The sequence below is a fragment of the Mobula birostris genome, chromosome 15 (assembly GCF_030028105.1).
Source record: "Mobula birostris isolate sMobBir1 chromosome 15, sMobBir1.hap1, whole genome shotgun sequence".
NCBI lineage: Eukaryota > Metazoa > Chordata > Chondrichthyes > Myliobatiformes > Myliobatidae > Mobula > Mobula birostris.
The window spans coordinates 63,254,253-63,326,341 of record NC_092384.1 but is presented as its reverse complement, the minus strand read 5'-3'; the positions used below and the strand labels follow the sequence as shown (position 1 = coordinate 63,326,341).

Genomic DNA, 72,089 nt, shown 5'->3' with positions numbered 1-72,089 from the left:
TCACTGCAGACGTTGACCCGACTGACCCATTGGCTGTGAACTCATTTAGCTCTGTCCATTGAATAAATAAGTAGTCCAGTATTGCAGTGAGGCTAGACTGGCAACTGCCCATTATAAAGTATCTCTGGTGCTGATGTACTCCCTGGACTGCTCACTGACCTTTGGTAGCAATGGTAGAGTGAAGGGAATGCTGAATCATGAGTTTACAATTAGGATAAGGTCAAGTTATTTTATCCCTCATGTTGATCCATGGGTAACCTGCTCCGGCAGTTAGGTGCTGCAAGACCTGGCCAGATTGGTTTGTTATAGGGCTGCCAAGCCAGTCTTGGCGGAGAACATTAAACACCACCCCCCACCCCCAACCTCATTTTATGCCCCTGCTACTTTCAATGCTCCTTCCTCCTGTTATTTAACATAGAGAAAACCTGTCTGATCTGACTGGATCCACTGAGGGGGTGATGATAGATGGTAATTAGTAGTAGGTTTCCTTATCCACCTTCGAACTGGTGTCACATGACATTATAATGACTAAGGAAAGAGATTCTGCTAACGCTGTCCTGACCCATCTTCTGAGACATCTGGTGTCCTTTATCCCAATATCGAGGCTCAATTTGCCAGAGTGAAGGGGAGATCAGTTAATGATCATGTGCACCATTGTGAGCTCTGTAACATCGCTCGCTTCCCTCCCATCTCGTAGGACAGTGACCTTCTACTGTGGCCATTCTTTATTAATCTTTGAGGTCCAAGCGCCTCACTTCAGACTACTTGGCGCACGTGTTCTGTTTCAAAGAAGCTTTACCATGGTATAGCTTCAAATAGTTTTCCCAGTGCTGTCTAGCACTGCTGTTCTGTCCTTTTGCAGTTACTGTATCAGAGGGGATCCCAGCCTTTTTTATGCCTTGTTGGGAGCCACTACCATATCAGGATGAGAATCAGGTTTATTATCACAGGCATACAGTATGTTGTGAAGGTCATATATATAAATGAAGTAGGTAATGCATTCATTGTCCATTCTATAATCTGATGGTGGAGTGGAAGAAGCTGTTCCTGAAAGGTTGAGTGTGTGTTTTCAAGCTCCTGTACCTCCTCGTTGATGGAAGCAATGAGAAGTGGAATGTCATGGGCGATGGAGGCTCTTACTGATGGACGCTGTCTTTTTGAGGCATCGCCATTTGAAGATGTCCTGCCGAGAAGACTAGTACCCATGATGGAGCTGGCTGAGTTTACAACTTGGAAATTCCACCAAAATTCCTGCGAGATTTTCAAAGCAACCTTTTGTTTGAAGGTTGATTTCCCCTCATTTGGTATCTCTTCACCTGAAAATAGCCATTGGTATGCATTCACTGTTACACAGCAGTGGACCTCTGGATTTTTATTCAATTCAGCATAAATATGAGATAAATCCAGCTCAGTGAAACATATCATTCTTCAGTTCTCCACATGCATGGGCACTAGCAAATGCTTATTATCAGCACTTGCATTCAGCATGACCTTACAGTCAGTTAATGCTGCTTTACAGCTGTCTCGGCAATGCTAACAGGAAAAGGCTCACTGTAGTGGACATTAACTAATACAGTCTTCTGTTCCAGCTCTTAGAGCTTCTCCACCAGCAGGAACACAAAGAATTAGGCCAGTGGGCATATTTGCCTCAACATCTTGGCTGCTGCAAATATGGTCTTTGTGCCCAAAGGTGGCATTTGATTACACCTACCAAGTTGGTGGCTTTGAAATATTCCAGGCCAGAGTCTGTCAAGGTGAGTTTTTGTGTCTCACCATCTCATTAATTAGGTTATCAACCATGTAATGCAGCGCTAATAAGTTAGTTCATGTTGTATAAAATTTGACCCCATTCCATTAATGTAACAGTTTCCTTTTGCTCAGAGATCACTACAGTCTTGCAACGTTTGCTCCTTTTGCTTCTATAATGTTATTTGCTCTGAAGAACTTACCCATTCATATAAGGAAAATGCTAAGCACCACTTGCAGCCAGAAAACTGAGTTTTCTGATACATCCTGTTACTGCCATTTCTGTTACCACTTCCATAAGTGGCCCCCCATGTGGTAACGGGGAGGAAGTGTACCCCATCTGAAGCCGTTCAGAGTGCTAAGTCTGCTCTTCGCTTCAGGGATGTGGTTGGCCAAGTCCAACATGGGAGAGCCGGGCTCGGGCTCGTCCCAAAGGCTCCTCAATGGCACAAGGCAACACCAGTGCAGAAGAGACGGCTCGTGGTGGAGGAGGTGAGAAGACAGGAGGAGGCAGAGCGACACGCGAAGGCTGTATCAATGACCAAGCAAGGCCAGTGGACTAATTGGAAGAGCCTGGAAAAGAGGAAACTTAGCTGGCGTGACATCTGGGAGATGGAGGGATCTCGGCTAAGTTTTGTCGTCAGAGTCACTTATGACCTCCTACCCACACCCCAGAACCTGAACCAGTGGTGGGGAGAAGACCCCGCTTGCTCTCTTTGTCAAGCACCCGGATCACTAAGGCACATTTTAACAGGATGTGCCATGAGCCTCACCCAGGGGCGGTACACTTGGTGGCATAACCAAGTTCCCAGACAGCTGGCATCAATCTTGGAACAGAGGTGAATCACCACAGATGCTCTCCCACAAACATCGGCAGGAAATGTCCGCATTACACAATTTGTACCAGCAGGCCAACCTCCAGAGCACCATATAACATCAAAAGATGTAAGCACTCTGCAGGTTGCTCGGGATTGGAAAATGGACGTGGACTTGGGGAAAAAAAGCTTGTGCTTCCCCCAGACATTGCAGCTACAACACTCCGGCCAGACATGGCCCTGTGGTCCAAAGCAACCAAGCTGGCATATGTTGTGGAATTAACAGTACCATAGGAAGATGGTGTCGAAGAAGCTTATGAGAGGAAAAAGACCAAGTACTCTGAACTGGCAACTGAAGCTGCCAAGAATGGCTGGAAGACCAAGATTTTCTCTGTAGACGTGGGATGCAGGGGAATTCGTTGCTACATCTATGACCAGTCTATTGAAGAAGATGGGGGTGAGGGGTCACTCCCTCCAACGAGCAATCAAGTCCTTGTCAAATGCAGCAGAAGAAAGCAGCAACTGGATTTGGATTAAAAGGAAAGACAACAACAGGGCTGCAAGATGAAGACAGGAGGGTATGGAACTGAGGGGGGTGTATCTGGGACGCCAGATAGCACCGTTGAGCCCTTTGGAGATGTCATGGGCTCATCAACAAAACATCAAAGAAGGAGGGTACCCACCTGATCACCCCCAATGGTGTACCTACCCTCGCTCCTTGTCACCACTCCAAACCCACTGCCAACATCGAGAGTGCCAACTTACCATAGGGATTGAAACATCAAGTCCTAGTAGCTCTACTGGTGCTCCTTTGCTCAGAGTTGGGGTTTCAAATTTCTGCATTACCATCCTTACCACTAGTATTGTGCTATGGAGAATTACATAATGCAGTGTAAGTTTTGAAGGAAAACACTGGATATCTTTTGCAGCACTGGACATCCAACTGAACATGAAGCATAATACATACAGCACAATCAAATTTCAAAGTAATTTTATGATCAGAGTACAAATATATCACCACATAAAATCCTGAGAGTCATTTTCCTGTGGGCATACTCAGTAAGCCTACAGAATAGTAACTATAATTCAATGAAAGATCAAGCAGAGCAGAAGACAACAAACTGTGCAAATCCAAGTATAAATAAATGGTAAGAAATAACAAGAGCATGAAATAACAAGATAAAATGTCAGATCCTTGGTTGCAGGAACATCTCAATAGATGAGCCTAGTTATCGTCTTTTGTTCAAGATCCTGATGGTTGGGGGCTTATAACTGTTCTTGAACCTCGTGGTCAAAGTCCTGAGGCTCTTGTACTTTCTACCTGAAGCCAGCAGCAGCAGCGAGGAAAGAGCATGGCCTGGGTGGTGAGGATCTCTTTCGCTTTCTTACAACAGCGTTTCATGTAGGTGTGTTGAACTTATCTCATGCCCCATGCTGCACAGAACATCGCATATCATTTGTGAAAGAAGGCTCCAGGTCAAGGGTGTACAGCACAGGCTCACGATCAAGCATACTTTCTTCAGCCAATGATTGGTGTGTCAAGGCTGACCTGGACAGGAAATAAAGTTTCCCGGAGCAAATAGCTTTCACCACATTGCGTCCAGATATAATCATATGACCATAGACAATAGATGCAGGAGTAGGCCATTCGGCCCTTCAACCCAATGGTCTGACACCAGTAAAGTAGTTATTGGTGAACTCACAGTTCCCTGGGAAGACAACATTGATGAAGCCCATGAGCGCAAGTTAACCAAGTATGCAGAATTAAGATCAGAGTGCAGAGACAGAGGGTGGAAGGTCTCATGCTACCCATTCGAAGTAGGCTGCCGTGGGTTTATTGCGATCACTTTCCAGAAGTGGCTGTGTGACCTTGGCTTCACTGGAAGAGAGATCAAGTCAACCAGCAGGGCTGTAGCTGAGGCAGCAGAGAAAGGATCAGCATGGGTGTGGACCAAGTACGTCCAGAGGGGCAGATAGTCAGACAGTGTATACATCTTTTGCAAACCCTTCAGTAGTTGCATAGACACCTGAAGAGCAGACTATCTGTTGGATGGAAGTGACTGATAGAGGCAGGTGCCAAGTTTTTAAGCTCACCAGTGGGAGATGGTGCTTTAGCACTGCTGGCCCACCACCTCGAGGGAGTCTTGATCATAAGCGAGCCAAAACTCCTGAAGACAGGTGGCAGATCAACTGATGATCCCACTGGTGATAGCACAGGACCGTTAACATCTTAGTCCACGTGTATTTTCGACTCGTAATTAGATGCGTTGAATGGTTGGGAGGGCCTTACCCGTGATGTACTGAGCCGAATGGCAGTACAATGTTGAATACCATGCAAGTATCAGCAAACACTCCTGCTTCTGATCTTGAATGGGATGGAGGTCATCGATATAACCGAACGGGATTGGGCCCAGTAAAGAGGAACTGATGTGGGAGGGGGGTTGGATTTAGATGATTAACCTACAATAACCACCATCCTCTTTCGAGTGATATACAGTACTGTTCAAAAGTCTTAGGCACACATATATAGGTAGTGTGCCTAAAACCTCTGCACAGCACTGCAATAACTTTATGTATTGCACTGTAGTGCTACCACACAAAAAAAACCATGACGTATGTGAGTGATGATAAACCTTATTCTGATATGGATCTCTATTATGGACTGAGAGTGGGAAGGGGACAGGGAGAGAGGAATCATGGTTGAGAAAAGGGGAAGGGAGGGGTAGGGAACAGGAAGCACCAGAGAGACATTCTGTAATGATCAATAAACCAATTGTTTGGAATCAAATGACCTTTTGGAACAGAAGTAAGGAGGGCTTTTTTTAACCAATGAGTGGTGAACCTGTGGAATGCTCTGCCATAGACTGCGGATGAAACCAATTCCATGGGTACATTCAAAGCTGAAGTTGATAGATTCCTGATTGTTTGGGGGCATAAAGGGATATGGTGAGAGGGCAGGTGTATGAGTTTGAATGGGATCTGGGATCAGCCATGCTGAATCGGCAGAATGGATTCGATGGGCTGAATGGCCTAATTCTGCTCCTATGTCTTATGGTCTCAGGACTGGGTGTGTCTGCCACACCCATGCCCTGGCACTCCTTCTCTGCCACCTGCCCCATGCCTCTCCTGTGGCACTCCACCCTCACCATTCCTAACATTATTTGCTCCCGCCAGATTTGCAGACTTGCTCGTCGCTTCTTGTTGACAATACGGTACTGTGCAAAAGTTTTAGACATCCTACCTATATATTGTATATGTGCCTAAGACTTTTGCACAGAACTGTATTCTGTTCTTTCACCATTAGAGTTTTTACCCCTTGATGCTTCTTGAACTCACTCTTACTATAGTTCCATATTACCACACCCCATGAAATACTGTATCTGACATCAAGGTAAGTTACCATCTCCTCACCACTAAAATTCTTTTTTTTTTGGTATATGATTGAATGATGTATGTCAAGATTTGGAGCCAAGTGGTCTTGGTGAAACCCAAAGTAGATGCCAGTGAGTAGGTTATTCGAGAGTGGTAATTAGACAGATTTGAATAGTCCTGCATTATGTGAACAGTACAAGGTCAAAGTTCACACTGTCAGGTCGATGTTGTACTAGGGCTGAGGAATTGCTATTTTTCCTGTAGTTTAACTTTCCTATGCTTCTTTGTATTTTTATACAATCACCTATACTGTTCAGTGAATTTCCCAGTAATTATGATACAGTTGCATCTGTATTTTTCAAATGCAAGTTTAATTGTCATTCAACCATACATAGACACAGCCCAATGAAAGTGTTCATCTGAGGCCAAGGTGTAAAACACACACAGCACATTCAAAATAGCAAGCAAAAAAAAAATCTTTGTTTTCAATAGCAGGTATCACACTACTTAAATCTGGCTATTTTATACTTAGGTGAATAGTTATCACTGAAATATTTTTGTTATCTCAAGTCTGATTAGGAGAAGATCATGACTACATTTTAGACTGGTCTTTTTGTTTGTTCTTTTGATACTCCTTGTCCTTGTAACATTTAATAAAACAGCTTTAAGTAACACATTTTATGCCTCATTTTTGACTTCTGAAGAACCTTTGGATTGCAGAAGCGTCAGGATCTGACATGTCGGTCCATGGCCTCCTCTTGTGCCATGATGAGGCCACCCTCAGCGTGGAGGAGCAACAGCTTATGTTCTGTCTGGGCAGCTTCCAACCTGAAGACATGAATATCAATTTTGCTTTCTGGTAAAAAAAATACTTCTCTCTCCCATCTTCTTCTATTCTCACCTATCTATCACCTCTCCCTGGGTCCCCTCCACGTTCTCTCTCTCCTATTGTCCTTTCTCCTCTCCTATTAAAAAGTATAAAGTACAAAGTATTAGACTCCTTCCTCTCCAGCCCTTTACCTTTCTCGCCCACCTGGCTTTACCTATCACCTTCGAGCTATTGTCCTTCCCCTCCCCCTACCTTGTTATTCTGGCATCTCCCCCTTCCTTTCCAGTCCTGAAGAAGGGTCTCGGCCTGAAGCCTCGACTGGTTATTCATTTCCATTGATGCTGCCTGACCTGCTGAGTTCCTCCTGCATTGCCTGAGTGTTGCTTAGGATCCAACAATGGCAAAGTTGTATCTGTACTTTTAACAGATAGGCTGCAGGCAGAACAAGCACCACACACAAGGCTTCAGTAATACAGCCAGGATGCTGTCTAGCCCTTTTGCCTTTGCTGTATCCAGTGCTCTCTGTCATTCCGTTATATGTTGTGTAAGGAACCAATTTGACTGAAATCTGACGTATGTGATATTGTTTAGGAATGCACTCACGCACAGAGTCCTTCTACTCCCGAGACCACTAACTGTTTAATTGTGCACCAGTAAACCCTTATAGATGCTGCAGGCCTGCAGAGCTTGGCTGTGGTCCATTGGCTATATAAATGAACCAGAACAAAAACAAACTGCTGGAGGAACTCAGAGCGTCTAATAGCACTGGTGAAATGGATAATCTGGACTGAGTAGAGTGGAGACAGAAAGGGGTGAGGGGAGGGGTGAAGCAAGAGATGGGCTGTATGTAGATGAGGGAGAGAAGAGGAGGAAGGAGTGAACATGTGGGTAGACACCCGATAAATTATAAATTGCCTTGTGTCATTACAAGTGTACATTTAACAGTCCATTTCCATCTCATTCCGCTTTTATTTATCCAGTATTTTCTTGTCCTCATCTTATTCTCCTCTTACCCATCACCCAAACTGTGTTTTACAACAATATCTGCTCTCATATCCCATCCCTAGGTCAAGCACTGAAGGGGGAGATTTCCCATTCCTCCTTGCACAATGCCAGGAAATCCCATACCTTACAGTGCTTGGCTTAGCTTATATCTCCAGGAACTGCTGCCAGTGCAGGACAAACAGGCAAAAGACTGTAAAACTGATGAAGGTCAAAGTGGCAACCAAGGTTGCCAAGGTTGGAAAAATATTCCCACAATTACAGGAGTCACAACATGACTTGGCTGGCCAAATTTCTTTTCTGACTTCCAAATACCTTCAGGCTGCTTGACTGAGATGAACTTTATATGTCATCCAACACCTTTTCATCACTTTGAAAGCTTTATAAAAACTCATTCACAGGCCATTAAGCTCGCGAGCTGCATTTTCCGTGATCATAATGAGCATCAGACATTAAGATTTATTCATTGACCTTCCCATCCATGTTCACTTCTGTAAACGTGTTGTGGTTACCTTTCAGACCCAGTAACGGTCTTGTACCCAAGATATTAATCTTTATCTCAGTCAATGATTGTATTTTAACTATTAAAAGTTGCCTAAAAAATAGAGTGTGTGTCTAGATTGTCTGAAATCCTTTGTTTTCCTCTGAATAAAACATATTTATGTATAATATAACATGAAAAAGCTGTTCTTATAAACACAGATAGAATTTTTGCAGAGATATTACCACTTGGCATCATGTTTAATAGTACCTTCAAAGTTTAGCTGCATATACAGCAGAGTAAATCTTCCAAAGCTTGCATCAGTGTTTTGCAGCCTACTCTATGAACTGCCTGAAAAATAACTCACATTGTAATGTCCATAGAAATGAATACATTTACATAATCTACTGTAATATCAACCATGACTTGGTCACGAACATTGACAATATTTCTCATTTGAATGCACTATGTAATTTTAGTTAGACAGAATCATTCAGAAAAATATAAGAAATGATTTAAAATTATACTGAAAGGCCACAAACAGATATTGAGGCTGCTTGTTATGGCTGTCTACTCACTTTCACTAAATTGGAGGAAAAATTATCGGTAGAAGCAAAAATACTTGTCCTTTGTTCATTCTCTTGTAATGAAATATTATATACTTCTGTCTGAATGTGTAGTTGGTTATTGAGGATCATTTAGAGCATCAAGTGCCAGTTTACCCCTTTGGCATGGAGCATGGTTACACCGCTGTACTTTGGACTGGCACTTCACTCTCTCTCTAAGCCTTGCCCAATGCCATTAATTGCTCCCATAGATATGACTCAAAACTCAGTTTGTCTCTCACTCAAAAGGATTGTGAATTGCAGTAAGGATTTTGTAAAGGTAACAATGTAATGGTTCTATATTAAAGAGTGAAAACTGGGAAATGGAGCAGATTATATTGCTTTTATGGAGAGATGGCACCAGTTCAATGGAGTGAATGACTCCTTTCCACGTTTTGATGATTCTATGATTGTAGTTAAAGAATACATCACATCAGTTAGTGGTTCAGGGGTTACCAAAGTTTTAAACTATCATAAAATGGAAGTCAGTGGCAACCTGAATATAAGTAGAATTTGGACAGGTACATAGATAGGAAAGGTTTAGAAGGATATGGACCCAACAAAGGCAAGTAAGACAAGCTTGGCTGGGCACCTTGGTTAGCATAGCGAATTGGGCCAAATGGTTTTGTTTCCATGTTGGATTACTCTTTTGACTCTAGAACTCAAGAGGAATCTTAAGTTTTTTTCTGCCCTATTGAGGTTTTTCTCTCCAGATTTTTATTTTATCTAGTCTGGTTCATCTTTAAAACTCTTTTGTCTATAACCTGTGATGAAATGAGTGTGGACAGGCAAAGTAGTCAGTATGGACATGGTGAACCTTAAGGGTCACTTCTATGCTGCATATTCTAGTACTCTATGCAATTGCACGAGGCCCCCTCTTGATCCACTGCTGTGTACCAAATAGTGACTTCAAGTTGGTGAAATAGTGTGAATGGCTGCTTTTGGCATTAAGCGAACTATATCATTCTAAAACTGTTTCTCTGGGGCATTTACCAAAGTTGCAACAGTAGAGAGCAACAATTTCAGACACAGACATAGCTCATTGCACTTCAGAAGGAAAGGATTTAATTAATAGCAGGGTGATAAAATTGCCCTCAATGGAATTCACATCAATTTGATTTAAAGTTCAAGTGAGCACTCTTAAAGAAGTTAGATGACTTTTTCTTTTTGAATGATTTACCTTGTGTTACCTCGTACATTCCCGATCTAATTTTGATTCTGAAACATACACGATTTCTGTTATTAGAGTTAACAAATTGATTATATACATTCAGTTTGTTTTGTTAATGGAGATTTCACACCACGGTAAATAAGTCTTATAAAGAAATAAAATATTTAAAAAACTTAAGAGCTGTTGAGTAACATAGACTGAATCTTGACTCTTCCCTCTGACTTACTCCCCCTGGTGGTAGTATTTGGTATTGCTAACTGTGGAGAAAAATGAGATCAGTTGCACAGGACAATACCTCAACTAGCCAGAACAGAGGCGACTGGGTTTCCAGCCGTGCTTGGTGAGAACACTTCTGAATGTGTGTGGCAGATTGATCAAGATCAATTTTGCCATAGAAGATTGCTTGCTGTCAGTCATACACTCCGTCCAGGCACTCCATCATTGCCTGACACAGGTTTTGCAATATGTAATCTGTTTTAAAATAAATCCTAGAAAATGCAAACTTTTTCATTAAAAAATCTAGAAGTGATTGAGATGTGAATCAAAGGCTATCAAAATGATGGACATTTTTGAGTAGGGAAAAGAGAAGGCGATTATTTACACTGGTTGACAAGTCAGTAAAAAGGGGCATAGATTCAGGATTTTCCAAAGAGCAAACACTAAGGTTGAAAATATTTTTTACACACAGAGAGTTATTAAAAATGGAATGGTTTGCCACAAGTGACTATTGAGGCAAAGTCTAAACATTTTTTAATAGAGTCTGGATAAATATTTGAAATGGAAATTGGGGAAAAGACAGGTGTGCAAAATCAGCTTCAACTCAAGAGCAAGCACTCTCAGATCTGCGATGGGCCAAATAGCCTCTTTCTGGGGTATAGTTCCTAGGTTCAAATTTCCTGTAAGCACAGGCTTTTCCAAATTGATGGAAAGAATCAGCATTTTAAACTTCAATAGAACAGCTGCCATTCCAAATATAGCTACAAGAAATAGCCTTTAATTAATTTGTTTGGGAATTTCAAGCAAATGTTGTTTGTTTGGCACCTATTCATGAATCAGCCTCTAAACAGAAGGTTTCCAGATAAAAAAGCTCCAGATTTCCAGCATCTGCAGTCTCTCTCATGTCTCTGAACTGTAGGTACGAAGAATTTATCAGTGACAACATGGCAACATCTAAGCAGCGCAAATTATTCAGGATTGTTCAGTATTTGCAACAGAAAAATGCCTTCACTGCTTTGAAAATATGATTCCAGTCCAGTCAATTAGCTGTTTAATATTATATCCATTTGTTCATTGTTTTGCTGCAGAATAGAAAATATGTATTCACATTTTAATTTTAGGTTGAGGACAAAGAATTTATTTGTTCTTCCTTCTTATTTGCCCAATGCATTAAGAATCAAACATTGTTTTATTCTTAATGTGGCACAGTACCATAGTATTTGGTGCATCGCTTTATAGCACCAGTGCTAAGTGGCAGAACAAGCAGAGGGAATAAAAGGGGCTTTTCTAGTTGGCTGCCAGTGATTCGTGGTGTTTTGCAGGGGTTGGTGTTGGATCCACTACTTTTCATATTAGATGTCAATGATCTGGGTAATGGCTTTGTGGCTAAGTTGGTGGATGATGCAAAGATAGGTTGAGGAGCTGGTAGTGTTGAGGAAGGAGGGAGTCTGCAGAAGGACTTGGACAGATTAAGAAAATGGGAAAAGAAGTGGCAGATCGAATACACTGCAGGGAAATGTAGTCAGTTTAGTAGAAGAAATGAAGGCATAGTTTATCTTCTAAATGAGGAGCTGATTCAGAAATTGGAGGTGCAAAGGGACTTGGGAGTCTTAGTGCATGACTAAAGGTTAACTTGTAGGTTGAATCAGTAGTGAGTGAAGCAAATGGAACATAAGCATTCAATTTGAACAGACCAGTTATAAAAAAGCAGGTATGTCATACTGAGACTTTTTAAGGCATTGGTCGGGTTGTACTTGGAATATTGTGAGCAGTTTTGATCCCATATCTAAGAAATAATGTGCTGGCATTGGAGATGGTCCAAAGACCATTCATAAGAATGTGAACTGGAGGTTTGTGTGTTGCTTCAGAACTGTTATAGAACTGACCAAAAGTCTTAGGCTTATATAGCTCGGGTCTCAGTATATATAACCTGTGTTGCCAAGACTTTTGGATAGTCCTGTATTTGTCAACATGGAGTGTGGAGTGAGTTTGTTAATCTGGCAGGGGCAAAAGGTATTGGGAATGGTGAGGGTGGAGCACTGGGGGACAGGTGGCAGAGGAGTGCCAGAGCCAGAGATAGTGTGGGTGCAGACACACCCAGCCATGGGACACAAGGCAAGGCCATTTGATTCCAAACTATTGGTTTAATGATCATCACAGAATGTCTCTCTGGTGCTTCCCACTCCTTCTCCTCTCCCTCCCTTTTCCCAACCATGATTCCCCCTCTTCTTGTCCCCTTCTCACTCTCAGTCCACAGTAGAGACCCACATCAGAATTAGATTTATCATCACTCATGTATGTTGTGAAATTTGTTGTTTTTTGTAGTAGCAGTACAGTGCAATACATAAAGTTACTACAGTACTGTGCAAAATTCTCGGGCACCCTAGCCGTATACGTGCGTCTAAGACTGTATGTCTGCAACAGACCTTGTTGCTCTGTTATACAGAATTAAGTGACTTAAAGCTAGGGCACTTAGGTCAGTTTCTGGATTGCTTTTATAACGCTGCATGAAATCAGATTGATCATAAATCTGAAATTTGTGTTGGCTTCTCACTGAGCCCTAACTACATTTTTTTTTAAAGAATTTATGACTTTTATTAGAATGTTTGTAATTTTATGAGCATTGGTCAGACCGCATTTGGAGTATTATGACTAGTTTTGGAGAGGGTTGCATTGAGGTGGGTCCAGAGAGCGTTCACAAGAATAATCTTGGGAGTGAAAGAGTTAATGTAGGAGTACTCTGGGCCTGTACTTGCTGGAGTTTAGGAAAATGAGAGGAGAGCTTATTGAAACCTGCTGAATACTGAAAGACCTCGTTGGAGCGCACGTGGTGAGGTTGTTTTCAATAATAGGAGAGTCTAGGACAAGTGGGCACAGCCTCAGAATAGAAGGACACCCCCCTAGAACAGAGGTGAGGAGGAATTTCCTTAGCCAGAGAGTAGTGAATCTGTGGAATTCATTGCTACAGACAGCTGTTAAAGCAGTGATTGTTGGGTTATTGATTAGTAAGGTCACCAAAGGTTAGGGGGAGAAGACAGATGAAATGGGTTGAGAGGGAAAATAAATCAGCTATAGTCAAATGGTGGGGCAGTCACGATGGGCCAAATTGCCTAATTCTTCTCCTATGACTTACGGCCTATACAGATGACATCAAAGTTGGGGGGGGGGGGGTGTAGTGGACGGTACGGAAGGCTACGAATGCTTGCAGTAGGATTTGGACCAGCTGGAAGAAGATAGGCTGGAAAATGGCAAATGGAATTTAATGCAGACATCTGTCAGGCGTGAGGTGTTGCACTTAGGCGGGACAAACCAGAATAGGACTTACACAATGAATGTTAGGGCACTGAGGAGTGTGGTAGAACAAGGGGGTCTGGGAATTCAGATCCCTAATTCCTTGAAAGTTGCATCACAGGTAAATAGGGTTATAAAGAGAGCTTTTGGTACATTAGCCTTCCTAAATGGAGCCCTGTGTACAGGAGTCAGGATGTTATGTTGAAGTTGTATAAAACTTCTGTGATGTGAATTTGGAATATTGTGTGCAGTTCTGCTCACCTACAGTATCTACAGGAAAGATACCAATAAGCTTGAAAGAATAGAGAGAAAAGTTACAGGATGTTGCCAGGATTTGACTTACAGGGAAAGGTTAAATAGGTTAAGACTTTATATCCTGGCAGTAGGGGAATGAGGGGAGATCTTACAGAGATTTACAAAGGTATGAAGGGTATAGATAGGGAGAATACATGCAGGGTTTTCCTCTGGAGGCTGGCTGAGATTAGAACTAGAGGTCATAGGTTCAGGGTGAAAGGTGAAATATTTAAGGAGAGCCTGAGGGGGGATTTCCTCACTCAGAGGGTGGTGCGAGTGTGGAACGAGCTGCTAGCAGAAGCAGAGGATGCGGGTTTAATTGCCACATTTATGAGAGATTTTGTTAGGTACAGTGGGAGAGAGCGGGAGGTTTAAAAAGCGAGCAGCTTGAGAAGGGGAGGTCATTTCTTCGGCAGTTTGAACAGGACACGATTGCGCAAGTGCGTGAAGGGCGGCCTGCAAGACAGTGGGAGAGTTTAAAAAGGGAGCAGATTAATGGAGCGGGCGTCATAGGAGCAGGCGATGGAGTAGTGGGAGACAGAGTAGGAAGGCTTTGGCTCGAGAGGCTTCGGCGAGCAGAGGCTTCGGCGAGCCCGCTCCCAGTGAGGTAAGGCTGGGTAAGTTCCTTTAATTAATCTAATTAACTTAGGAGTAGGTAATGGAGGCAGCAGTTAGGGAAGTCGAGTGCTCCGTTGGCAAAATATAGGAAGTCAGGGTGGGCACAGTTGTCCCTGATGACTACACCTGTAAAAGGTGCATCCAGCTGCAGCTCCTGACAAACTGAGTTAGGAGCTGGATGAACTTCGGATCCTTTGTGAGGCAGAGGCAGAAATAGACAGGAGTTTCAGGGAGATAGTCACTCCTAAGAGGCAGGAGGCAGGTAGCTGGGTGACTGTCAGGAGAGGGAAGGGGAATAAACACAATGAGCAGAGCACCCTTGTGGCCGTTCCCATCAACAATAAGTATACCATTTTGGATACTGCAGCTGGGGGACAACCTACCATGGACAAATTGTGGTGGTCGCGTCTCTGGCACCGGGACTGGACCCTCAGCTCCGAAGGGAAGGAGGGAAAAGAGGAAAGCAGCAGTGATAGGGCATTCGATAGTTAGGGGGACAGATAAGAGGTTCTGTGGGAGAGATCGAGAATCCCGGGTGTCTGTTGCCTCTCTGGTGCCAGGGTCTGCGATATCTCGGATCAACTTCTCAGTATTCTCAAGAGGGAGGGTGAGCAGCCAAATGTCATGGTCCATGTAGGGACCAATGACGTGGGTAGGAAGAAGGGGGAGGTCCTGCAAAGAGAGTTTAGGGAGTTAGTTGCAAAGTTGAAGGACAGGACCTCCAGGGTTGCAACCTCAGGATTGCTACACGTGCCACGTGCTAGGCTAGAAATAGGAAGATAATGCAGCTAAATACGTGGCTAAGGGGTTGGTGCAGGAGGGAGGGCTCCATGCTTCTGGACAACTGGGCCTTGTTCCAGGGAAGGTGGGACCTGTTCTGACGGGACGGGTTGCACCTGAACTGGAGGGGGACTAACGTCCTTGCGGGCAGGTTTGCTAGTGCTGCTCTGGGGGGTTTAAACTAGATTTGCATGGGGAGGGGAACCAGAGTGTTAGAGCAGATACTGAGGTGGTGGAGGATAAAAGTTATGCGAGAACTGCAAGTATAGTGCATGGAGTAAAACCAGATCTAACATATAGAGAGGCTTTGAGGAAAGAGAGCAGAAAAAAGGGTGTAAAGGTAATAAGGTAGAAGGGCTAAAGTGCGAAGTGCGTGTACTTCAATGCAAGAAGCATCAGGAACAAAGGTGATGAACTAAGAGCTTGGATACATACATGGAATTATGATGTTGTGGCCATTACAGAGACTTGGCTGGCACCAGGGCAGGAATGGATTCTCAATATTCCTGGATTTCAGTGCTTTAAAAGGGATAGCTGGGGGCGGGAGGAGGGGGTGGCATTACTGGTCAGGGATACTATTACAGCTACAGAAAGGGTGGGTAATGTAGCAGGATCCTCTTTTGAGTCAGTATGGGTAGAAGTCAGGAACAGGAAGGGAGCAGTTACTCTATAGGCTCCCTGGTAGCAGCGGAGATACCGAGGAGCAGAGTGGAGGTAGATTTTGAAAAGGTGCAAAAATAACAGGGTTGTTATCATGGGTGACTTTAACTTCCCTAATATTGATTGGCACCTGATTAGTTCCAAGGGTTTAGATGGGGCAGAGTTTGTTAAGTGTGTCCACGATGGATCCCTGTCACAGTATGTGGACAGGCCAACTAGGGGGAAGGCCATATTAGATCTAGTACTAGGTAATGAACTGGGTCAGGTCACAGATCTCTCAGTGGGTGAGCATCTGGGGGACAGTGACCACCACTCCCTAGCCTTCAACATTATCATGGAAAAGGATAGAATCAGAGAGGACAGGAAAATTTTTAATTGGGGAAGGGCAAATTATGAGGCTATAAGGCTAGAACTTGCCGGTGTGAAATGGGATGATGTTTTTGCAATGTACTATGGACATGTGGTTGATGTTTAGAGATCTCTTGCAGGATGTTAGGGATAAATTTGTCCTGGTGAAGAAGATAAAGAATGGTAGGGTGAAGGAACCATGGGTGACAAGTGAGGAAGGAAATCTAGTCAGATGGAAGAAGGCAGCATACATGAGGTTTAGGAAGCAAGGGTCAGATGGGTCTATTGAGGAATATAGGGTAGCAAGAATGGAGCTTAACAAGGGGCTGAGGAGAGCAAGAAGAGGGCATGAGAAGGCCTTGGCAAGTAGGGTAAAGGAAAACCCCAAGATGTGCCTGGAGGCTGTGAAAGTGAGCGAGGTCCTCAATGAATACTTCTCTTCGGTATTCACCAATGAGAGGGAACTTGATGACGGTGTGGACAAAATGACTGAGGTTGATGTTCTAGGGCATGTTGATATTAAGGGAGAGAAGGTGTTGGAGTTGTTAAAATACATTAGGATGGATAAGTCCCCAGGAGTCTGATGGAATATTCCCCAGGCTGCTCCACAAGGCAAGGGAAGACATTGCTGAGCCTCTGGCTGGGATCTTTATGTCCTCGTTGTCCACGGGAATGGTACCGGAGGATTGGAGGGAGGCAAATGTTGTCCCCTTGTTGAAAAAAAGTAGTACCAATAGTCCGGGTAATTATAGACCAGTGAGCCTTACGTCTGTGGTGGGAAAGCTGTTGGAAGATTCTTAGGTTCTTAGGATCTGTGAGCATTTAGATAATCATGGTCTGATCAGGGACAGTCAGCATGGCTTTGTGAAGGGCAGATCATGTCTAACAAGCCTGATAAAGTTCTTTGAGGAGGTGACCAGGCATAGAGATAAGGGTAGTGCAGTGGATGTGATCTATATGGATTTTAGTAAGGCAAGGTTCCACATGGTAGGCTTATTCAGAAAGTCAGAAGGCATGGGATCCAGGGAAGTTTGGCCAGGTGGATTCAGAATTGGCTTGCCTGCAGAAAGCAGAGGGTCATGGTGGAGGGAGTACATTCGGATTGGAGGGTTGTGACTAGTGGTGTCCAACAAGGATCGGTTCTGGGACCACTACTTTTCGTGATTTTTATTAACAACCTGGATATGGGGGTAGAAGGGTGGGTTGGCACGTTTACAGATAACACAAATGTTGGTGGTGTTGTGGATAGTGTAGATGATTGTCAAAGATTGCACAGAGACATTGATAGGATGCGGAAGTGGGCTGAGAAGTGGCAGATGAAGTTCAACCTGGAGAAGTGTGAGGTGGTACACTTTGGAAGGACAATCTCCAAGGCAGAGTACAAAGTAAATGGCAGGATACTTGGTAGTGTGGAGGAGCAGAGGGATCTCGGGGTACACAACAACAGATCCCTGAAAGTTGACTCACAGGTAGATAGGGTAGCTGAGAAAGCTTATGGCATGTTAGCTTTCATACGTCAAGGGATAGAGTTTAAGAGTCGCGAGGTATTGATGCAGCTCTCTCTATAATACTTTGGTTAGGCCACACTTGGAGTACTGTGTCCAGTTCTGGTTGCCTCACTATAGGAAGGATGTGGAAGCATTGGAAAGGGTACAGAGGAGATTTACCAGGATGCTGCCTGGTTTAGAGAGTATACATTATGATCAGAGATTAAGGGAGCTAGGGCTTTACTGGTGAAGAAGATAAAGAATGGTAGGGTGAAGGAACCATGGGTGACAAGTGAGGAAGGAAATCTAGTCAGATGGAAGAAGGCAGCATACATGAGGTTTAGGAAGCAAGGGTCAGACGGGTCTATTGAGGAATATAGGGTAGCAAGAATGGAGCTTAACAAGGGGCTGAGGAGAGCAAGAAGAGGGCATGAGAAGGCCTTGGCAAGTAGGGTAAAGGAAAACCCCAAGAAGGAGGATGAGAGGAGACATGATAGAGGTATACAAGATATTAAGAGGAATAGCTAGAGTGAACAGCCAGCGCCTCTTCCCCAGGGCACCACTGCTCAATACAAGAGGACATGGCTTTAAGGTAAGGGGTGGAAAGCTCAAGGGGGATATTAGAGGAAGGTTTTTTACACAGAGTGGATGGTGCGTGGAATGCACTGCCTGAGTCAGTGGTGGAGGCAGATACACTAGTGAAATTTAAGAGACTATTAGATAGGTATATGGAGGAATTTAAGGTGGGGGGTGGTTATATGGGAGGCAGGGTTTAAGGGTCGGCACAACATTGTGGCCCAAAGGGCCTGTACTGTGCTGTACTATTCTATGTTCTATGTACTTGGATGAGAGTGGTGTGTAGCCAAGTGGTTAGGGCGTTGGACTAGTGATCTGAAGGTCGTGAGTTTGAGCCCCAGCTGAGGCAGCGTGTTGTGTCTTTGAGTAAGGCACTTAACCACACATTGCTCCAGTCCACCCAGCTGAAAATGGGTACCGGCAAAATGCTGGGGGTTAACTTCTCGATAGACTGGCATCCTATCCGGGGGGGGGGGGGGGGCGGGGGGGAGTCTCGCACTCTCAGTCACTTCACGCCACGGAAACCGGCATAAACACCGGCCCGATGAGCCTACAAGGCTCGGGACAGACTTTGACTTTAAGATGGATAAGAGAGGTATGGGCAGCTAAGGTCTGGGTCCAGGTAGATGGTACTCAGCAGATAAACAGGTCAGCACGGACCTTTCCTGTGAAGCAGATTTCATGCCATCTTTCCTGAGTCCCATTCTGTTGGAAAGCAAGCTACTGGAATGGTCCATGCCCAATTCTTCAATTACTTAGAAGACTCCTTAAAACATTGGAAACAGATGTCACTACAATAAACCTGAAATGGATCAAATTTAACAAGTTCTAATAATTTTGATTACAGAAAACATCATGTACAAAATGGAATGAATGCAGCTAATAATCCAAGCAAAAGAGAAATTAGTACAATCATTCTCTAAAGGAGAATATAAATTGGGGATATCAATTATCAGCCATGACAATTCACTCAATATTTTATAAAGGTTAATATGAGGGAACAGCTATAAAGCCAGCAGCAATTTACTTGTTTATTTATTAACATGTTTTGTTTTATTTATTATTATTATTTTGTTCTCTCTCTGCTAGATTATGTATTGCATTGAACTGCTGCTGCTAAGTTAACAAATTTCACGTCATATGCCAGTGATAATAAGCTTGATTCTGATAATATATAATTGTATAATCCAGGGAGCGGCAAGCGCAAAATCAAATATCGCTGTGATGATTGTACATTCTAGTATCAATTGTTTGGCGACAATGAAGTATAAAGTTCAATGTTTCTGGAAAAGCAGTTCACAGGATTAGAGACTAAGTATTATCAGAAGCATGCAGAATATTTCAGGTATTATTTCTAAATATCAGGGTAGTACAGTATTCATACAGATTAAGATTTCTTATTCTATTGACTATTAGTGAATTGAAAATATTCCTTGATGTTTTTCTTTTTTTATATTATTTTTTAAAGTTTTATTTTTACAAACAAAAAAAAAACAAAAATGCAGCACATCCACAAAAACCACAACCATAACAAAATCAAAGTAAATATTGAGCAGCATAAGGGAGAAAAATATAAAAGCAAAAGCAAACACACACAGCAGAGGTGCACCGCACCAAAAAACCTCAGTCCTCACACCGTAAGAAAGTCCAATACAGGGCCCCATATCCTTTCAAAGATGTGCCCTCTGTCCTCATTACATAGTCTCAGTGTCCTTGGTGTTTTTCACCTGTTTGAATTCCATCTTATAAAAAGGACAACAAAAGCAAAGACAATGTCTATAAGAACTGATTCCATTTTAATTATACATTTGAGTAAGAACAAATGTATGGGCACATGGCCAAGTGGTTAAGGCGCTGGACTAGTGACCTGAAGGTTGTGAGTTCGAGCCCCAGCCGAGGCAACGTGTTGTGTCCTTGAGGAAGGCACTTAATCACACATTGCTCTGCGACGACACTGGTGCCAAGCTATATGGGTCCTAATGCCCTTCCCTTGAACAACATTGGTGTCGTGGAGAGGGGAGACTTGCAGCATGGGGAACTGCTGGTCTTCCATAAAACCTTGCCCAGGCCTGCGCCCTGGAGAGTGAAGACTTTCCAGGCTCAGATCCATGGTCTTGTCTTGCAAGATGCCTTTATTTATTTATTATGAGTAAGAACAATAATATTTTTGGCATTTAAAGTTTGATATTAACATTTTTATTATGTGATCATGTTAAAGGCTGTCAGTTCACATGTACATTTGTTTGACTTCTCAATCTGTTGTCACGCTTCTTGTTGGCAAGTTCAACTCGAATGGTACTCCCACTTAAACTTAAGCCTGAGAGTGAAGTTACAACAGCTTCTGCAGTTTTCTCATCCTGATAGTCAAGAAAAGCTCGGTGTTGTGCACCCTGCCAGTTTAGACGTAATGGAACTGCATTGTGATCTCTCAAAATGTTCTTCAATTCACTGACTCTCATACCTTGAGGTATATTACCCATATACACTGTAGTAACTCTGCCTGGAGGATTAAATTGCCTTTTACTGTCAAATTCTGTTTGTTTTTCACAATCATTGCAATTTCCAGCCATTCCTAATGGGTGTTTTTCCATTAGTGTTGTGGTTGCACCTTTTCTTATCATCTCTTTTGTATCGATGCATCTTTCATCCTTCAGCGTAACATCCTTGCCCTCTTGCTTTTCCTTGAAGTGAAAGCTTTTTAGGATAGGAATTTTTTTCATCATCTCTGAATCCACCTGTCCCCAAGAGAAAAGGTACACGATAAAACTGATGCAACGGTTACAGAAGGTTTAATGTGAGCAAAAGCTTGTCTCTGGCGCAGGAGGGTGACAGCTAGTTTTTGGTTAAAAGAACCACAAGTTCAGTAGCTAAAAACCTATGTCATTATGTTCGGGCTCAGGCCTCAGCACCATAACCTAGGTGACCTGCCAATGCAGCTCAGTGGGAATTGGGCAGTAGATCACCACATGGGGTTGGATAGGATTGGCCATTATCCAATGACTCTGATGGGAGCTAGGCTGTGCCAGCGGCAAGAGAGGGCATTAACCTGCAGCCGTGTTTGCATTTGCATGTCCCTCCTTTTTACGTACACAAAAGGTTGTGGGATGCTTCCGGAATGGCCTTCTACAACTATTGAAATAAATGTGCCTAGAATGATTAACACATGATCCAAAACTGGGAAAGAAAAACATGCATTCAATTTACATCTGTAAATTGCAAATTTCTGTCCACAGCCAGGTAAATCCTTCATTTGCAGACCAATTCCATGTGCACGTGGTGGCCATTTTATTAGGTACACCTGCACATTAATGCAAATATCTAATCAGCCGATCATGTGGTGATAACTCAATGCGTAAAAGCATGCAGTCATGGTCAAGAGATTCTGTTGCTGCTTATGGGTCAACCCCAGCAGCAGTCCCAAAACTCCTAGATAATGTTCAAGCCCAAGCATTGAGATTATGTTGTGGTGCTATTAAATCAATCCAGATTTTGGCATTAATTGTGAAGTAACTTTACATCTACACCAGGTTACAATTAGCATTGGCTTATTGGGTTAACAGAAGAGGATATAAAGCTGACCATTCAATATTGTCAACATTAATAGACTGTTGGGAGGACTCGAAAGTTTTGGGTGGATGGGAATTGAATGGGCACAAGACTCCTGGGTTGTTTAATGTGGAATACAGACCCAGTGTTCTGTCACTTCTCCATGGTTTTTCCCTTTTCTTTTGGTTGATTTAAGCCTTGAAGAAAAGATCAAGGTGCAGAATGAATGTGTATCGGTGACACAGGAAGTTCAGCAACTTATGCAAGGCAGGTATTATGGCTTCTTATATATCTATACAGATGGTCCAAAGGATCCTGAGACAGGTTGTTCAGACGTTTCTGTTTACATTCTAAAGTTGCAGGATATGATTAAGAAAAGATTGTCAGATAAACTATCAGTATTTATGTCTGAGATGGTTGCTATCATTTTAGCCTTGGAATGGGTTGAAGATAAATATCGGGAACATGAGATGAAGAGTCCTTGAAAGTGAGTCCGTAGGTTATGGGAACAGTTCAGTAATGGGGCAAGTGAAGTTGAGTGAAGCTATCACCTTTGGTTTGAGAGCCTGATGGTTGAGGGGTAATAAACGTTCCCAAACCTAGTGGTGTGATTCCTGAGGCTCCTGTACCCTCTTCCTGATTGCGGCAGTGAGAAGAAAGTGGTAGAGGTGGGAGGGTGGTAGGGATCCCTGATGATGGATGCTGCTTTCCTATGACAGTGTTTTGTGTAGATGTGCTCAATGGTGAGAAAGGCTTATCCCATGATGGACTGGACCGTATCAACTACTTTTTGTAGGATTTTCCATTCAAATGTATTGGTGTTTCCATACCAGGCTGTGATGTTGCCAGTCAATATACTCTCCAAAGTTCAAAGTACATTTATTTATCAAAATATTTATGCTAAATACAACCTTGAGATTCATCTCCTTACAGGCAGCCACTAAACAAATAAACTCAGTAGAAACCATTTAAAAAGACCTTTTAATGCCCAATATGCAAAAAAAAACAAATTGTGCAAACAATAAAAGTAAGTTCAGTCTGGCCTGGCTTAAATCGTCGAAACCTCGAGTCATTCCTTTCACTCGGGCTCAGGCCCCACTGCCTCAACTCTGTCTCTCCTCGGTTCTGCTGCATCGAAGCACCTGCAATCCACTCCAGCAATGGCCAAACATTGGCTCATTCCCCGCTGTCAGGCCCGAATCCTGCCACCTCAAGTCAGGATTGCAGAGAAAGTTTACAAGGCTGTTGCCGGGACTTGAGAAACTCAGTTACAGAGAAAGGTTGAATAGGTTAGGACTTTATTCCCTGGAGCGTAGAAGAATGAGGGGAGATTTGATAGAGGTATATAAAATTATGATGGGTATAGATAGAGTGAATGCAAGCAGGCTTTTTCCACTGAGGCAAGGGGAGAGAAAAACCACAGGACATGGGTTAAGGGTGAGGGGGGGAAAGTTTAAATGGAACATGGGGGGGGGGCTTCTTCACACACAGAGTGGTGGGAGTGTGGAATGAGCTGCCAGATGAAGTGGTAAATGAGGGCTCACTTTTGACATTTAAGAAAAACTTGGACAGGTACATGGATGGGAGGTGTATGGAGGGATATGGTCCATGTGCAGGTCAATGGGACTAGGCAGAAAAATGGTTCGGCACAGCCAAGAAGGGCCAAAAGGCCTGTTTCTGTGCTGTAATGTTCTGTGGTTCTAAGTCAGCCCATATTGCCACACCACAGCCATCCTTTACCTTTAAGACTTCTGTTCACACCGCAAAAATGCCAAGTTGTACAGGTGGGTCAGATGATTAGCTCCAATGGGGAAGTTACAGGCTATTGATTGCCAGCAAATAGTTGCAGTGCTTCACCCATTCCATCTTAGACTGGAAGTCTACCACGTCAACCACTACACATCTATAGCAGTTTGTCAAAGTTTTAGATGTCATACTGAATCTTCGCAAACTCCTAAGGAACTTGAGGCGCTGCCGTGCTTTCTTCGCAATTGCATTAATGTGCTGGGCCCAGGACAGGTCCTCCGAAATAATAACTCCGAGGAACTTAAACGTTGACCCTCTCCACCTTCAATTCCTTAATGAGAACTGGCTCATAGACCTCTGGTTTCTTCCTCCTGATGTCAATAATCAGCTCCTTGGTCTTGCTGATATTGAGTAAGAGGTGGTTGTTACAGCACCACTCAGCCTCTTTCCAATTCTTTTCTCCATAACCTTACAAGGAGTAAGGTTATTCCATAGCGATACTTGAATTTATTATTGCACATTGCTGTAATGTTGCACGATTAAAGTTGGGCTGGCATTGTTGTGGGAGCTGGAATACATCTCTAATGAACAAGGGCAGGGAAATGTACATTTTGTGCATTGGAGAAATTCAGGGAAGGCTGGGGTTTGAGTTGCTGAAAGAGGTTATGAAAGTGAGATCCCCTTTTCTCTGGTCCCTCTTAGTGACCAATAACAATAAAGTCAATTTGTAAATGGATAACAAATGTGGAGAAATGCAGAAGGACCAAAGGCAGAAATGGAGAGACAAATAACATCAAATTTGACATATTCTCTCCTAAAGAAATACAACTGCATGGAAGATAAATAATGTTGCTATACCTTTGACCATATAATTCCTTGAGGTTTGGAACATTTACAATCTGTTCTGATCACTTGAGTAGGTGTCAGGATGTAATCTACAATTAGATCATGGTCGTCCATCAACTCTTCTGGGATGTCAAGCAACTAGAAAGACAAACATATAGAAACTGCTTAATAGTCTTCACAATCTTTGACAGAGTATCAACAGAACTTTTCAACAGTTAGCCAATGCTATTCAGTACTAAACGCATTATGTCACTTACTGTGTGGTGCCAAACTTGCTACTGTTGGCATTTGCTCTTTATAGCTGCATCAACAGCACCCTCTGGCACCTCCTTGGAATCAGGGAACTGCAGTGTGAGACATGCCAAATGGTACCTTTAGCAATGAATGAATTAAAGGAAATGCTTAAGGATCAGATTGCAAAGCAGCCTTATCCTCGTGTAAATATACATGCTGGTGTTTATTTTTTCTAAACTTATTTAGAAATTAAACCCAAGTTTAAATGTTTACACTGCCAATGATTGGCTTCCTGATTGGGGCTGCAGCTTTTGCACTATCTTCCCATGCTAAACCGTGAAGCACGATACTTAATTCTCAGACCCGCAGGGTATTCCCTTCCACTAAAAAGGTATTGCCCTGGGCCACTAGGATGCTCACAGATGCTTTTTATATGTAAACGCTCAAACACCAGGAGGGAATAAACAAAATAACTCAACTAGAACTTCCCAAGTTTTTATTCCATCTGAAGTTTAAAATGACCGTGTTGAGTTCTGTCAGCTTTCACTGTACAGCGCACTTCCACCCCCTGGCTAGACGGGATTTACTCATTCATTCTTAGGATGTGGATATTACTGGCAATGCCAGCAGTTATTGCTCACACCTAATTGCCTTTCATAAGGTGGTTTTGGGCCACCTCTTGAAACTGTGAGGTTCTTCTGGTGAAGATACAGTTCCTCATCCACAAAGAAGTTACAGGATTGAGGAACAATGAAGGAATGGTGATATATCTCCAAGTCAGACTAGTGTGTGATTTACATGGAGGAGGGTTTGGGGGGAGAGGCAAGGGGTGGTTGGTGGACGATACCCTGCAGTTGACGGTGTTCCAGCGTACTCTGTTACCACCACCCTGCTTGCTGACAGAATCACCGGTTCAGCAAGTGCTATCAGATTCTTTAACTTGTTCAGCGTCAGAGGAATCACCCTCAGCTTTCCATCCTGCAACTTGACTTCTCCTGACTAGACCAATATGCCCTACTAAAAAAAAAATCACAGTCTGCATTGAAATGTGAAAGATTTACTACGTGCAAAGAGCAGTTCTGAATGTGCTTGGTTCTCTGCTTGGCTAAAATCAAGCAAGCAGCAATTACTGTTAAAGGAAGAAGATATACTGATCACACAGACTTTATACAATGCTTGTCTACTTGTTCCCCAATACATTTTTTTATTGGAAACTAAAGAGCCAAAATAAGAATTTCAACTCAAACAGCAGGGGTATCTGGTCTTCCTCATGGGATATTGAATGATCTTGTCAAAACAAGTGAGCAGAAGGACTCACTCTTGACTGAACTGGTTCAATTGTCAACTAATTCAAAATATGTGATACCGTGCAAAAGTCTTAGGTATATATATATATAGATCTAAGGGGCTATACTGTATATTTGTGAATATGAAGCAGAGAGTGAGTTTGCAAATCAGGCGAGAGGAAGGATGTTGGGAATGCCAAGGGTGAAGCACTGTGGGAGGGGTGTGGGACAGGTAGAAGAGGAGTGCCAGGGAGGGGTTGTGTGGTTGCAGACACACCCTGCCCTGAAACATCAGGCAAGGTCATTTGTTACCAAACAATTGGCCTATAGATCATTACAGAATGTCTCTCTGGCGCTTCCTGCTTCCTCCCCTCTCCCTTCCACTTTTCCGAACCATGATTCCCTCGCCCTGCCTCCTTCCCACTCTCAGCCCACAATAGAGACCCGTATCAGAATCAGGTCTATCATCACTCACATAAGACATGTTTTTGTTTGTAAAAGCAGTACAGTGCAATACATAAAATTACTACAGTACTGACCAAGAGTCTTAGGTAAACTTAGCGGTGTTGGGTTGTTCGAGTGGCCATTACACTAGCTATGCATATGTGTCTAAAGACTTTAGCACAAAACTGTATAATTGGAAATTAATTTTAAGTAATAAGGGAGAACTTGGCAGGTAATTGCAAAGTTATTTGATATAAACTCAGTAACATTCAGAAATGCTTTGCTCAGCCCAAGAACCATAGATTCATAGAGTTATACAGCATGGAAATAGACCCATCAGCCTAGCTCATCCATGCCAACCAAGGCATCTTCTTGAGCTTGTCCCACTTGCCTGCATTTAGCTGGTATCCCTCTTAACCAGGGGTTTCCAACCACTTTTTATGCCATGGACCCCTACCATTAACTGAGAGGTCACTGGACCCTAGGTTGGGAACTCCTGCTCTAAACCTTTCCTCTGTCAAAATGACCATCATTGTTTGCAGACTTCTGTTACGTCAACAAATGCAGAAAATGTGATGGCTAGTTGGAATTCTTTTTTAAGAAAGTAACAAAAATATATGAACAGTAGCTCTCGAGTAAACAGATCAAACAAAATGCTGGTGAATTCGGATCTCTGTGACTGCATCAATAGCAGAGAAGTTATTGTGCCCAACTGTTTCCAAATGAGAGAAAGGAGAGAGAAATAGGGATAAAGTCTGAGTTGCAATACTAGCAGCTTCCTTTTTTTGAGATGGTTCCAAGAGCAGCTTTCATCAGCTATTCCACAAACAAAATTACACAAAAGAACATGAGCTACTAGAGTAGCCTTGGATTTTAAAAAATGGCCTGCTGAACAAGGACAGGATTCTAATATTTTTGATTGGACCAAGGAAAATGCTTTGCCTTTGTGAACTCTGTGAAAGAAGTTTAAGGTTTACATTGTGCTTAAATCCCCCAAGGGCATGATCTACCAACCTCCGATCCTTCTCTCCATTCAGCCTTTCTTCTTCTCTACTCTCTTGCACTCACTCCCTTCTTTTCCCATTTCTCACTTCCTTTCCTTCCACTTGTTCACTCTCACTTTCCTGTCCTAACCTTTCTCATGTCCTCTGCTTTCAGCAGCAAGTTCCACATCGGGGTAGCGTTCCTGTGCAGCGGCATCGTGGTTTCAGGAATCCGGGTTCATTCCGGACATCGGTCTTGTCTACCTGAAGTTTCAAATGCCCCCTGTGACCATGAGGGATGTCTCTGAATGTTCCTGTTCCCTCCAATATCTCAGCGCTGGTTGAAAACTTAATTCATTACTATAAAGTTACTCCTCGTGTAAGCAGACAGTAGGAGAATCACAGTACGGTTTATGGAACTGCAAAATACAGGAGTAACAGTAGGCCATCTGACCCTGCTCCACTACTCAACACAATCATGGCCAACTGTGATTTCAAATCCTAGACTCCCCCATTAGTCAGCAGTAACATCCTACTTGCATTCGATCTGTTCAGTTCAATTTTTTGTTGTTGTTTCTGAGATTCCCTTTCATTCCTATTTCTTTTCAAAAGATGGACCTGTCATTCCAGGAATCGGACTAATGAATCTTTGCTGCACTCCCTCCAGTGCAAGATCACCTTTCCTCAGATATGAAAACAACACTGCGCACAATGATCAAAGATGTGGCCTCACCATGGCCCTATATATTTCCAGAACAAAATTTCTTCTCCTGTAATCAACTCTTCTGATCAGGAAGGCCAATATATCATCTACCTGAATCACACTAGTTTGCTCACTTTTTGTACTATTTATTTTTTATATATTCTTATTATAATTAAAAGCAATTTCTATGTGTTGTATTGTACTGCTACCACAAAACAACAAATTTTACATGTCAGTGACAATAAACCTGATTCCGATTCTGACCTGCAAGCTTAGCTTTGACAACTAATGCACAAGGACACTACCCCTCTCCCATTCAATTGTCATTCAGAAATTAATCTGCCTTGCTGTTTCTGCCAAAAAATTATCCCCCTTATACTTCATCTACCGTGCATTTATTAATTCCATTCAACTCATACTGAGGGTTCACTGCATCCTCTTCACATTTCATGTTTCCATTCAGCTTAGCTATCTGCAAATATTGTTTTCACCTAAATCAAGATGCAAGACAATGAAGGTCATGGGGTCGGTTCATTGCTATTTAGTTATAACCATTAAATTGTCTATTGGTTCATCAATGTTGTTATAGCCAGGGGTGGTAATGGGGACAAGCTCACACCACCTATTAAAATATTCCAATGGCGTGTGCACCAAATAGCCTCTGACAACCAAGTCCAGCTCGTGCTCTTCACATATGGCTGTGCTACTAAGGAAGGCAGAACCACTTCTACTGACAGGAGAAGGGGCAAAGGCAGATTATTGGTGCCTTAAAACTAGTCGCTTCAGGCAAGTGGGCTCGTCAGCTGTGGCTAGCAGTTCACCTAGGAGAAGGAAGCTCTGATCTCAAACCTTCACTGCCTTGCGGCTACACCCACTCATGAGGAGGGTTTCTGGAATAAACTCAGAGGGCAAAATCCGGAGCTGGAGTCCCTAAGGCTGTCCTATGTCGAGTTCAATGCAGACGGGCAACTCCTGCGACACTTCTGGTACCAAACTGTATCAGTCTCTGCAGTTCCTTTGGGTTCATCAGATATGTGGAGGGGAAAGCTTGCTACATGGACAACAGTTTGTTCTCCATATTGTACTGCCCTGGCTTGCGTATCTACAGCTAGGATACAATATCCGTGGTCAACTCTAACCCATGGAAGCAAATCTTTCTTCAAAGCATTCTTTCAGAAAAAGAGAAGATCTGCAAGTAATGTTAAAACTTCCTGAATCTTTTAAATATAGAACTTATTAAAATATTAAAAACATTGTATCTGTAAATTGAAAGTTTTGTTATGCTGAGCAAAAAAAAATATCCATCTTCAAAAATGCATTCAAGCAAAAAAAATCCAAGCACTAGATATTTTGCAGATGCAGGAATAATTCCCCTTCATAGATTCTACCTGACCTCCAGCGTCTTGTGTGTGTTACAAAAAATTTTAAATTATACTTAATGAACTGTTATAGTTCCTCTCCACCCCTTCCAAAAAAAAAAATGAAAATCTCCAGGTCTAACCAGGCGGAGGATGTTCACACATTTCCTGCTTGTAACAACTTTACACTCCCACAGGGGTGGTTAAATAGTGATGATCCACTGACTGCAACCTTAATAATATGCCTACAAGAAAAGTCTACAGATGCTGGAAATCCAAAGCAACGCACACAAAATGCTAGAGGAACTCAGCAGGTCAGGCAGCAACCATAAAAATGAATAAACAGTCAACGTTTCGGGCCGACACCGTTCTTTGGGACTGGAAAGGAAGGTGGAAGACTCCAGAATGAAAAGGAATGGGGATGGGAAGGAGGATAGCTGGAAGGTGATAGGTGAAGACAGGTGAGTAGGAAAGGTAAAGGGCTGGAGGGAAAGGAATTTGATAGGAGAAAGGGAAAAAAGAGAGGACCCAGGGAGACATGATAGGGAGCTGAGAAGAGGTAGCGGTCAGAGTGGGGAACTGAAGAACAGGGAACTGGGAGGGAATTTTTTTTTAAACCAGGAGAAATCAATATTCATGCCATCAGGTTGGAGGCTATCCCAGACAGAATATAAGGTGTTGATCGACATGACAAAACAAGAATGGGAATCAAAACTAAAATGGTTGGCCACCAGGACATTCCGCTTTTGGCAGGTGGAGTACAGGTACTTGACAAAGTGATCCCCCAATTTATGACGGGTCTCAACAATGCATTGGGAGCACTGGACACAATAATACCATGCCCAATGTTTACAATTGCAGATAAATAGATATATTCCCAACCAAAATCTGGCCTAATGTTTTGAATGTACTTTGGTACATGATCAATCTTTTAATCATTTATTGAAATGAATAAACAAGGGATCAAATCTTAAGTAATCATCACACTGTAATTCATAAATTCTAACTGGTGCCAAACATCACCATTAACACAGCCATGTAATTGGTTATAACTGATGAGCAGAATTGTCCAAGAATTATATTAATGTGCAGACACAAACTAAGAAATATTGATCACTAATTTTCAATTGAATGTTTACCCACTTTGAGTAGGCAATCAATACAAGACCACGAAGACAGCAATGATGGATGGATATATACAGAAAATACCATGAAGAACTATTCTTTTACCCCAGAGAATTTGACCGTACAATTTAATTTATGGTAGTGTTTTAAATGATCTGAACTAATTTGGCACTAAAAGCAAATGAATCTGCCATCGGCTTGCAATTGAGGAGAAAGAAGTCAGCAGAAGGGTCAATGTCCTCTTGAAAGTACTTAGTAATGGCCTTTCAGTGTTCTTGTTGCATATTTTTACTGTTAAATAATACTTATTAAACATACTTCAGGAAGACAATCAGTGAATAAGAAGCAATAAACAGACTTGTGCTTCGAGAGTTTCAAGAATCAGTTGCCATAGTTTCACATGTTGACTTTATTGTTATTCAGGGATTGCAGTTCAGAATCTTGGGTGGGAACAATTTGTACAAAGACCATGGAAGGGGCAGCCATTATCTTGTTGCATTTGCACCATACAAGTGTCTGGAAAAAATGCCTTTAGATGGCTAGATATGATTCTACTGCTATTACAACAAAGCTTTGCAGTAGTTATTTAAAATCTCATGATTTAGAGGTTCAAATAGAGGATGATGGGGAGCCACCCATGAATGCTGGGTAATTTCCTCTGACATTCAACACTGCAAGTCAAGAGTATTTGAATGACAAAACTTCAGAAGAATAATCATATTTGGATTACAGTACAGTGAAACAGTTGAAACCCCATTTTAAAGATATGCCTACTGTTCTCATTTGTACATGACAGTTTGGTTTTATTCTTCTATCAGATGAGATGTTAAGCCATTTGACAAAGATCCCAGACTACTATTAATCTGTGAAGCAGTGTCACTTGAAATAACTTTTTTTAAACCAAGTACAACACTTTTTGCACATGACAACAACAACATTTCATTTACAACTCAATCATTTGAGTCATGCATATTTGGAGATCAGAGCTGGAAACTTCATGCACTGCAACGTCAAACCAACTTCAAAATATAAGCCCAATGCACATCCAACTCTTTCCCGGATCCTGGTACAGTAGTGCCATTGGCACAGCCATCATGTCTCTCTCGTTCCACGGTTTTAAAAAAATGCCTTGGAACATTCAACCTTTTATGTACGTTCACAGAATCTTCATATATGATCTCATCTGAAGAGAAACCATTCCTATAACTTGTCTTTCCACGCTTTGCTAATCAGAAAATCAGTTCTGCTTTTTTATATCGGCATCCGTTAGTCTCATGAGATCATGGATTTGCACCTTGGAAGGTTTCCAGGGCGCAAGCCTGGGCAAGGTTGTATGGAAGACCAGCAGTTGCCCATGCTGTAAGTCTCCCCTCTCCACGCCACCGATGTTGCCCAAGGGAAGGACATTAGGACCCATACAGCTTGGTACTGGTGTCGTCGCAGAGCAATGTGTGGTAAAGTGCCTTGCACAAGGGCACACACGCTGCCTCAGCCAAGGCTCGAACTAGCAACCTTCGAATCACGAGATGAACGCCTTAACCACTTGGCCATGTGCCAACAGTTCTGCTTACACATTCATAATCTATAGTATTTCTAAAGAATGCAGTAATTAACATGGCTAAAAATCTGTTGGAGGAACTCAGCAGGTTGAACAGCTTCTATAGGAACAGTCAATGTTTCAGGTCAACAACTGCCTCAGGACTGAGAGTGGAGAGGAGAGATGGCCGAAGTAGGGGAAGTGGGGTGTGTTAAAACAGAAGCTGAAGATGACTGGTGGACTGAGGACAGTGTATGACGATAGGCAGGTGGGGAGTGGGAGTGGAGTTGGGAAGCTTTGGCAGGTGAATGATAGATGGAGGCAGACAAAGAGAGGTGTAGATTTCAGCATCTGCAGTTCAGACTTACAGTGGATTGAAAAGCTTGAGTATATAGACATTAAGAAAAAGGATGCGCTGGAGCTTTTGGAAAGCATCAAGTTGGATAAGTCTCCAGAACCGGATGAAATGTACCCTAGGCTACTATGGGAGGGGAGGGAGGAGATTGCTGAGATTCTGGCAATGATCCTTATATCATCAATGGGGACGGGAGAGGTTCCAGAGGATTGGAGGGTTGCAGATGTTGTTCCCTTATTCAAGAAAGGGAGTAGTGATAGCCCAGGAAATTATAGACTAGTGAGTTTTACTTCAATGGTTGATAAGTTGATGGAAAAGATCCTGAGAGGCAGGATTTATGAACATTTGGAGGCATAATATGATTAGGAATAGTCAGCATGGCTTTGTCAAAGGCAGATCCTGTTTTATGAGCCTGATTGAATTTTTTGAGGATGTGACTAAGCACATTAATGAAGGTAGAGCTGTAGATGTAATGTATATGGATTTCAGCAAGGCACTTCATAAGGTAACCTATGCAAGGCTTATTGAGAAAGTAACGAGGCATGGGCTCCAAGGGGACCTTGCTTTGTGGATCCAGAATTGGCTGACAGAAGGCAAAGGGTGGTTGTAGACGGGTCATATTCAGCATGGAGGTCGGTGAACCAGTGGTGTGCGTCAGGGATCTGTTCTGGGACCCCTACTCTTTGTGATTTTTATAAATGACCTGGATGAGGAAGTGGAAGGATGGGTTAGTAAATTTGCAGATGACACAAAGGTTGGGGCTGTTGTGGATAGTGTGGAGGGTTGTCAGAGGTTACAGCGGGACATTGATAGGATGTAAAACTGGGCTGAGAAGTGACAGATGGAGTTCAACCCAGATAAGTGTGAGGCGGTTCATTTTGGTAGGTAAAATACGATGGCAGAATATAGTATTAATAGTAAGACTCCTGGCAGTGTGGAGGATCAGAGGGATCTTGGGGTCCGAGTCCATAGGATACTCACAGCTGCTGCGCAGGTTGACTCTGTGGTTAACCGTGGGATTGAGTTTAAGGGCCGAGAGGTAATGTTGCAGCTATATAGGACCCTGGTCATACCCCACTTGGAGTACTGTGCTCAGTTCTGGTCACCTACTACAGGAAGGATGTGGAAACTATAGAAAGGGTGCAGAGGAGATTTACAAGGAGGTTTCCTGGATTGGGGAGCATGCCTTATGAGAATAGGTTGAGTGAACTCAGCCTTCTCTCCTTGAAACGGCAGAGGATGAGAGGTGACCTGATAGAGGTGTATAAGGTGATGAGGGGCATAGTCAGAGGCTTTCTCCCCAGGGCTAAAATGAGAAGGCACGGTTTTAAGGTGCTTGGATGTAGGTACAGAGGAGATGTCAAAGGTAAGTTATTTTTTTTAAACGCAGGGTGGTGAGTGTGTGGAATGGGCTGCCGGCGATGATGGTGGAGGCGGATACAATAGGGTCTTTTAAGAGACTCCTGGATAGGTACATGGAGCTTAGAAAAATAGAAGGCTATGGGTAAGCCTAGGAAATTTCTAAAGTAAGTACATGTTCGGCATATTACCGTGGGCCGAAGGGCCTGTATTGTGCTGTAGGTTTTCTATGTTTCTTGTGTCTCCAATTAACATGGCTACTTTAGTGTTGCTTGACTTTTCAATTAATGTAAACATCTAATTAATGGAAAAACATGTGGCTGTCTTTTCGAGTATCCTCCTGAACATTAAGTCCATTAAAGGGCAGCACAGATTTGTAGGGATTAGTGCAATGCTTTAGGCTCCAGGTGTAAGATCAGAGTTCGATCTGTAGCTGTCTGTAAGATGTTTGTATGTGCTCCTCGTGACTGTGTGAGCTTCCTCCTACGTCCCAGCAAGATGTATGGTGATGGTTCGTAAATTGAGAGTGTTATGTTGGCACTAGAAGCATGATGACACTTGCGGGCTGCCCAGCACAATCTTTACTGATTTGATTTGATGCAAACTATGCATTTTGCCGTGGGTTTCAATGTACACGTGACAAGTAAAGCTAATCTTCATTCTGCCCAATCACATAGGACCCTAAAATTTGACAACAGGTATATTTTCTTAAAAGTGTTTGAGGTTGATATTACTGTGAGATGAATAATGCAAGGCCACTCACAGGCTCATTGAGAGACTGTTAAATTAGATCCAATCCTATGCTCTTTTCCGATTCCTACAATTCTATTTCATTTTGCAACATGAAATTGTTTCTCTTTTTCAAGTGATAAAATCTGATGCCACTTGTGGTTTTTGAATATGGATCTTCCTTCCACTGGGACACTTTACCATTTGCTCAATTAAAACTCATTAAATTTTAATGTGTCCACCAATTTACCCTTTGAACTCTGTTCCAATGACAATAACCCTAGTTCCGATCACTTGTCCACATAATCCTTCACCATTTTACTCAGCCATTATCATGAATTCATTCTGCATTTGTAATACAAGCTATATTTGAATATTCCATTCTGAACCTTGTGAACAAATCCTGCTATATTAAAATATAGATTTTGAAATGAAAGACATTACTCACATACACTTTTAAAAAAAAAATGCCAGAAGTACTCTGAGGGCTGACCAACAACTGAAACAGGCAGGTTAATGTTCCGAGTGTAATATTTCAATAGAACAAAATGTCCCGCTGTCCTTTCGCAGTGTTTGCAAATTTTATTTCAAATTTCACCACTTGCGGTTTTCTTTTTCCTCTGCAGTAGCTCATATTTATTTTTCCAAATTGAAAAGAAAATATTCTATTGACGGCCTCAATCACAACACGGTTTTGAGCACTGTTCATTTGCAAAAGATTCACACTGCAGTCCAAATTGGATTGGGTGCCAACTGATGGAATATTTTGGTGTGACACATTGGGGAAAACTAGGCTGCATACATTTAAACTGTACAGAAGTAGGGATGGGCTGGATACTTTTTCAAAAGAGTATTGAGGGTCTGGAAAGCATTGCTGGCTCACGTGGTAGTTTCCAATGCTCTTCATGCCTGTAGGAGGAAGCCGGAGGGGAGTTTGGCTGGCCGATGGATTGCATCATGTCGGAGGTGAATGGATTAACAGTTAATGTGCATTTAGTCAATGTGATCTTCTGGACTGGTTTCAATTTCCTTAGGAGGGTTGTGCAAAAAATTTTCCAGATTTCACCCCCTGCCTTTCCCCTTTATTAGTTTTGGTTTTCTTTTGTGGTTTCAGCTCTTTCCCAGGAGAATACAGTACATGGCTGTAGGTGTGAACTGGAATGACTGAGGCCAGCGCAATGAACCAGCAGTTAGTTTTTTGCTGTTTTCATACAATCACATATGAGACACTTAAACTTAGTTACAGAGTATAGGATTGATATTCATGGCTTGGCTTACTTTTTTGCTCCAGAAGCAAAATGCATTTGGCTATATTATTTTATATGACTAAACAAAGCAATTCACTTCATATTTCCTTAAAGTTAAGTTCAACAAACCTGGCAGTCATGTACGGAGGTAACAACGACTGTATTCTCATCAATGCTTCCCATCGATACCATCATGGAGTACTCCAAGTCGGCAAAGCCCTCTCCTTTTCCAATTCTCCAACCTTGCAAATTGCATATTAAGAGTCAAACAAGTAACAATAGATGAACAATGGTCAGGATGTCAACGTAAAATGGATGCTAAACATGACAAAGTAAGATGTTCATTTCCAAACCCTGGTTTTACGTGCATCAGCTATTGGCTCCATTAATTTGAGTTCAATCAAATCTTATCGTCTGTAGACTAATTCACATCAACTCCAATTCCTGAAGCAGTGCCAAGCATGAAGGCATGCATGGAGACACAAGGGACTGCAGATGCTGGAATCGGGGACAGCACACAAGAAGATGAAGGAACTCAGCAGGTCAAGTAGCATCTATAGAGAAAAATGGAATTGACGTTACGGGATCCGAAACGCTGACTGTCCATTTCCATCCATAGACGGTATCTGATCCACTGAGTTCCTCCCACATCTTCTGTACTGATAAAGACAAGCATGCCATTTGCCTTCTTCACACAGTCCACATGCATTGTCACTTCCAGGGAGCTATATTCTTGAATACCAAAGTCCCTAGACAGCATGGTCCTTGTCCAACAACATCTCTTAGTGTTATTCCACTTACTGAATGTGTCTGATCCCAATTTGAGTTTCAAAGTGCATTTACTGCACACTTGCTGGGATTACATTTCAGCTGTCAATATTCTGACCAACTTTCTATCTGATTTCTAACTTCTGGTTTAAGATGGCATTGGTGAAACACAGCCTTACTGGTAGCAAACAAATCCACTAACTACTCAATTAATCACACTTTTTCTGGACAATGTTCACTGCAACCAATAGCCCGTAACTTCCCTTTCACCAGCTCGATTCATCCCATACCCGACCTTTCCAGTCTGGCCTGGTGCTGAAATCAGTCAAACATCAGCTTTTTCCTCGCTCTCAGGCCTGGGCCACCCACCTTGATTCAGCCTGTACATGCCACATCACACCTTTCCTGCACCTTTTGAGACCTCAGTTCACACAGCAGAAATGCCAGATTGTACAGGCAGTCCAAAAGTTCAGATCTGGAGCAAGCCACTGTTTGGCCATTGCTGGAGCAGAGTTGGAGCCAATTCCAAGCGGCAGATCTAAGATGGAAGATGGAAGAGACAAGCTGGTGGGGCCCAGGCCTGAGAGCAAGGAACAAGCTGATGTTTGACTGATTTCAGCACCAGGCCAGACTGGAAAGGTCAGGTATAGGGTGAATTGAGTTGGCAGAACCCAGGCCTCAGAGACCAATCTTTGGCCGACTTAAGCACCGAGCCAGATTGAAAAGGTCAGGGTGTCAGGATCGTAGGCAAGGGATGGGTCAGTGTACAGCCGGCTGCTCCACAAGGTTTACTAGTTTCTGCGCTGAACTGAGGCTATGGCCTGCAACTTGCGGGCTCCAGGACCGGCTGCAGCAATGACCAGCTTCGTGGCTATGAACTTTAATTCTGAATGTTATTTGCTTACTTTTTATTGTTTGCACAATTTGTTCTTTTTTTTGCACATTGGGTGTTTGACTGTCTTTTTTTTAAATGGGTTCTATTGGGGTTCTTTTTTTGTGGCTGCTTGTAAGGAGACAAATCTATATAATATACAGTACTGTGCAAAAGCCTTACAGTCAAATATATAGCTAGGGTACCTAAGATTCTTGCACAGTACTGTATATTGGTTAAAATAGGAAGGTGGTTGGGAAACAGAAATAAGAGTACATAGCTTAGTATTAGCTCAGTGGTACACTTAGTAATTGGAAAAACTGGAAAAATAGTACTGTGCAAAGTCTTAGGCACCCTGGCTATATATATTTGCCTGAGACTTTTACACAGTACTGTACGTACTTTGATAATAAATGTATTTTTGTGGCGGCTCGCCCACGCAGCACTCGTAGCGTAACAGCGTGACTACATTTTGAACCTTGATCTATATCCAGCTTTAGCCTTAGACATCCTTCCAGAACACCCATCAAATTTTGTGCCTTCTCCACACTTACTAATCAGTCCTCCTACTTGACGCGGAGGCAATCTACTTGACCAATTCTTGGGATTAAATACAAATTGCTTTATGAGGATATATGTGAGTCTAACTGGACCTGTTCTCTGGCATAACCTCAATGTGTACGATTCTGAAGGGGTCTGACAGGAGAGGTGCTGTAAGGATATTTCTATAGTGGAAGGATCTAGAGACGGCGTCTCAGGACAAAAAATCTATCTAACATTTAAATGAGGTGACTCCTGAGCCATTGGAGTTCTCTAATCCCAGAGGGTTGTGGATGATGTGTCACTTAACGTTGGCAGAGGTAGATTTTGGCGAATCACTTATTAGGATCAGGCAAAAAAGTAGAAGAAAGGCCACATCTTACAGAATGAAAGACCAAGCCTGAGTGGCTAGATAAACTACTCCACAACATTTTTAAGTACTTATATTCATTTTCATAGCTGTACAAACCAGCATGAGCACTGTGCAGCCCCAGTTCTGGCTGCTTCCACTTCTCCACCAGAGGTGACCATGCTCCCTCTGCTGCCAAGGAGACCAAGCTATGGAAACTGCACCCCAGATCGCTTCAGGACTCTACTTTTCTCTCCTCCTTCAAGACACTTCATAAAACCAAATTCTTTCACCAAGTTTTTGATCATCCACCCTAATACTTCATATTGTTAAATACTGCTCAGTCAGAACCGTCTGTCTGAAATGTCAGCTCTTTACTCATTTTCAAAGATGCTGCCTGACCTGCTGAGTTCCTCCAGCATTTTGTGTGTGTTGATTTGGATTTCCAGCGTCTGCAAACTTTCTCTTGTTCACTGTTAAATCTTGTCTGGTAATTTCCCAGTGAAGATCTTTAAGGTACTTTGTTTTGTGAATTATGCGCTTTTATACTAAAAGTCCATATTAGTGGTACAGTGCTACTTATCTTGACATTACAAGTGTATATTTCATATTTACATTATAAATGTTACCTTCCTTAGATACAGCCACAGAACCCACCACAACCAGGTCTATGTGAACTTTCGCATCAAGTCTCACAGGTACACTGAAATCCTTCACTCCCTGGAGAGAGTAACAGGAAATATAATATCACACAGCTGAAATAGTCACCAACTAGCCAAATATGAACAGAGAGGTAAAATTTATATGTCTTGATTATTATAAAAATCTACAGCGACCAACTACATTTAAAAATACTTAGAAGAAAAAAACTGCAGAACACAGGAATCTGAAAGGTCAGGCAACATGTCTGTAGAGAGGAAATATCAATGTCTGAAGCTGAAAGCATTGCAGTATATCTGCTGAAAGTGCCTTATTAACTATACAGAACACTATGACACCCTGAGGTTATGGAAATTGCTTTGTATAAATGCATTTTTTTCCATTAAATAAAATTATTTATTGTAATAACTTCAAAAGGCTCTTTTTACAAAATTACTTTTTGTTCCTGTTTTTTATTTTTATATATATATATATATATATATATATGTGTGTGTGTGTGTGTGTGTGTGTGTGTGTGTGTGTGTGTGTGTGTGTGTCAGACAGCATTCCAGCCTGTAACATCTTTTTTCTTTCAGATGAAAACGAGGACTGTGGGTGATCATGGTTTTCCACACAGATGGATCAGTCTTGCCACTGTTGGTGAGGTTGCCAACCATCAATTATAAAGTGGGAAGAAGAATGAGAACACAGAAATTGCTACAAATTGTCAAAAGGCCGGAAAGAAAATGAATAAAAATGATAATAAACAGGTTGCATAACCAGGGGAATATGTTCAAGGATGTTGAGTAAGATGTTAAAAGTTCTAATAGCATTAATTTGTTGGTGGTGTAGCAGTTACTTTAAAACAAAACGAAACCACTGACAGCCTGAGTGAAGGACTCGATACTGTATGACATGCTTCCAAATTACTGAGTTCTAAGTTGAAAAATGTACAATCAATCCTTTATTACGAAACCAGCAACGATGAACAATCTAATATTGTGATATTAGAAATCAGCATAATCAAAACTAGCAGTCAACAAAAAAAAATCAACCCTGGCTACATCCCTATCAACAAACTAATTAGGACAAAGCATGAATACATAACTATACTCATTTGTTTCTATCACACCCCAACCCACATAATAACCCATAATAAACACACACAACACAAAACAGAATACAGACAGACAGAAAATAGATACTGTTCATGGCTCCTACAAGCAGTTCCATTGTCTCTTGGTCAAATTGATCCCTCAATCAACTTAAAAAGAAGTCTTTGTTGATACATTACTGTCAGTGGGATTTGATAGGCACATAATGGGTGTGATTTCTCAGCGTTACAAAAATAGCTTAATCAATAATTATTTTAAAGGGCAATAAAGCATTAATGTTGCCCTGAAATCGTGAATTTATTGTATAAATACAGGTTTTCCATTACATGAAGTAAAATATTTTTTTCTGTTGAGATGATCATTAGGGCTTGAATTTGTATTTTGGTTCAGGGCATTTCCACTCAGTTTTATATAGTATTTAAGATAAAAAAAGGTAATTTTGATTATAAAAATCTTCCATCATGAAACTTATCAATTACCTTTCATTTCAAGTGCAAGTAACTTGAAATTGATAAAAATAGCAAGTTACATATTCAAAGTACATAATTTATTCAAATTTACCGTCACGTATTGAATGACATTCAATGCTGCAGACTACATCCTTCCGAAACCAAAGTGATTGGTTCAAAGGGAAAGTAGCCTACCACGTGCAATTTAAAAGAAAATTCCAGCATTCTTACAACAAAATGGAAAAAAAAGAGTCAATTCTCAATGACTGACTTTATTATTGGCATAAAATTTCACTGGTGAAATAAGAAGGGCTACAGGAAAACAAAATATTTTAAGTGATCTACTGTCTTTTAATTATTTAAAACTGAAAAATTCAATACCTAACAATAATACCAATTTATACCAAACTTTTTGTTACTAATTATTTTCCTTTTGCTGATGTGAAGCGATGGAGAAAGAACTGTCAGCAATTTAGCATTCATAGATGATTCTGCAAAAGATGCTGATTCAATAGCCAGTTGCGGTTCAAATTACATTTATTATCAAAGTATGTATGCAGAATACAACCCTGAGATTTGTTTTCCCATAGACAGCCATAAAACAAAGAAAAAAAATCATGGAACCCTTTCAAAGAAAAACATCAAATCCCCAATGTGCAAAAAAAAACAAACGTATAAACATGTGGAAAACACAGAATATAAAACACCAAACAGAAACATTCTATTTGGTGCACCTGGTAGGTAAATGTGTGCCCTTGTTAAAACACACTGAAAATTGAATGTTTACCTGAAAACAAATAAAGTGGATTTCAACAACCTTTCTGATAATTGCAAATGCCCCTTGTAAACTAGAGAACAGTCAACTCTCCTTCTAACTTTCTCAAATTAATGGTCCTATTCATCAGAGAAACAAAAAAAGGGAAAAAAAAGAACTTAAATATTAACTTCACCTCATCTAGTTTTGAACAAAAAGATTAGTTTCCTATAGCACATGGTGTTAGCCAAAGGAGTTAACCTTTATAATGGAACTCTTGTGATAGAGTCACCAGTATCATTACACCTAGATGTGTGACCACAAAACTGCATCTAATCATCTGCTGTAGATTCTCTGCACGTTTTTTTTTCAAGTCCACTTCTCAGTTAATTCATTAACAGTTCATATCCTGTCACAGTAACAACCTTAAATGGCTGGTGACCTTGTTAATGGAAGTTCTATCATTACCCCTTAACTTCTTCCTCTGTTAAAGTCAACTATGTTTGTGTCTTCTCATTTACTCTCAACCTGATCTTGAATCAATGTAACTACTATTCCAATCTCTGCTCAGTTCCAAGTCACATGAGTTGCCAATCTTTAACTAGCTGTTAATATTTGCAGGCTTTGAATGGCTTGCCCATTTCCAAGCAGTAGCAATCGATGTTTTAGAAATAAACACTAGATGGCGCTCTAGCACTTACAGAGTCTCTTGATGTTAACCAGGAGCAGAAATAGCTCCAGCAAGTCAAAAGGCAACAATTGCATGGGTTACTATCCATGAAAAGTCTCCAGTTCATTTATCATAACTTAGCTAACAGTTATCGTATGAACATATCTAAGAAAAATATGAAAGTTAGAAGCCAGAAAGGATTGCCTCAATTTTTTACGCAGGCTCCTCTGGAACAGTCGGGTCATGTTTACCCAAAGTTCATAACTTTTGATTTCGTAGTTGGGTACATTGAAAAATGGAAACAGTTGTTACTTTAGTCAATTTAGAATCCTGTGAAAGAGCTCCAGGTATGATGTGTTTTCTTGGAAACGGAAAAAGGTCAGTTTTCAAACTTTTCCGTGTGTATATTTGTATGATGGCTAAACTATGGACTAAACCAAGGAACTAGTGCAAGCATCAATTGAACAACTACAACTTAAGTCCAAACCTGATCAATGGTCTCCTTATCTTAATACTTAATAGGCCATTTTCTGCCCTAACATTTGGAAATTTTTGATCAAAAAACTGGTTTTCCAAAACTTACAACACTCGAGACATGCCAACCCACCAATACATCCTCACACCAACACAGATGTGCTTAAGAACGCCTGAGGCAAATGGAGAAATTTGTAGAATTTGTTGCAGGAATGTAGGAAATGGGACGATAAGAAAGTCATGCTATAAGTTGAGCCTGCTAGCACTAAACTAAAAGTGCAACTAATTGGTTTTGATTGCTTGATTCCATTCTCTCACTTAACGTATAAAAAGACATGGATTCCAATTGTGTGATGCAGTAACACAATCCTTGTCCTTTTCATAAACGGTAGAGGATTTGAGCATATAAAATGTTTTATTATGTTATATATAGTCATAGTGAGACTTGTACAACATACAACTTTCATTCCCATACTGTACCTATAAGCAAATACTCGTACACAGGCAATGCAGCCGCGATTCAACAAATTGTTTCATAAGTTATCTGAGGACAGACTGAATAAGCCAGACTTCTGCTCGCTGAAGATGAGAAGAATGAGAGTTACTCTCATTGAAGCAAAATTTTAGAGATCTTCTCAGGCTATGTACAGAAAGGATCTTTCCTCTGGCTGAGGAATCCAGAACAGTCTCAAAATAAAGGGTAGGATACAAATGTGCAAATTGTTAACCCAAAGATTCAAGATTGAAAACGTCCATTCTAAGGAGCTTTGATATGGGTAACAGTTTGTTACTGTCACATGTACCAAGATACAGCTCAAAACTTGACTTCAGATCATTACACCATGCGTTGAAATAGAAGGTAAAACAAACTTTCTGAATAAAGTGTAAAATCTACATTGAAAGAGCAGTGCATGTAAACAATAAAATGTAAGATCATAATAAAGTAGACTGTGAGGTCAAAAGTCTTCTTATCTCAGTTACTGACTGAATTCAAAACTGTGATTTTTGTATAACTGAGGCAACATGGGATATGAGGTTAGGGCGAGAAAATCTTCAAGGAAGAAGATCTTACCATATAGTAGAATAAGCTCTAAGGCAGAGGCTTCCCAACCGTTTTATGCGATGGATCTCAACAATTAACTGAGGGGTCCGTGGACCCCATTATGGGAACCCCCATTCTAGGGGCTGCTTGGCTTACTCTTGCTCCTATTTCTAATCTAGTGTGACTAAAACAAGAAAGAGATTTATTCATTGGCAGAGTACATACCTGAGCAGTAGAACACACTCTTAATGTTTCCTTTGAGGCCCCAGGAGGTGGAACAATTTTATTGAACAGTCCTGTTCTCAACCGAGGTGTTGGGACCAACAATGTTTTTCTAGTCTAGAGAAGTAAAAAGGAACCTGTTTATATCCTGATACAAATCCCTTGATGAGTGCCAATATCTACTTATGACATTGCTACAAATTTAATGTTAACATTAAAAATCCATGGAATCTTCAACATTTCTACTAATTCCATTGTTCAAAACGTCTCTCCTTGCAGCTCTCCACCAATAAAACACTTCATGTATGATAATGACAACCTTTTTTCTTTTTTTGTAATTCACTTTTTAAAACTTACATTTTCCATTCTCCTGCAAGCACGCACTTTGTGCTTGTTTGTAACTCCAATACCTACAGTATCTTCTTTGTCAATTCAACAAAAAAAAAGTTAATTATTTTAAGTTTCGACTACATGAGTGTTAGAAGACTACATAACTTATTTGAGAGCTGTGCCAAACTGGCCCTTGTTCTCACGGACAACTAATTGATTATCTGAAGAAATAGCAATGCCGCGATTGCTGTTATACCTTTGCCATATATTTTAATTTGGCTATGGACAAAGTTAATTCTCTTTTATTTAAAATGGTAAATGGTAACAATTGTTTAAAGGAATAAAGGCAACGAACAGACATGTGGAAATTGAATCGTACAAGAAGTAGTGCAGACAGCCCAGTCCATCGGGGTAAAGCCCTCCCACTACTGAGCACATCCACATGGAGAGTTGTCACAGGAAAGCAGCATCCATCAACAAGGACCCCCCCCCCCCCCGCACAGTTACACAGGCCATGCTCTCTCCTCACTGCGGCCATCAGGAAGGAGGTTCAGGACCCACAACTCCCACACCACCAGGTTCAGGAATAGTTATTATCCCTCAACCATCAGGCTCTTGGATAATGTTACTCAACTTCACTCACCCCAAGTCTGAACTGTTCCCACAACCTATGGGCTCACTTTCAAAGTCTCTTCATCTCATGTTCTCGATAGTTATTGCTCATTTATTGTTATTTTTTTTTGTTTATTTGTATTTACTGTGAATGCCTGCAAGAAAATTAATCTCAAGATTGGATATGGTGACATTGATAATAAACTTCCTTTGAACTACGTAGGAAGAATACAGTTGTGATAATTGATCAAAGTGCAAGGACAAGTGCAAAGTAACATATTTTGGAAAGTTAAACCAGGCCAGGATATATACAGTGGATGGCAGGGCCCTGGAGAATGTTACTGAACAGTGAGATCTTAGGGTACAGGTTTACAGTCATTTAAAAGTGGTGCCATATGTACACAGAGTGATAAAGAAGGCCTTCATGGGCCAAGGTATTGTGTATAAGGCAGGGCATCGTGTTTCTGTTGTGCAAATTATTGGTTAAGCTGTAGCTGGAATATCAATGTGCAGTTCTGGCCACTTTGCTCTACAAAGGATGTGATTAAACTGGAGAGGGAACGGAAAAGATTCCCAGGAATGTTGCCTGGACAAGAGTTATGAGGTGAGGCTGGAAAGTTTGGGACAATTTTCTCTGAGGCAAAGGAGGCTGAGGTTGTGGATTATAAGGGTAGCGTGACACTGTTACTGCTGAAGGCATCCCAGGGTTCAGAGTTCAAATCTGACACTGTCCTGTAAGGAGTCTCTGTATGTCCAGGGTGGGTTTTCCATGGGTGCTCTGGTTTCCTCCCACTGTCCAAAGATGTACCAGGTAGGTTAATCAGGGATTAAGTTCTTTAGGATTATTTAGGGTTGAGGGATTGCTGATACGCATGGCTCAAGGGGCTGGAAAGGTCGACTCCCCGCTGTATCGCTAAATAAATATAGAGACATAGGTAAGAGTGAATAGTCACAGTCTTTTTTCCGAGGGTCGGGGAGTTCAAAACTAGAGAGCATAGTCTTGAGGTGAGAGGGAAAGATTTAAAGAGAATTGGGCAGCAACATTTTCAACATAGTGGTCCATGTATACCATGAGCAGCCAGAGAGGGTGGTAGAGGTGGGTGCAATGCAATGTTTAAAAGATATATAGACAGGTACATACATAGAAAATGTTTAGACCATAAGACTATAAGATATAGGATCAGAAGTAGCCCATTTGGCCCATCGAGTCTGCTCCTCCATTTCATCATGGCTGATCCATTTTCCCTCAATGTCCTGCCTTCTCCCCATATCCTTTCACGTCCTGACTAATCAAGAATCTATCAACCTCTGCCTTAAAAATACTCAAATGCTTTGCCCTCCACAGCTGCCCGTGGCAACAAATCCCACATACTTACCATTCTCTAGCTGAAGAAATATCTCCCCTCTACTCGGAGGCTGCGTCCTCTGGTCTTAGAAGCCACCAACATAAGAAACATCCTCTCCCCATCCACTCTGTCGAGGCTTTTCAACATGTTTAGAGGGGAATGGCGGCAATACAGGCATATGGGACCAGCAGAGTCAGGCATCATGGCAGGCATGGCCAAGTTTGATCTTTTGACCTTGAGCATGCTTCCAGTGGAAAGGTGGTCAAAAAGTGACTAAGTGGTTCCCAAAGAAAACTCGGGATACATGTTTGGGAAAGGCCCTTGATCACGTCCATCCCTTTACCCAACAGAATATTATTCCTGAAGGAGATGAGCAATCAAAAGTATACTTCAGGTGTACAATCAAAAGTACAGTACACCTGAATTGATGTACAACCTTAACAAGGGTGTCAATGGTTAGGGGAGAAGGCAGGAGAATGAGGTTGAAGGGGATAATAAATCAGCCAAGGTGGAATGGCAGAGTAGACTCGATGGGCAATTAGCCTAATTCTGCTCTCAAGTCTTATAGTCCTTTGGTCTTGTATTTCAGGTCTGTGAGTCTTGTTTGCATGTTGCTGGTTGGCTCTGTCAAGAATATTTCTGGATATACTGTACTGGTGTTGCAGGTGTAATGGTGTGGGAATGAGCATAACTAGAAGAGAATAGGTGTGTAGACATATATCTGAAAATGCAGTTATATATGTTGGTGGAGCAGCTGTGTTGTTATGTGTACTGGGTCTTTTCTGTGCTGGTGAGCATGTTAGTGGGTTTAAGGTATTGTTAGGTGCAGTAGGGAGTATTCATATTTTAACAGAAAGGTCGGCGATGGTTACCAATCTAGATAGAAATAATAAATTTTTTAAAAACATGAACGAAATAGACTGTCAGATTAAGTTATAATAACTCATTCCACAAACTGCACTGCAGATGAAATGAGAAAGATCACTGGCAAACAATGAACTTGAAACAATTTACAAGTCAACATGCATTAAACTCAGGCCATGCGCATAGCTACTCTGGAAGCAAGGAAATTTCTGGAAGGTTCTGAAAGATGAGTTCAAATCTGGTGATGATTGGTGATGTCACACATGATTGTTTGGGATAATCCCTTAATGCCCTCAAAAGCTGCAGGTAACTTAAACCACCAGCACTGTGTTAACATGAGACCGTGTTAACATGTTAATCTTTTCCATTGAAATAACGCTGCAGATGCACTTGTACCTCAATGTGAAAGGTTATTAAAATATTGATAGTATCTTACACATACTTTAAAATATTTACACATGGATTCTGCATATATTGTTTTCACAGGGGGATGTTTGATTTCACCATGCCCAACCAATGCATTGTAATGCTCTGTGGAATTTGGGACTTAAAGGATAAAATTGCTAAGTTCACTTTTACCTTGGGTCTGTAATGCAGGAAATCAACTAGGGGAGAGAAGGGAGTCAAATCTAGCTTTGCAGTATACCATACCGGAATGTAATTGTTGAAACAGAAATGCAAAAAAAAATGTCAATTTATAGGTGGCACAAATACCATCTATAAATTCGGTTCTATAAATAACAGACCGTGTCCATCATTATGGGCACCCATGCCCAAAACATGCCCTCTTCTCTCTGCTACCATCAGAAAGGAAATACAGGAGCCTGAAGACACACGCTTAATGCTTTAGGAACAGCTTCCTCCGCTCCACCATCAAATCTCTGAATGGACAATGAACCCATGAGTATACCACCACTTTCGCTCTCTTTTTGCACCACATTTAATTTTTATACGCGTATCTTATAATTTATAGTATATGTTATGTAAACTCAGCCAGTTCCATCATGGGCACGAATCTCCCCAGCATCCAGGACATCGTCAAAAGGCGATGCCTCAAAAAGTCAGCCTCCATCATTAAGAACCCTCATTATTAAGGACCCTCATCATCCAGGACGTGCCCTCTTCTCATTGCTACCATCAAGGAGGAGATACAGGCACAGACTTAACATTTCAGAAACAGCTTCTGCCCCTCCACATTCAGATCTCTGAATGGACAATGAACCCTTGAACACGTCCTCAGTATTTTCCCCTTCTCTTTTTGCACTACTTTTTAAATTTATTTTTATACAGTACACAGTACTTATTGTAACTTAATAGTTTTTAGTGTTATGTGTTGCAAAGTACTACTGCCGCAAAACTACAAACTTCATGACATATGCCAGTGACGTTAAACCTGATTCTGATTCTAACATTTTTGATAACATACAGGCAAATATATTAAGTGCCTTGGTAATTAATAACAAGAGCTGATGTCATCAATAAGTGGCTTATTTTACATAATGCTAAACTGACATAAATTTGGCATGCTACTTGGGTTTTTGAAATACATTTATGATGTCAGATGGGGATAGATCAAAGGAGATAGTCTATTCTTTCAGGTCCTTGTTCCATTTGATAGGGTACCCATATACTGCAGCTGATTAGTATCAATGCCAGAACAATCTCCATCAAATTGTCCAGTGTGCAGAGGCACTCCCTCCGATGTGCTTCATCACCTCTTCTGTACTTAATCAACAAAGTAAAGGTGAAGCATTTCTCACAGTGATATACAGCAATCTGTGTTTAATATCAGAAAAAGTCACAGCTAAGGGAAAGAGGATGGGCAGAAAAGTAAGGGGAATGGGACAAGCGCATTATTCTACACAGAGCTAACTCAATGAATGACAGGACCATCTTCATTGACTTAGCAATTCTATGCTGCCCGAATTTTCATATGGTGTTACATATCATCAACTCTGCCACGGCTGCAACAGGATGAGGGTTGGGCAAGGGGCTAGCAGCCTCATCCTATGAAAGCCCAGTGCTACAGAAACGCCAATAGAAGCCCCAAAGACCTCATCTCTGGGAGGGAAAGGATCTTTGAAGATGGCCTACACCTCATAGATGGCCTACACCTGGGAACAACTTGAAAAACTGGCCCAGGGGACAGAGGACTCTGGCGAGCTGCTGTTGATAGCCTAGGTTCCTGCAGGATGACGGGCTTAAGAAAAGAGTTACATATTTACGCAAGTGAGGTGGTTACTGTCACTTCTTCATTCTACAGTCAAGTGTATGTTCAGGGCTCCTTGAGCAACTATGAAAATTAGAACCAAGATCGGCACGGCGAGAACCAAACTACTGGATGTTGTTTAGAATCAGAGTTCCCTTAAGAAGAAACAAATGGAGCAGCAGGGGTAGTTCACCAGGATTTGTAACCATCTTGCTAGAAACACAAACATTTAAAACCATTAAGACATGGGAGCAGACACTTGATTCATCGAAACTTCTATACCATTCTCCACTATTCCATCAGTTCTGATTTGTTACCCCTCTCAGCCCTGCGCTCCTGCCTTCTCCCCGTAACCTTTGATGCCATTTCTAAATTAACGAGAAGCAAACGAACTGAAGGGGTGCTGGGAATCTGAACTGAAAACAGGGAATGCTCGGAACACAAGGCAGGTCAAGTTGCATTTGTAGAAAAAGAAGTGAGTTGATGTTTTGGGTTGATGACTTTTCATCAGAGCCAGGAGAAAGAGAATACAAACTAATATTGAGTTACAGAGAAGGTTCAGTGGAAGGATGGAAACGTCAAATAGGATAGGACAGGCTGTGAAAGGGGGAGATCATAGTTGCTGTGGAGATGCCTTATACAGATTTTCAGTAAAATGGATATGTGGGGCAATAATGTGGACAAGGAGAGTATTGTGTTACAACAAGCAGGTCTACTTGAGGTGTCCAACAGGTCAGGCTGTGATAATGGAGAGTGTAAACCTGACCCATACACACAGGTGGACGAGTTTAAGCAGAAATGGCCAGTTCTGGTACAGGGAAAGAAGGAAATTTACCTGCGGTCAAAGAATTTGATATCGAGTCTGCGAGGTCGCAACATGCACAGATGGAACCTGAGTTCCTCGAGCCTGTGCTGAGCCTCAGTTATATAAGACCATAAGACATAGGAGCAGAATTAGGCTATTTGGCCCAGTGAGTCTGCTCTGCCATTTCATCATTAGATTTCATCATCTAATTTTCCTCTCAGCCCTAATCTCCCCGTATCCCTTCATGCCCTGACCAAGATTCTATCAACCTTTGCTTTAAGTATTCATAAAGACTTGGCCTGTGGCAAAGTATTGCACCGTTCACCACTCTCTGGCTAAAGAAATTTCTCCTCATCTCAGTTCTAAAAGGACACCCGTTTATTCTGAGGCTGTGTCCCGTGGTCTTAGACTCTCTCACCATAGGAAGCATCCTCTCCACATCCACTCTATCAAGGCCTTTCCCCATTCGACAGGTTCCAATCAGCTCACTCTCATTCCTCTGAATTCCAGTGAATACAGGCCCAGAACTATCAAACAATCTTCACATGACAAACCATCCAATCCTAGAATCACTTTCGTGAACCTCCTTTGAACCCTCTCCAGTTTCAGCACATCCTTTTTTCGCTAAGGGGGCCAAAACTGCTCACAATACTCCAAGTGAGGCCTCACCAGTGCTTTATAAAGTCTCAATATGACATCTTTCCTTTTATGTTCTAGTCCTCTTGAAATGAATGCTAACATTGCCTTCCTCACCACAGACTCAACCTACAAATTAACTTTTAGGGAATCTTGCACAAGGACTCCGAAATTGCTTTGTGCCTCAGATTTTTGTATTTTCTCTCCATTTAAAAAATAGTGAACCCTTTCATTTCTTCTACCAAAGTGCATAACCATACACTTCCCAACACTGTATTCTATCTGCCATTTCTTTGCCCATTCTTCTAATCTAAGTCTTTCTGTAGCATCTCTACATCATGAAAACTACCTGCACCTCCATTTATCTTCATATTGTCTACAAACTTTGCAACAAAGCCATCAATTCCATCAACCAAATTATTGACATACAAGGTAAAAAGAATTAGTCCCAACATAAACCCCTGTGGAACACCACTAGTCAACAACAGCCAATCAGAAAAGGCTCCCTTTATTCCCATTCTTTGCCTCCTGCCAATCAGCCACTGCTTTATCCATGCTAGAATCTTTCCTGTAATACCAAGGGCTTTTAGCTTGTTAAGCAGCCTCATGGGGACACCTCGTCAAAGGCCTTCCAAAAATCAGAGTACACAACATCAACCGATTCTCCTTTGTCAATCCTGCTTGTTATTTCTTCAAGGAATTCCAATAGATTTGTCAGGCAAGATTTTCCCTTGTAGAAATTATGCTGGCTAAGGCCTATTTTATCATGAGCCTCCAAGTACCCTGAGACCTCATCCTTAATAATTGACTCCAACATCTTCCAAATAACTGAGGTTACACTAACTGGCCTATAGTTTCCTTTCTTCTGTCTCTCTCACTTTTTGAAGGGTGGAGTGATATTTGCAATTTTTCAGCCTCCCGGAACCATTCCAGAATCTCGTGATTCTTGAAAGATCATTACTGAATAGTCAGCAGTCACAGACAGATTAACAAAGATTGGGAGTAGGAAGGAGAATTACATTGACAGGTGACAGTTGGCACAATAAATTGCAAATGTGAATTGCTAACGTTGCTTTATCAGTCAGTGTGAGTTATTCCCATCAGATTTAATTAAGCATATTCCATATCTCATCTGTATAAACAAGTTAGTTTTAACATTAGTCATGTTCAAATTACAGTGTAATGCTCCTTATATCCTGACTAACCTTCCAATATAATACCAGTGGTACTCCTTTCTCTAAGCATTTCCCCAAGATCAATTCATGGCATGTACTTTATAGGTTTCTGGTCCCCATATAATTTGAACGAAATTATTTGATGGTAATTATGTTAGTGAACTGCGAGGTGATTCCCTGCACAGTGCCTATGCATAAACACATGCATTACCATGGCATTAGGATAGCCTTATCCCCCATGACAAAGAAAAACTCTCTGCAAGCAATTTGGGAGAATGAGCCAAGGCTGTAAACAACTAGTTATGGGGTCTCTGTAAGTTCATACTGAAATACTTCCCCTGTCAGAGCTAATTTTTATTATGAGGTCAAATCATCACATATCAAGTTCTTCAGTAGTCAGACTGTTGATAGGAATAAACCAGTGTATATAACCACCCAAGTTGTTCCAATGGTGTGCTCTGATGAATTATTTTCACTTGTGGAAGTGCACACTAGCTGATTGTTACCAGTTATTCTCAATTATGTGTCTGAGATATCTTGCAGGAGAAAGGCAACACCTGACAGTGTATAAAAAGCAGGCTGCAAAATGAACACATTTTTCTTTCACTGTTGTAACAGCAAAATGAAACTTGATGGCATGGCATTTCATAAAACACTTTACAGTACATTACTTCATAACTCAGCTTTAGAGATAGGGTGCAATTATTATGCAAGGAAACAAGATAATCATCGGACGACCAAGCAGATATTTTTCCATTCCAACTGGGGCCACAATTGCTTGATGCCCAACAAACAGCAATAATCTCCAGCCTTAAACTACTCTTTACTGATCACCAGAATAAAATATATTCAACTAGTGATCCTCCAAACTGTCTTCCTATGTTATATTTTAAACAAACTGGGGCCTTTAGAGCAGAAGGTTGTTCAGATTTCTAAAGATGTAGCACAGGATTTATTAGAAGTTGAAATTAGCAGTTTTTCTTTTAAAAAGAGACTATATTGCACAAAAAAAATCTACGCAGCAGTGGAAAAATTATTATAAATTTTCACGCTCATGTTAAAAAAATCCTGCATTATGGATCAGAATTAGGTTTAATATCACTGGCATACGCCATGAAATTTGTAAACTTTGCAGCAGTAGTACATTGCAATACCAGATAATATAGGGAAAACAACTGTGAATTACAGTAATCATATATATTATGAATTTCTAATGTCATTGTGGTTGAAGGACTGCCAGGCATCCCATGATTTAAATTTTTTTTTAAGGTGTAATGTTAACTTGTAACAATAGGCAAGAGACATTGGGACATCCACAAGTGTGTGTCCATTTTGGGAATTTTTATAATAAATCTGTTTCCTAACCCAAAAAACATCTTGTCAATAAAAAAAACACGAGCTAATACTGCTGTGTTGAAGTGCATGAATTATTACCTGGAGAGCAGCTAAACGGACTCCTTCAAGTGGTTTATCAGGATCCACCTTCACCTCTCTTGCCTTGATGAAACAATCTAGGTTTTTGATTTTATTACAGGCATCGTATGCACCCTGCAGTGACAATAAGACACGAAGACTTACTTCTAGCACGAGCAAACGGACATTTTCCTGTGGCTTGTCGGGATTTACTTTGACAATCCGTGTGCTTTTGAACTCTTGGAGACTTGGCAACTTTTCTGCAGCCTGAGCAGCCCCCTGTTTCCAGAACATGTGACGAATTGCAGTTAACAACAACCAGAAATGCGGATGCTTTATTATATCCCCCACATCTTCAACTCTTTGTGCTCCCTTACAGTACATTAACCTTTTTACCCACATAAATCTCCTAACCCATTACATCCTGAAAAAATCTGGATTACACAAGGGATTATGTTTCACTGTGGTATTTTGAACACTAAGGTTGAAGCAATAAAATTGGAGTACACAGGCACTTAACTTTTCTGTTTGCAGCAAGCAATATTAATTACTTGGAAAAAGTACATTCAAAAAGTGCATCATCTAGAAAGGAATATTGCTAAAATAAAAATACATTCTGAAAGAAAAAGTGATCAAATATACCAGATGTTATAGTGGATTATTTCATGAACGGCTGATTTCTGGGACTAAAAGTCCAGTCTAGATGTACAGATGGGTGGCGGGGTGGAGATACATCTCTACCAAAGGAGGTGAGGCGCTCCTCCCCTCTGCTAGCCTGCAGGTCACCTTAAGCAAGGTGTAGCTCCTGCTTAGCCCCCAACCAAATCAGGGTCACATGAAGCCATGGGAGTGGGTGGTGGGTGGTCATATGAGCAGCTCATGTATATCACAAGTCCTGGCAATACGACCACTGACTCCAGGGAGACAATCTCCGAAGAGTATTGATAATGGCTGGTGTCAGCCGTCTTGTAAAGACACAGTCCAGAAGAAGGCAATGGCAAACCACTTCTGTAGAAAATTTTGCGAACAACAATCATGGTCACAGAAAGACCCTGATCACCCACGTCATATGACACGGCACAGCATGAACGAGATGCACAGATCAAGACTTCTCTAATCATGAGTTGATGCAATATTCATTTGTACATAACACAAAAATAGCCTTTTCATTTAGCCCTGATTGGTCAGTTAACGTGAAAGACCACAGAATAATTGGTCTATATCATGTTAATTATAATGGTATTGCCGTAGGCGTGCTAGTTTTGAACCAGAATGTTAGGAAAAGTAGAACTAGTTTTTAAGACCTACCTATATTATAACAAGGGCCTTGAAGTGCATTCTTGCAATACATTATCTAGAGAGTTAGATTAAGAAATTTACTTGGGAGTTGTCACAGAATACCAAATGAATTCTGCTCCTCTGTTTATGCAAATAAAATTTCAGACAATCACAATGGCATTGAATGGTAACATTTGGACATTACTCACTTAAAGTTCATTTGTACATGCCTCAACAAGACACAGAAGCCATTATTCTAGCAGTACTTAATTATGAGCTGGTTTTCCTGGAGTTTGACGCCTGTCACCTCTGACTGGCATGTTCCTGTTAAGATTTTAGAACAGTGCTCGCACCTAATCCAACCAGCACTCGGTTTTGTATCTCTTTCAGCAAAAGCAAAGAGCTGATTATTAAGTATAGGAGGAAGAAACTAGATGGCCATAAGCCAGTCTTTATTAGGGGAATGGAGGTCGAAAGGGTCAGTAATTTACAATTCCTTGATATTATCACTTCAGAGGTTTTGCCCTGGGACCAACACATGAGTGCCACTGCAAAGAAGGGAAGGCAGTGCCTCTACTTTCATAGAAGTTTGCACAGAATTGGCATGTCATCTAAAACTCTGACAAATTTCTATGGATTGTGATGAAAAACCAAGTTATCAGAAGATTGATGCTGATGAGAGAGATAAGAGAGACAAAGGGAGAAGCGTTCAAAATGTTATGGGAGAGGAGAGAGATTAACGAAAAGAGATACAGTCCTGAGTATTGACAGACCGGTTGCTTTGAACCTGAACTGTTTGAAGTTTGATGGACAGGCAATACCCCAGCAGGGGGATAAAAGGAACAGGTTCGCTAAGGCAAGACAGACACCACGAGATCATGAGATAACGAGACCCTGGAAGTGCGGTGTGCCCCCACAAGTTGGTGAGAGTTTGGAGGTCTGGTCGCGGGACCAACCATAGACGCACAGGGTGAAAAGGTATGATCGGCGGGAACCTGGTGTATGTGTCCGCCCTCGCCTGGGCGCCGGGTTCACCGCAGAAGAACGATCGTATCCGGAATGGAGAGGTCACAGTCGGTGACCTCAGAAGACATTAAAAGGGCTTGCTCGAAAGCTAACTGCGAGGAACATCAAAGGTCTGTTGAATCGAAATTTGCATTTGCTCTCTCTGTCTCTAACGACACAACAGCGATTACTGCGAACTGTACTCAGCTGAACTGAACTCTGCATCACTTGAGACTGATCATTTTACCCCTAGACTGCGATAGAGTTTGTTTGATTCCTATTATCCTAGTTCTGTGTACGTGTGTTTTATCATTGCTAACCTATTGCATTTATATCCTTACGATTAGAGTACTGTGTTACTTGTTTCTTTAATAAAACTTGCTTAGTTCCAGTAATCCAGACTCCAACTAAGTGGTCCATTTCTGCTGGTTTGGCAACCCAGTTACGGGGTACGTAACAGGATGCACGGAGTAGAATATCCTGACATCATGGCCTGGTATGAAAAAACACCAATGCCCAAGGAGAGAAAAGCCTACAAAAAGTGGTGGATATGTCTCAGTCCATCAGAGAAAAAGCACTCCGCACCACTGAGTACATCTACAAGGGACACAGCCACAAGAAAGCAGCATCCATCATCAAGGACCTCCACCATCCTGGCCACACTTCCTTTGCACTGCCGCCATCAGGTAGAAAGTAGAAGAACCATAGATCCACACCACCATGCTCAAACACAGTTATCGCCCTTCAACCATCAGGCTCCTGAACCAGCATGGATAACTTCACTCACCTCAACACTGAACTGATTCCACAACCGCTGGACTAACTTTCAAGGACCCTATCGCTCATGTTCTCAATATTGTTTGTTTATTTATTATTATTAATTATTTCTTTTTTATATTTGTATGGTTGTCTTTTTGCGCATTAGTTGTTTCTCAGCCTTTGTGTGCAGTTTTTCATTGATTTGATTATATTTCTTTGTTTTACATGCAAGAAAATGAATCTCAGAGAAGTATTTTGATAATAAATTAACTTCGAACTTTTGAGCTTTGAACTTCCAAGTTTCCTATAGAATCAAGGCCTAAATCTGTCCCCAAACCCCCTTTCTCTCATCCAAAAACCTCAATGCTATCTCCTTTCCTATGCCCTAGCCGGATAGATGATGTCTCGATTTCCCTCCACTGTCACCATTCTGCACCCCCTCAAATATAACATCAAACCTCACTCCGCCTACACAGGATGCATCCTCAGGCCCTTTCCAATCGGGTCTTCGACCCAGCACTTGCTGCAAACCCACATTTCTAGTGCTCACTTCATGAGGGCAGAGCTAGTGCAGGAATAACATTAGTCTAAGTTTAATTTGCAAGACCCACTCTGATGAACTCGATGACATTAGCAACTTGGCCAAGATCTACTTCTAGATAGTAATCCGCAAATCCTTGGTAAATGGCATACTACTTCTCAAAAGCAAACATTTCCTTCTGTAGCATAAATATATAATATTCTATAAAGATATTCAATCTTTATTTCCTGGACACTTGAAACAAAATTTAAATCAAAAAGCATATGTGACATTGTAAGCAATCCACACAAAGACAAAAAGCAGCATCCATCATCAAGGACCCACCATCCATCCAGGCCATGCTCCCTTCTTGCTGCTGCCATCAGGGAGGAGGTACAGGAGCCTTAGGTCCCAGACTACCAGGATGAAGAACAGTCATTACCCTTCAACCATCAGGCTCCTTAATCAGCATGGATAACTCGACTCACCTCAACACCCAAAAAAATATAGTAACAGTTGATTTCAATTAATTGTGGCATATCGAGACCAGTACATTTTGGCCCAATTAGCCGGTTTCATGGAAATAATTAAAAAGGTGTAAAAAAAAGACAAATTACCAAGTGACAAATTATATAATTAAATGAAATACAGAACAAATGAGAACACTATCAATACTACTAATACCAGTCCTGATGAAGGGCCTCGGCCTAATAAGTCGACTGTTTACTCTTTTCCATAGATGCTGCCTGGTCTGCCGACTTCCTCCAGCATTTTGTGTGTGTTGCTTTGGATTTCCAGCTTCTGCAGACTTTCTCGTGTTCGCAATACTACTACAGTACTATAAAACTGTGTATTAGTGCCTAATAGTTATCAACGGGGGAGTTCATCCAGTGTACGCTGCCATGTTCTTTTGATTGTAAATGAACAAATTCAGCACAGTAACCTAGTACAGATAACGGACTGGCTTCATACAATGCTTTTAACAATTGCATCATCCAAAACTTTATTTGCATTGTAACATTCAAGACGATTGTAAACATCCTCAAATACTTCGTAGTTCCAAACTTGCTGAAGTAGTAAAATTACTTCATTTTTCACTCCTGGCTGTTGCTGGCATCACAAGTCTCAATAGCTGAAACCGCAGTGAGCAAAACAGTTCTGAATTGTCATCGTGGTTATTTCCCACCAACTATCAGTGATTAAAAACCACTTTTTGAACAGAACCAGATGCAACTGATGCTAGTTAGAAACTGTTCTACAACAGTCTTGTGACATAATTAAGTGGCACAGTGTCTCAAATAAATGAAAGGAATCTTGGCTATTTTCTTTCTGGCTATTCTATTCCCTGTGTATAAAATCTTTAATTATTCTGTAAAAGTTTTTAAATAGAAGTTTTTAGTGTTCATTTTTTGCTCTAATTATGTGGGTTAATAGATAGCACTCTACTAATTCAGGAAATTTATTGAATCAGCTTACCGACACTGGATAGACTTTGACCATTTTATACAATTGTAAGACTATTTATTCACAGTAGCATATTGCCAACAGATTCATCTTCAGTCTGTTGGAATTGCTAAGCAAAACAAATGCCACTTGCTAATAATGTGCCTCAGTCAGAATTGCCTATTAGGAATCTAAAGAAAGAATTACAACTTCAACCCTGCAGTTTTACCTTGAAATTAGGGATTCTGCGGTGAACAGGTCTTGGGAAGTTTGCCAAATTTTTTTCCTCCATATAATCCCAAACCTTTTGCCGAATATCCCACTTTGTGACACCTAGGAAGAATTTACGAAACATTTAGTCTCTTGAATAGGTACATGAATATACACAGAATAGAATTGTGTAGGCAGAAGGGACTAGCTAGGCATTTAATTACTAACTTAACTAGTTAGTCACAATAACATGGACTAAGGCAGCGGTCCCCGACCAGTGCCAGGCCGCAAAGCATGCGCTACTGGGCCGCGAGGAAACAATATGATTTGGCGATATGAGTCAGCTGCACCTTTCCTCATTCACGGTTGAGCTTGAATGCATGCGAGGCCATGTCAGCGCGGGAAGGAGATCAACTACTCGAGCTTGCAAATGACGGCAGGCTGAAAAGTATGTTTGACATAACATCTCTGCCGGCATTCTGGATCAAAGTCAAGGCTGAATATCCTGAGATAGCCATGAAAGCACTGAAAACGTTGCTTCCATTTCCAACATATCTCTGCAATGAATGCAACGAAAACTAAATTGCGGAATAGACTGGACATTAGGAACCCTCTTCGAGTATCGTTGTCTCCCATCACCCCTCGATGGGACTGTCTTGTTGCAGGGAAACAAGCCCAGGGCTCCCACTGATTCAGCGATATTGGTGTGTTGCAATTATTTTATATGTTCATACGGGGAAAATATGTGCTGTGTGTTTAATATCCAAACGTTACTTAAAATATTATGATGCTATTGACTTATAAGTGACTTATATTACCATATAACAATTGCAGCACGGAAACAGACGATCTCTGCCTTTCTAGTCCGTGCCGAATGCTACTCTCACCTAGTCCCACCGACCTGCACTCAGCCCATAACCCTCCATTCCTTTCCTGTCCATATACTTATCCAATTTTTCTTTAAATGATAATATCGAACCTGCCTCTACCACTTCTACTGGAAGTTCGTTCGACACTTACTTCAAGCTCCCCTGTCCTCCCCTGATAATTGACTTATCACTATATTCATGCGAGGAAAATATGTGCTGTGTGTTTAATATTAAATTCATTAGATAAACCCTTTTAGAAACGAAATTGAGTGTATTAGCCACTTATTACCTATATTCCAGTCGTGATTAACTCCCCCCCACCAATCCCGAAAAGAATCGCCAAAAACGATTTGTAGGGGAAAAAATCGGCACGTACATGCACGCACGCTGGTGCCCGTTCACGGCTTCATGGTAATTGTAGTCTTTCTCGTGGTAAACACAATGTACTTGACTGCTACTCTTGTCCGTTGGCAACCCTACCCCACCCCCGGTCGGCCGGTCCGCAAGAATATTGTCAATAATAAACTGGTCCGCAGTGCAAAAAAGGTTGGGGACCCCTGGACTAAGGGGCCAGATCATTTGTTCTATTTTTCTATGTTTTACATTAAATTTCGGTCTATATTTCAATTTTACAGGCAGATTATTTTTCAATAAACTGAATGAACATCCAAACTTTGTTACGCAAAGAACTCAAATATTTCTTCTTTGAAAAGAGGCAGAATGTCAATTTTGGCAACAGAAAAATTATATTTATAATCCACATAATTTATTATCTGCTTGAAAATAGAATTTTAATTATTTGATTTTATTTACAGAAGTGGTATTTTTATTTGACCATGAAAGCCAATCAGCCCATGACTAACACAGCTTGCTTCACAGTCATAATCTTTTGAATTTTCTTGCCAATGAGAAATAAAATCTTAAATAAAATGTTTTATATACTCACTGCTGAAGTTTTTGTTCCAGCTCTGTAGATGTGACAAATAGGCATTTGTACTTCACATGACAGATGCACTGTTTCCCTGCACCATTCCAAACACCATGGTATTTCTTTCATCACACATTTAATATAAAACCACTGTCTGCTGAGAGCTGTTAACCGCTGCAAACCAGCAGCAGAATCTGCAACCAATCTGCTACTGAGAACACCATTTGACCGAGGACCTAGTAACAGTCAGCTATTAGGAGCATAGTTTCGCAACCCATTGTTGAAACATTAGAAGACTTACCTTTTTCCAACTGGCAATTCCATTTGTCTTTTCATTAAACATTCTAGTACTTTTTCGCATGTTTTACCATCCCCTTTCACCTAGTTCCACCATTTTTTTTTGTCATTTACACTGACGACGTCATGGCCATCCACTGCAACCAAGGAAGTCTCCAGTTGTGACGATCACCCATACCACTGGAATAAGGCTTCTGAAGTCGAGAGAGCGGAACTGCCACTGTGCAACGACTGTTCCACTTTAAAAGCTTTCCTACCATTATCACTGAAATTGACGGACATCCAACACACATTCTCTCCAGCCAAATCTTATCTTTTAATTTCCTTCTGTCCTCATGCTTTCTTTATAGAATAATATCTGCTTTACTCTGCACTAGTTTGATGAATGGCTCGTGACTTGAATCATTAACGTTGTTAATCTTTACAGAGCTTCTGCCGGAACTGATGAATATTTCTAATAACTTCTGTTTTATTTCAGATTTATGACATCTACATTACTTAGCTTCAGAAACAATGAAGTTTATACCACACTCTTCGTATTAGTATAACAGGCAAACTAATTCAATATGAGAACAGAATACACATAAAAGTTACTGGTGAACGCAGCAGGCCAGGCAGAATCTCTAGGAAGAGGTACAGTCGACGTTTCGGGCTGAGACCCTTCATCAGGACTAACTGAAGGAAGAGTGAGTAAGGGATTTGAAAGTTGGAGGGGGAGGGGGAGATCCAAAATGATAGGAGAAGACAGGAGGGGGAGGGATGGAGCCAAGAGCTGGACAGGTGATAGGCAAAAGGGATACGAGAGGATCATGAGACAGGAGGTCCGGGAAGAAAGACAAGGAGGGGGTGGGGGGACCCAGAGGATGGGCAAGGGGTATATTCAGAGGGACAGAGGGAGAAAAAGGAGAGTGAGAGAAAGAATGTGTGTATAAAAATAAGTAAAAGATGGGGTACGAGGGGGAGGTGGGGCATTAGCAGAAGTTAGAGAAGTTGATGTTCATGCCATCAGGTTGGAGGCTACCCAGACGGAATATAAGGTGTTGTTCCTCCAACTTGAGTCTGGCTTCATCTTTACAGTAGAGGAGGCCGTGGATAGACATGTCAGAATGGGAATGGGACGTGGAATTAAAATGTGTGGCCACTGGGAGATCCTGCTTTCTCTGGCGGACAGAGCGTACTCACTCTTCCTTCAGTTAGTCCTGACGAAGGGTCTCGGCCTGAAACGTCGACTGCACCTCTTCCTAGAGATGCTGCCTGGCCTGCTGCGTTCACCAGCAACTTTTATGTGTGTTGCTTGAATTTCCAGCATCTGCAGAATTCCGTTGTAGAGCGTAGGTGTTCAGCAAAGCGGTCTCCCAGTCTGCCAATATATAAAAGGCCACACTGGGAGCACCCCATCTGTCATTGGAGCAACACACATCAAAGTTACTGGTGAACGCAGCAGGCCAGGCAGAATCTCTAGGAAGAGGTACAGTCGACGTTTCAGGCTGAGACCCTTCATCAGGACTCCCGAAACGTTGACTGTACCTCTTCCTAGAGATGCTGCCTGGCCTGATGCGTTCACCAGCAACTTTTATGTGTGTTGCTTGAAATTTCAGCATCTGCAGATTTCCTCGTGAGAGCAGAATATTTTGTTCTTTATTAATTAGTAACTTAAAGTCAGCATCTGGAGCTATTATTACAGATGTTCAAGTTACTTTGAAAAACTAATAAGGCAAAGTCAACATAATTTTGTGACATGATTATAAGACCATAAGACAAAGGAGAAGAATTATGCCATTCGGCCCATTGAGTCTATTCTGCCATCTCATCATGGCTGATTTATTATCCCTCTCAACATTATTTTCCTTCCTTCTCCATGTAACCTTTGATGCCCTAACTAACAAGGAACTTATCAACCCGCATTTTAAATATACCCAATGACTTGGGGTCCACAGCCATCTATAGTAATGAATTCCACAGATTCACCACCCTCAGGCTAAAGAAATTTCTCTTCATCTCGGTTCTAAAGGGATGTCATTCCGTTCTGAGGCAGTGAGCTCTGATCCAAGTCTCCCCCACTATAGGAAACAGTCTCTCTGTGTACACTCTATCTGGATCTTTCAATATTCAGTAGATTGAGAGACAGACAATCGGAAGAAACAAAGGGACATATAAAAGGCTGCAAATTGCAACTCAGACCCGTTGGAGTAAGGGTACGTCCACACTACGCCGGATAATTTTGAAAACGCCAGTTTCGAGTAAAAACGACAGGTGTACACACTAAACGTTTTTCAAAATATCTCTGTCCACACTAACACGGATATTTGGGCGAATCTCCTCTACTGGGCATGCACAGGACACAGAGAAAACAAGCGAAGAGGAAACGGTATACTTAGTGCGCGTTTGTCCAGTTACAGACTAGAAAAACTTAAAAGGAATTGCTCTTGGCTCTCGCGCAGCAGGACTTAAAACTAAAACAAAAACAAATACTGGAGCATATGGAGGCAACCGACAGGGAGTTCATGGACAGTATGACCCAGCTGATGACAAACATTGAAAAACTGACTAACTCTGTTGCATTAATAAAGCGCCCTGTTAAATGTATAAAACATGTCTGCATCAGTGTTATCTTGTATTTCCATACAATGTTACGTTAGGCTGTTACACATCTATTGTCAGAGAAGTACTTGCATAAATAGGTAAGCCACCTTCATACAAGCAAGGACAGAAAACAGGGCAAAGTGAGTATACTTATTTATTCAGTAAGCTATGGGTCAAAGTATTTGGTGAGTACATTTCTAACTCTTCTCGTTGCCATCTGTTCTGAAATTGTTAGGTTCTGCGAAGCGCAGAATCAAATATCGCTGTGATGATTTTACGCTCTAGTATCAATTGTTTGGCGACAATAAAGTAGTAATAATAATAATAAGAAGAAAACAATGAAATGCCGCGCTGCTGCCATCTGTTGCGGCACGTCATGACTGCGGTTTTAGAAAGCTCTGGTTACCCCGTACACACTGCAACGGATATTAGGCGTTTTCAGATTTATTCACTCTGGAGACCTTTTCTGAAAATCTCCATTTTCGGGGACTGAAAACGCCATTTCAGTGTGGACAGAAGGTCAAAACGAAGAGAAAAAGCTCTGTTTTCAAAATTATCTGGCATAGTGTGGACGTAGCCTGAGATGGAACCAAAAAGAAAATGTTGGAAATGTCCAAGAGCTGGAGCAGTGTCTGTGGGGAGAGCAAATACTGAATTAACGTTAGAGTGTAACTGAATGACCTTTCAGTAGAACAGATCAGGTATGTTACATACAGAGGAAGTGAGTTACCTGAAATGGTTGAATTTATCATTGAGTCCTAGATGCAGCATGGTGTCCAGATGGAAGCTATTTCTCAGGCTCATGTTGAGCCTCACTGCTACAGTGCAGGGTTACTGTAAGGTTATTCATTTATAACATTAATTCAATATTTGCTCTCCCCACAGACACTGCTCAGTCTCCTGAGCATTCCAAACATTTTCTTTTTGGTTTCATCTCACTCCAACAGGTCTAAGCTGCATTTTGCAGCTTTTTATATGTCCCTTTGCTTGTTCTGTCTGTCTGTCTGTCTCTCAATCTACCAAATATTGAAAGGTCTAGATAGAGTGTACATAGGAAGACTACTTTCTATAATGGGGAGTCTCGGACCAGAGGGCACTGCCTCAGAACTGAAAGACATCCCTTTAGAACAGAAATGAAGAGCAATTTCTTTAACCAGATGGTGGTGAATCTGTGGAATTCATTGCCACAAATGGCTGTGGAGGCCTAGTCATTGGATATATTTAAAGTGGAGATTGATATGTTCTTGAGTAGTAAGAGCGTCAGAGATTATGGGGAGAAGGCAGGAAAATAAGGTTGAGAGGGAAAATAAATCAGGCATGATGGGATAGCAGAAGACTCAATAAGACGAATGACATAATTCTGTTTTTCTGTCTTATGGTTGTATAATTATGACACAAAATTATGTTGACATGGCCTTTTTTTTTCTAAATAACATGAACATATCTAATAATAGCTCCAGATGCTGACTTTAAATTACTAATTATGAAAGAACAAAAGATTCTGCTCTCACATTTAATTAATCCTATTATACTGATAAGAAAATTGTGATATAAACTTACAAGCTTCTGAAGCAAAGCAATGTATATGTTGTAAATATGAAATAAAACAGAAATTATTAGAAATATTCATCAGTTCCGGCAGAAGCTGTTGTAGAGATAAACATTGAGCCTCACTGGAACAGTACAGGGTTATTTATTTACAATATTAATTCAATATTTGTTCTCCCTGCAGACACTGCTCAGTCTCCTGAGCATTCCAAACATTTTCTTTTGGGTTTCAATTCACTCCAACAGATCTGAGATGCGCTTTGCAGCCTTTACGCATCCCTTTGCTTGTTCTGTCTCTTTCTCTCAAGAAGGCAACTTCATAAACAATACGTCACCAAGACAACTGTAGAGATAGTTTTTATCATATCTATCCCTCCCCAACTTTTTCACAATTTGTCTTGCCTCACTTTTGCAGTTCTAATATCTCCAACATGCAAAATGTAACTGTTTCTCGTTCCAAGGGTTTTCTTTTCTGTTTTACTTAATTTCAGATTTCCAGCAACTGCAGCTTTTTAATTTTCCATTTTTTTTTAAAGTTGCTTGGCAAGATGCAATGACAAATCTCAGATTCGTATTCTGTATATGTACTTTGAATCTTTTGACAGGTACAGTACACTGCAGGAAACAGTGCTGGCACCCCAGAAGTGGATTCGGCCTAGCACATCACAGGTAAAGTCCTTCCAACCATTAAGCACACCCTTATGAAATGCTGTCATAGGAAAGCAGCATCCATCATCAGAGATCCCCACCACCCAGGTTACGCTCATTTCTCACTGCTGCCATTAGCTAGAATGTACAATAGCCTCAGGACTCACACCACCAGGTTCGAGAAGTTACTACCACTCAACCATTAGGTTATTGAACAAAAGGGAAAAACTACACTCACCCGCCATCTATTGGGATGCCCCCACAACCAATGATCTCACTTAAGGACTCTTTATCCTGTTATCGCATGTTGTCATTATTTATTGCTATTTATTTATATATGCATTTGCACAGGTTGATCTTTCATTGATCCTGTTATAGTTACTATCTTATAGATTTGCTGAGTATGCCCACAGGAAAATAAATCTCAGTATTGTATGTGGTGACATAGATGTACTTTGATAATAAATTTCACTTTGTACTTTGAACATTTTACGAATTACATGAATGGCTTGAAGGATGGAAGCAGTTCCTTGGTCTAAGATTCACGAATAGTTGGTTTGCTACTACAACAATTAGACATACTGGCTGAATGCTATGAGTACAGCGATAATCGAATACAATAGGAAGATTATATTTTAGATACAGACAGGATTACTGAGATCACATCTGAAGTACAGTGCACATTACTGGTTCCCTGATTTATGGATGTAATGCACTAAAGCAGTTCAGAGAACAGTTACGAGTAGTAATACTTGTAATGGGTGGATTGTGTTTATTTTTTTTATTTTATTTAGAGATATGCACAGTAACAGGTCCTTCCGGCCCAATGAACCCCCACTGCCCAATTATATCTGTGTGACCAACTAACCTACTAATCTGAATGTCTTTGGAATGTGGGAGGAAACCAGAGCACCCAGAGGAAACCCACATGGTCACGGGGAGAACATACAAGCTCCTTACAGACAGCGGTGGCAAGATTTTATTGATAGACAACACTCAAATCTGCTGCTTCTGGAGGACTGAGAGGGAACTCGACTGGTAAGATGCAAATCCTGAGTGGTCATGAAAGGGTGGACGTGGAGTGGATGTTGCCTCTTTCAGGGGTTTCTAGCTACAGGTGGTCACTACTCAAAAACATTAAGTCAACCATTGAAGGTGAATATTTTTCTATAAGGTGTGTGGGCCTTTGGAACTCCTGTGCTCAAAAGGGCTGTGGAAGCAGAGTTGCTGAATATTTTCAGACAGAGGTGAATAGATTTGCGATAAACAAAGAGCAAAAGGTTACCCTGCATAGACAAGAATGCAGATTAAAAACGCATGACCTACTTCAATGGTAGAGCAAGCTCCATGGTCTGAGTGATTCACTCCTAATCCTAATTCAAATGGTTGGTTGGCATAGCTATAGCACTTCTTCCCAGCCTTGTCTCTTAATGTTCCTGATCTCCAGATATTTTATTGGCTCAATTTGCAACTCTGGAAGTCTTAATTTTTTTCCACAAATATTCTTCTTAGAATATTTAAACCTTGCAAATCAAAAGCATTAATTTATTACCTCTTTCTGCATTCCAAAATGTTTAGGTAAGATTTATTGCAGTAAATTGTTCAAAGTAGTTCTTACTAAGGAGTAAGTACAAATTCAGACCCTTGTCTGCAACACGCAGCCATAATCCTTGGATTTAAAAAGTGTACAGTGTGGCCAATGCTTTGATTTACCATTAATATTCAGCACTTTTATTGCTGTACATAAATATTTTAAAGTATCACATTGCTCACAGCTATCGTACATCATGAAAACAAAACATGACAAATGAGGCAGAAGACATGTCTGATTTTAATAAGGTTGCAAACTTAAGACTACGCCTCATAAAAAAAGCCATTTTTAAAAATAAGTAGAAGTAGCCCTGGAAATAGAATCTTTTGACAGGTAAAACGTTTTGTTCCTTTCTGATATCTAATGTTCACAACGCAACATAAATTCACCAAACCAATCACTTAAAAGAACAGTTTCTTGCAACCCCGGTGCTTACTGCATGTATCTTGTAAACTCTGCTGTAAAGTTCAAAAGGAAACTGGATTTATAACGGAAAGACTAAAAGTAAAACAGGCCCATGGAGAAAGAGCAAGAGATATTGTTTTTTGTGAAACAGAATGTGGGACTAATGCTCAAATGCAGGGATTCCCAATCATTTTATGCCATTGGCCCCAGCTACCAGCTGGGAGGTTTGTGGACCCCTGCTCTAACAAGATGGACAAAAGTCCTCCCTTTGTGCTAAATGATCCTATGCTGGATGCTTTTTAAACATGGTTTAAACATAATGGGATTTTATTTTATTTAGAGATACAGTGCAGAATAGGCCCTTCTGGGGCACTGCCCAGCAATCCACTGATTTAGCACTAGCCTAATCACAAGACAATTTACAATAACCAATACATCTTTGGACCATGGGAGGACACCAGAGCTCCGAGGAAACCTGAGCATCAACAGGGAGAGTGCCCTACGGATGGCATCGGAATTAATCTCCCAGCTCCTGAACGTCTCGAGCTGTAACTGTGTTGCACTAACTGCTACACTACCGTGAGATCCCAGAGGTGTTCCTTATAATTCAATTAACCTCCACTTTTGGGTGATACTTTTGAAAATTTATGTTTTATTTAAGCTTTAAAAGTCTAGTCAACAGCTTTCAGTAACCCTGCTGCTACTTCATAAGCAATGCTGACAAACTCCTCAAAAGAAATAATGTTTATTTATCTGACTGCACAAAGAGACAAATGACCTATGCAAACTTATGCAGTAATTTCTACACCTTAAATGAAAACCGAAAATACTGGAAACACTCAACAGGTCAGGTAACATCTGTGGAAAAAGAAACAAAGCCTATGTTTCAAATCAAAGACCCTTTATCAGAACTGAAAAGTGAAAAGACATCTTATTTATAAATTATGCAAATTAGCTATTTTGTATAAGTTATTGAAACGGTGTTTATTCCTTTTTGCATTAAGCATAAAAATGATCAGCAAAATGTGATGTACATGCATACTTAATTTGAATGAATTAAAAAATCACAACCCATTGATTTGCAACATCTTTTATGATATTGAGGAACTGCTTGTGGGTTGTATCCTCATCTTTCTTCCCTCCTGAGAATAGAGCCGTGGAGTAATACAGCACAGAAACAGACCCTTTGGCCCAAAATGTCCATGCTGACAACCCTGCCCGTCCCAGTGGCCCACGTCCACTCACATCACTGCAAGCCCCCCCCTCCATGTACCTATCCAAATACCTCTTAAAACAGGGCTTCATAACTATTTTTTATGCCATGCACCAATACTATTAAGCGAGGGGTCTGTGGATCCCAGACTGGAAATCCCTGTCTTAAAAGTTGCAATTGTACCTGCTTTGACCACTTCCTCTGGCAGATCATTTCAGATATGTGATCCTCTATGTAAAAATTTACCTGTCAGGTCTCTTTTACATCTCTCCCAGGCCTCCCCCTTACTGTGTTCCTGAGCCCCTTAGCTTTGGAATATTGAACCATAAACAAAAAGGTGTTCAGATTTCAACGGCAACCAATTTCTGTCATGTTCTGGAAATCACTTTCTAATATTATATATTTTTTTTAAATGCAAATGTTGAGCTTGCTACTGTGGAATTTTTTCAGTTGGAAAGGGAGTTGGCAAAAGCAATATGACTCGCTGGTTGGTGATGAGAGGCATCTGTTAAAATTTCAGACAGACTGTCCCTATTCAGTGAACAGAATAGACTCTCAACACAATAACACTGGACTGGATTGTGCTCACATGTACAGTTGCAAGAAAAAGTTTATGAACCATTTGCAGTTACCCAGTTTTCGGCATTAATTACTCATAAAATGTGGTCTGATCTTCATCTATGTCACAGTAATAGACAAACACAATCTGCCTAAGCTAATAACACACAATTGTACTTCTCATCAGTACTGTCTACACCATTTAAACAATCACAGTCTAGATTCAAAAAGTCTATGAGCCTCTAGGGTAATGCCTTCTACAAAGGCTATTTGGAATCAGGTGTTGCAATCAATGAGATGAGACTGGAGGTGTGGGTTGTAGAGCTGCTCTGGCCTATAAAAAAGACACAAAGTCAGATTACTGACAGAGTCTGCTCTTCTCAAGAAAAATCTGTTTATGTGCACCATGCCTCAATCAAAAAAACTGTCAGAGGACCTTAAAGGAAGAATTGTAGAGATGCATGAAGCTGGAAAAGGCTACAAAAGCATTTCTAAAGACCTTGAGTGTTCATCAGTCCACAGTAAGAGAAATTGTCTACTAATGGAGGAAATTCAGCACTGTTGCTACTCTCCCTAGGAGTGGGTGCCCTGCAAAGATCACACCAAGAGCACAACTTGGAATGCTGAAGGAGGTGAAAAAGAACCCAAGGGTAACAGCAAAAGACCTGCAGAAATCTCCAGAACTGCAGTCTCTGTTCATCTGTCCACTATAAGAAGGGCACTGAACAAGAATGGTTCACGGAAGGACAACAAAGAGGAAACTACTACTCTCCAAAAAAAAAATTACTGCTCATCTCAAGTTTGCAAAAGACAAAACCTGGATGTTCCACAATGCTTCTGGGACAATGTCTCGTGAACAGAAGAGACAAAAGTTGAACTTTTCAGCAGAACTGCACACCACTATGTTTTGAGGGAAAAGGGCAGGTACTGCACCCCAACACCAAATCCTCATCCCAACTATAAAGCATGGTGGAAGGAACATCTTGATTTGGGGCTGCTTTGCTGCCTCAGGGCCTCAACAGCTTATAATCTGTGAGGGAACAATGAATTCAAAATTGTATCAAGACACTTTACAGGAGAATGTCAGGGTAGCAGTCCATGACCTGAAGCTTAATAGAAGTTGGATGATACAACAAGACAATGATCCAAAACACAAGAGTAAATCAACAACAGAACGGTTAAAAAAAGAAGAAAATTAGTGTTTTGGAATGGCCAAATCAGAGTCCAGGCCTTAACCCATTTGAGATGCTGTGGCACAACCTGAAGCTGTTCATGCAAGGTATGCAAGAAATATTGATAAACTGAAACAGTTTTGTACGGAGGAACAGTCTAAAATCCCTCCTTGCTGTTGTGCAAGTCTAAGCAGCAGCTACAGGAAATGTTTGGCAGAGGTTATTGCTGCTGAAGAAGTCATAGTCATTATTAATCCTGGGGAAAATTGGTTTTCGTTACAGTTGCTCCATAAATAATATAGTAATAGAACCATAAATAGTTAAATAGTAATATGTAAATTATGCCAGTAAATTATGAAGTAAGTCCAGGACTATTGGCTCAGGATGCCTGACCCGCCAAGGGAGGAGTTGTAAAGTTTGATGGCCACAAGCAGGAATGACTTCCTATGACACTGAGTGCTGCAGCTTGGTGGAAGGTGCTACCAGTTATTAAATATATGGGTTCACATACTACTCCCAGCCTGGACTGTGAATAATTAAACAATGTGTTCAGTAAAGACAGGAAAAGTACAATTGTTTGTGCGTTATTAGTTTATGCAGATTGGTTTTGTCTATTATTGTGACCTAAATGAAGATCAGACCACATATTATGAGTAATTAATGCAGAAAGCCAGGGAACTGCAAAGTGTTCACAAACTGTAATTCACAGGTTCCCCCATCATATTGAGTGTGTTACTCTACAATTACAGGAACTGCAGATCGTACCGTGTTTAGGATAACGTTAGTTTAAGATTAAAAGGCCCTGATTAAAATTATCGCAACTTTGTTGTAGCGCATTTGTAGCTTCAGTAACTATTTGAATGTTGAAATGAACAACCATTTATCTGCCCTGCTGCCGAGTTATGGGGCACAAGTCACAAGAGAAACACACAAGAGCCTAACAATTACAAAGTGGGGTGCACATAAATGAACTCTCTAGATTTAATTTGGATCCACTGTAACACGCTAAAGTCATCAGGAGTCTAAGTGATATAACTGAAAATTTCCAGTCCCCCATCCCCTATTCCCGTGTATTGTGTCCAAAGCCCGGGTGACGTCGGGGTCATTTCAGTCCGTGACTGGGAACCCTGCTGGTTTGAGTCTCTCCCTTACCATGAACGCGAGCGGGGAGGCTGGAAATTAACACACACAGCCACGTGGGGTCTTGATTACTAACACTGGGCCACTTCAACGGCCAGGTTCTTAAATGGGGAGGGAGATGGCGCGATATAAAACGATAAGGCTTCTGCAAGCGTTTGTGTCCATGCCCGAGGATAAACAGACAAAGGTTCCCAAAGCTCCAAAGTACAGCGACCCCATACCAGGTTTTAACTTGATTGCAGGCTCCATGGGTCTGGCATTGATACAGAGGGTACCCGGCCGGCTGTGTGCTCCTGAACGGGGACCGTAACGGCCGATACGCAGTAGCCGAAAGAGTTATCGGAAGCAAAAAGGGAAACGTGGTTGTAACCTCGACTCCACACCAGGCCCTGGCCCTGCTACGGTGTAGCGAAAAGCCACGACTCGCTGTTCGCCCCGCCTCGTCCTGTCCTGTCCCGTCGCGTCCTGTTCAGTTCCGCCTCCACACTGAACCCGAAACAGTACGTCTCCTCCGTATAATGCCAGCTACAGCCTCCAAACCCCTCACCTATTTATATACTGTACCGTATTTATTAAACAGTAACAATGCAATCGTTAATTGGGTCTTTTCACTGTGAGTTGCACACAATACTGTATCGTAGAATGGAAACCTCTCTCCACGCCTGGCTTTATAAGCGACTGCAAGTCCGTAGGAAGAGCTGGGTGAATCATAGAGCCATGCAGCTGGCGCTTCGGCCCCACTGGTCCATGCCAACCAATTTGAATATCTGAGCTAGTTCCACTTGCCTATGTTTGGCCAATAACCCCCTAAATCATCCTATTCATGTACCTATACAAATGCATTTAATAT

General features: G+C 41.4%; 1 protein-coding gene across 4 annotated transcripts; it reads right to left on the bottom strand.

Moving 5' to 3' along the window:
* Window positions 1-19,796: 19,796 nt before the first annotated feature.
* Window positions 19,797-71,690, bottom strand: mthfsd (methenyltetrahydrofolate synthetase domain containing). Of its 4 annotated transcripts, none has more exons than XM_072279918.1 (8): window positions 71,461-71,689; window positions 58,307-58,410; window positions 53,238-53,351; window positions 43,686-43,799; window positions 38,947-39,037; window positions 35,919-36,031; window positions 24,442-24,567; window positions 19,797-21,026 (listed from the first exon to the last, which is right to left on the bottom strand). In XM_072279918.1, the coding sequence occupies exons 1-8, from the start codon at window positions 71,486-71,488 to the stop codon at window positions 20,514-20,516; spliced, it is 1,203 nt and encodes a 400-aa protein (XP_072136019.1). In that variant the 5' UTR covers window positions 71,489-71,689; the 3' UTR covers window positions 19,797-20,513. The 4 variants fall into 4 exon arrangements, with proteins under 4 accessions (XP_072136019.1, XP_072136018.1, XP_072136020.1 ...); XM_072279917.1 differs by lacking the exon at window positions 53,238-53,351 and adding an exon at window positions 53,094-53,207; XM_072279919.1 differs by lacking the exon at window positions 53,238-53,351 and having other exon boundaries at window positions 71,461-71,688.
* Between the last annotated feature and the right edge of the window lie 399 nt (window positions 71,691-72,089).

What these genes read in the sequence shown, in the direction of transcription:
- mthfsd (XM_072279918.1), bottom strand. Translation starts at nt 71,488, where the DNA reads ATGGAGCCTGCAATCAAGTTAAAACCTG. An exon ending in TCCGTTTGCTCGTGCTAGAA is followed by an intron (nt 43,800 to 53,237) that starts GTAAGTCTTCGT and finishes TTACTTCTCTAG; the next exon opens with ACTAGAAAAACATTGTTGGT. An exon ending in GAGTGTGTTCTACTGCTCAG is followed by an intron (nt 39,038 to 43,685) that starts GTATGTACTCTG and finishes TACTCTCTCCAG; the next exon opens with GGAGTGAAGGATTTCAGTGT.